At 41.3% G+C, this 69,318-nt stretch overlaps 1 protein-coding gene across 1 annotated transcript; it reads right to left on the bottom strand.

The window, feature by feature from the left end:
• Positions 1 to 29,873: 29,873 nt before the first annotated feature.
• Positions 29,874 to 42,558, bottom strand: LHX9 (LIM homeobox 9). Its single transcript, XM_054165021.1, is given in 8 exon segments — positions 29,874 to 31,067; positions 32,236 to 32,438; positions 37,715 to 38,070; positions 38,952 to 39,154; positions 40,880 to 40,998; positions 41,094 to 41,162; positions 42,247 to 42,345; positions 42,348 to 42,558. Coding segments are annotated over 8 exon segments (1,428 nt in total). The 5' UTR covers positions 42,469 to 42,558; the 3' UTR covers positions 29,874 to 30,809.
• Positions 42,559 to 69,318: the final 26,760 nt, after the last annotated feature.

Below are 69,318 nucleotides of genomic sequence, written 5' to 3' on the forward strand. Positions count from 1 at the left end.
GTTTCCCTGATCCTACAGCACTATACTGGAAGTTGGAGAACTCAGGACTGATTGTTGCTCAGTCATAGAATTTTGGAGTGCATTTGTAATAAACACCAAAGTCTGAGTGAGCTTTGCATTATTTTCAATGGGATCTGACTGTGTACAGATGTGACAGATTGTGCCCCAAAACTTTTACGGCAGGTTTTAATTTCTGATACCATTCATGTGCTCATTTGCAGGTCTAGACCTATAATGCTTTGTTAGCTTGAACAGCTGTGGTTTTACGGCTGGACTAGATTTGAATGAAAGTTTAAAGACTTGTGTGTACTTACTGTGTATGTCCAATTAATCTTCACTCTGAAAGAGAAAGGTTTTCCCCTTCTTTTTGCTACATCACAGTTCTTATGCTTGCTTTGGACTGCAAACCTGGCTCACGCTTCAGTTTAACAAGGCTGAGGTACTGCCCCAATAATCCCTAATATGTTTAAACAGATGTTTACGGCTGCTGGCCTTCCTAAACTCTTGTTTTAATTCATGAAGTTACTTGTTAAACTTGTTTAAGACATAGAGTTTCTGGTGATAAAGTGTGATTTTTGCTATATTTGATTGCTGGTATGTGACTGCCAACACCTGAAGTGTCTCAGACTGTTCAAAATAAATGACTGGTACAAATACATGGGGTTTAAATCTCATAGCAACACAGGAAAGTAATCTTATCTTATTCATATTATAACACGTCTAGAAAAGAGATTAGGAACTCATTGTGCTGGGTACCATGTGCATTGGAAAAGGCATTTTCTTCTATATCAACAGACGAAACAGAAGACAAGACTGTCATCTCTCCCATTTTATACGTGAGTAACTGAGACATGGACAGACTACATAGTTTGCCTGCAACCATGCAGCAAACCATCGCTGAGTGGACTGAATAGAGCTCTTGACAGTGATGGCAAAACCTTAACATAGACCAGTGTGGTTTCCCAATACTTTGCTTCAGCTATCTGATACCACAATTTATGCTAGTACATTTTATGTTTCATATTCATATCTTTACTGCTCAAGCATTCACATAGAGTAGTTTCCGTGGTCAGAATGAACCACTACAATGTGTTGATATGGAATCCTACCATTTATCATAACTGACATGGATCAGAAAGATTACTCTTCCTGTAAAAAAAAACCCCTCTTCCTGTAAATGTAAGTTCTCATTGGTGGTTTTAAAATCTTATTTAAAATGCTTTGTGTGTGTACATATACATATATGTGCATTAAAAAAAAAAGGGCAAAAACATAGAAAAGGAATGTATAATCTGACTGAGACTCTTACCATGTAATAAATTATTTTGTGATAAATTTTGAGGGAGGTGTATGTATAAAAATCCATTTCTGGATTGATAAAATCCATCTGAACCCACCTATTCATAAAGGGACAGCAGAAGATTTTCATAACTCCCCATTTAATTCATCAGATTGCTCTGCAGATGGGAATAAAAGTTTCTTTCTATTTAAAGAGTGTCTCGCCTCATCATAATCAAGGAAAGACACTTTCAACTTAGACAAAACTTGGCAAGGAGAAAATGCTGCACTCGCACCAAGTATCCCATACAAAAAGCCTGTCTCCCATCTTCTTCTGCTGTGCCAGAAATGGAGGTTTTTTTTAGAAGTCCACAAGGTAGACTTTTCATATTTTATGGTGAAATATTCACACTCCCTGTTAAACACACATGCTGTCAAGACTCCAACAATTGACTCAGCCTGGCCTGCACCACATGAAATAGGTGTTTCCCTTTCCCACAAACAGGTCTGTGGGAAGTTAGAGCATCGCTAAGCTGTCAGGAGAGGGGCAGAGATGCATTGCTGGCTAATTGCCTGCTTGGGCCTTGTGGTGTGAAGGGGGAAATATCCTGGGAGGAAATCAAGGTCTTCCAGAGCACATCCTCAAAACTTTTCAGCTACAGCTGTTGAATCATTTTTCCACAAAGGAGAGAAAGGGAAAGGATTTCCCAGAAAAGTAGGAAATCAGAACTCTCAGGTTAGGTGTCAGAGGATCCAAGACAAAAGACAGGAGGATAAAAGGAAAGAAAGACTGCATTTAGAGCCAGTAGGACAAAATGCCCTGTTGCCAAAAGCAAGAGACATTTGGCGGACAGCGAATCTGAGGCTTTTCCCTGAAGCCCTAGGACAGAAGTAGCTGCAGATGAGGTGAAAGCCAGCTTAAAGTGCACTATCAGAGAGGTAAGTTCTGTATCTTACTGTGCTTCTACACTAATATTTTACAGCCTTTTCCTGGAAGCTTCTCTGGGGAAGAAAATGGAAAACAAGGAATATGCATATGACACTCAGGTCATAGAATTTGCTTCTTTGCTGTTATCAGTGCTGAGTGGTTTGCAAAGGAGTACTTTAATTACACTTACATGCTGTTCCTGTGACAGTGCATTCAGGACAATTATCATTCGAGTATTCTAGCAAAGCTGCAACTCTAACTCAGGAATTGTCATCGCTTGGAGCCAAAGGGAACTACCACCACTAAATTTTTGCAGCTCGCAATTTCCATACAAACATTCTCACAGTAAAAAATAATGACAACTCCACATGACTTCTTGACATTGAAAATTTGCTAGCAAGCTAAGAAACAAAATCTTGGAAGGCTCCAAAGCATTGCTGGTGACTCTCCAGAAGAATACTTAATTGTGCTAATTCATCTGCTCAGCACTTTAGCTATGCATTTTCCTAATCATGTGGTTCTTCTATAAAATGGATTAAAACCTCTTCATCAAATGATAGAAAATATATCAGAAATAAATTGCCCAGTTATTAAAAATACAACTACAGATATGACAAAAAATTTCTGACTGCCAAAACTGTTTTGAAAGTATATTTACAACGGCAACTTTATACTTTAAATTTTCCGAGCTCCAAACCTGAGGCTAGGAGTGAAAATCTCAAGAGAGAATCAAGGCAAATTTTTGGGGAGCTAATGGCATGAGCATATACTGAACCCCTGGGAGGCATAGCATGAATATGCATAGATCAGTAAGGGCAAATGCTAAACAATGGCCTGTTGTATGCAGCTAAAATATGTGCATACATTTGGGGTGTCTTCAAGGTACAAATCAATTTAACAAATAAATATTCAAGGGCTTTTAAAGTAAGTTTCATCTTGAATTTTCTTATTTAACATTTTTAGACTTGAGGAGTCTTTGTCAGGTTTCATTATTGCGGTGTGGTAGCATCTCCTGTACTAGTGACAATAACAGCTAGAGAGGAAACGTTAAAGTGCATTTTAAAATTAGGTGTAGTGAGTTTTACCATACAAGAGGAAGAAAAGAACCTGAAGATAGCAACATAGATAATATGCTACTTTGAACTATAATTGCAAGTAATTTTTTAATGGATAAAATCTTTACTTAACCTGAATGCTGAGGAAGTATTTGCCAGTACCTAGCAGTTACTGGCAGGGCTTCTCTTAGCGAGTCGCTAAACGAAATGCTAAATGATTGCACATAGGACAAAGCCAGGATTACAGATGAAACTACTTTTTTTTCTTTTTTAAAGTCTGTATAATTGTAATTCCACTTGGCCTAAAATATCTTGAGAGATCATAGATGCTTATGCCTGAGGCAGCAAAAAAACAACAAAACTAAGCACAAGACCTTCCTGTAAGGATACTAAGGCAATACATCAGCTATGCTTCAGTGGGATTGTTTGTCATCAAATATACATGAATGATCAAGCCCCAAACTTGACTAGACATGACAATTTAACGTTGGGGTTTCCAATGCAGTGACATGATGATAAACAGATTATGAAGTCCTGCAGTGTGATCAACAACAGATGTAAAATTAAGACTTGACAAGTTTTAGCAGGTAGCTGAGCCCTACGTATCTTCTGCCAAATTTAATTTTCACTTCCAACAATCTTGCAGGCAAAACTTCTTTAAAGACTTCAGAAAGTGCTCTTATTTTTCATTTCTATTCTTGCAGTTAGTACCAGTGTTCTGAAATATTAGTATTCAGAAGCAGTTTCTTTCAGGACAATTTACCTTTCTTTTTTTGTTTGCCTTTATTTCATTGTTTTTACAGAAAAGTAGATCCAGGAAACAAGTTGCCCTTTTTTTTTATTCACAACCTGACACCACACTGCATTAAGGCAAAAAAATTAAACTAATAGATGAAGGGGGCGTACAGGAAGGCTGGAGAGAGATTGTTTGCAAAGGCCTGCAGTGACAGGACAAGGGGCAATGGCTTCAAATTAGAGAAGGGCAGATTTAGATTGGATATCAGCAGGTTCTTTACTATGAGGATGGTGGAACATCGAAACAGGTTGCCCAGGGAGGTGGCTGAGGCCCCTTCCTTGGAGATATTCAAGGTAAGGCTTGATGAGGCCCTGGGCAATCTGATCTAGTTGGGGATGTCCGTGCTGACTGCGGGGAAGTCAAACTGGATGTCCCTTCCAGCCTGGACCATTCTATGATTCTATCATTTTATATATGGAAACCCTAATTTTTAGGAAATATATCAGAAAAAAAGACACAATCTGGGGGAACATGATGATCAAAACCTAGCAACATAAGAAAGTGGAAAGGAAAGGCAAAATACAGACATACCTAGTACTAAAGACATCACACTAACTCCGTCACCAGCTAGTTACCACACAGTCTAACCCAAACTCTTACCGGAGCAATGACAATGCTGCTTGAAGCTCCTGTATCTCATTTACAGCAATTCATTTAGTTTTACAACACTGAATGATCAGAAAATAAATTAGACTATGACTGAGCATGAATTCAACCAGCTTCAAACAAGTGCCTAAGCAAGAAAATGCATATGCATACCAAATAAATGCTAACATGATCTCCCTTTGTATGCCATAATACAAAGACAGAGCCCTAACAAAATGAGGGGCATTGTACATGACTGTATCTGCCTGTCAGCTCTCAAAGGCTTGTTCTTCCAAATTATTCTTTCTTCACCTGTATCAGATAGTCATCATTTTTACCTAGGCTCTTGACATTATAATCTAAATATATAATTTTTTCTCCCAGACTTAAGAGCACCTAAGACTCCAGCATTATTTATATACAATTGCCATTCATGTAAAATAGGTAAGAACCTTATGTTTGTCACGGGTTGAGTTTAAATCTGCCACTATTCACACCATCCATGAAAGTGCTGGCTGGAGCAAAGTATTATGATGCTTGATGTTCAGATTCTAACAGGAGAGTCTTCCTGTTCCAGCTGCTGCTTTTGGGTTCTGGGTGTTGCCTCTTTTCCATGAGGATGGTGACATAAGGGGAAGGGATGCAGTGGTTTAGCTTGCTGGCTTTCTGCTTGCTGCTGCTTTCAGCTGTGCTTTTTCTGCAAATAGGCTAACATAATTGTGCATTATGTTTCCTCATTTGTATTAAACTTTTATCTCAACTTTTTATCTCAACCTGGAGTTTTTGTGTGTTACTTTTCCCTCACTGCTGTGCTGGGGGGAAACAGGCAGGTTAACTTGTTCACAGTGCTTTAACCTGCTACAAGTTTGAAAAAAAAAAAATCAAAAATTAGTCTTGAACCTAGGAAAACATAATCCAGGAGGTCCTGATGGGCAACAGGCTTAATGCGAGTGAGCAATGTGCTGCTGCTGCAAAGCAAGTCAGCAGGACACTGGGTTACATTACCAAAGGCATCACCAGCAGAGATGGAGAAATCATTATCCCATTCTACTCAGTTTTATTCCCCACTATGCAAAAAAGATGTGGACAGGCTGGAGAGGATCCAAAGAAAGGCCGCAAAGATGATCAAACAACTGGGAAACTGCCATATGAGGGAAGGCTGAGAGAGCTGGGTCTGTTCATCCTTGAGAAAAGGTTTAGTGGAGACTTTATTGCCATGTCTGAGTATTTAAAGGGTGGCTACAAAGAAGGTGGAGATCCCTTTTTACAAGGAGTTATGTGGAAAAGAAGGTGGTAATGTGTACAGACTACTCCTGGAGAGATTCCAAATGGACAAAGAGGGAAATTTTTGAATGAGAATAATCAGCCACTGGAATATTCTCCCCAGGGAAGTGGTGGAGTCCACGACATTGGAGATTTGTAACATTCAGTTGGACAGGGTGCTGGAACATCTTATCTGGGCTGTGCTTTTGCCAAGATATGTTGGGCTCAAAGATCCTTAAGGTCCTCTCTAAACAAGTATTCTATGGTAAAAATTAAGCCATAAGACATCTAATGACAGCTAATGCACTCGTTACCTGATCATAAAGTATAAGGTACCAGTGAAGGTATCTATTCCCTTTGGGTATGATTGTATATCAAAACTTTACTTCCTGGAGTTGCTGGTATAGCTCTTCCTTGGATAAATGTTTCTCCATCTTCCATGGCCTACACTGGTATTCTTCTTAAACCTTCTACTACAATTGACAAGTGTTGATGGGAGGATTTAGTTGTGCTATGTTAAGTACAAAGTTCACTGTTCAAGCTAAGATGTGGCTTAATCATGACTGTATTGTATTGAAATATAAACACCAATCTTCTAAATCAAATTTTAGTCCTAAACATCATTCATACTTAACAGTTAAAACCAGAAGTTTCTGATCATTAATTCCTCTATTGGGAGTTCACAATGTTAATATGTTAATATGGTAGGAACAATTGTTGTATAATAACCACATTCATGTGATTTATTGAATATCTTTATCCAGTACACCATAAATTCTTGGGTTTTTTTCAGTCTAAAAAGCTAGGCATCTAGCATGGGGAAAGAAAAGAAGGGCAAGGAGAAAAGAAATGTTTTACTCTAAAATGTTGGGAACTATTAGCTTAAGACATAATTAAGGCCTAAACCACAATGGAATAGCAAAATATGAACTACAGTGCCAGGACAGGCAATTGTTCATCTGTTGGCCAACTCATTTAAACTGTACTATTACCTAGAAAAGTTGGACCAGGTGATCTTTGGGGTCTCTTTCAAGCTGGTATTCTGTGATTCTGTAAAGTTAAAAAATGGATCACAGGATCATACAGGCTCACAGGATGTTAGGGGTTGGAAGGGACCTCTGAAGATCATCGAGTCCAACCCCACTGCCAGAGCAGGATCATAGAATCTAGTACAGGTCACACAAGAACATATCCAGATGGGTCTTGAAAGTTTCCAGAGAAAATGCTTACATTAACAAAGGAGATAAATATCTACTGTGGTTGCTGAGAAATGGCACCTCTAATGAAGTCACAGTCCCTCTCAATTATGATGATATATTTCTAGGGGATTGGACTCGATCTCCAGAGATCACTCCCAACCCCTAACATCCTGTGATCCTGTGATCATGGTATGGCCAATAAGCAAGTACCAGGGCCATGATGACAACATATGGTCATGTGTCAGCCACTGGAACCCACAACGGGACATGTCTTTTTAAAAGCTTTTCACAGTCCTGCTCCCAGTGCCCTAATAGCTTTTATTTATTTTTACTGCTCTAAAATGCAAAATAGTTTAGAATGTTGTTTTTTTTTTTAACTCGGATTGTTCATCTAAATGTTTCCCCTCCTTGAAATTTCTGTTCGCAACCCTGTACAAGTCAATCCTCCTATACAAACCTTTATATATCTAATTTTGAAACTTAAAAATACCTTGGGTTTAATGATAGTTAACTGAGTCTTTGTGAGGCAGGTGGTAAATGGAGTTTAGTGAATGTTTGGGCTATTTAAATTCAAAATTGCCAGGAACCTGAAAGCACAACTGAATTTCTTCATAAGGAAAAATAATTATGGTTATGTTACAAAGTACAAGTAGTAAAGTACTAAAGCAGATCAAAAGGTTATGAAATCAACCCTTACAAAAAGGTAGTGATAACTATAGGCAACTAGGAGAGAATATTGGAATGAAAAGGTGATAATCCACTTTAAGAAGCTTGGAAAAAACCCTGATAATTGCAATTAATGAATAAAACAGAATTGAGGGAAAAGGGGTAGGGATAGCCATAAAAATCACATAAAATGAGTTTGTCATTTCCTCTAGTGAATGATGGGGACCCAGACAAAAACTGTTAGGTTTGATCTGTTTTGCTATACTTTTTCTTCTGAAAAACAAAACCAGAAATCCTGCTGACAGATTCAGGGCACACTTTGCAGCAGTTAAAAGTGATGATTGCTCTACTACTATTCCTTTCCATTTTGTTCTATTCAGTTATGACTTCCATGACCTCTGTCTACACCTCCCAAAAAAAAAAAAGATTCCAGGATACCTAACACAGGAAAGCAGTCTTAACCAGCTTATTATTTCCAGTTATTGAATAGCAGATCTATTCTGCTAATAGACTAAAATTGCTGCAATATTTATTTTCTTGGTTTTCATGCATTTTTAGGCTATATCAATTTGTTCCTTCTTACCTATATTTTTTAAATTAACCATTTCTAACAGCCACTTGTTTAATTTATCATTCATTTGTTTCTAAAATCTGGTATGATACTTCAGTCAATCATTTTGATATCAGGAGATCATAGCAGAAATCTGTCAGTAATACTCTATTATGCTGAGGTATTTCACTTCAAATATTTTAAATTAAATCTTTTTATGCTTCTTCATTCATTTGAAAGATTTGATGCAAGGGAAGCCTACCAACATCACCATGATACTTTTCTTTCCCTAGCCATTCAGAGTCCTGAAAGTTACTCCCTCCACACACACCCCTGCCCCCCCCAAACAAAAAAATCTTATCTCTATCTTCATTATTATGAAACTATTTTCATTACTATGAACTTATTCTACTCTAAAAGCACCTTCAGTTTTTGCCACCTTTAATTGCCAGATGTTGACTGCATCAAAACACTCAGAGTTACTTAATAAATTTGTCTCATTTCACCCAACCATCAGATATATGTGTATTTGGTGGAAGTGTATTACCAAATGGAACGAATCATAGCTGAAAACAATGTCCAATAATTGTGTTACTATTTTATCCTTCTTATGTTTAGGTTTTTACAACTGTTAGCAGTTAGGAAAAGACTATAGTGATCCCAGATCTCATGACCTGGCAAAAGTTTTTATTTAGAATTCTCAGTCTTTGTGCAGCACAAAGAAATGGTGCATTCTATAGCTCATCTGCACACAAGTGGTTCAGTGCACTGGGTCGGTATATGTGCAGATATATTCTTTCAAGAACCTCAAATGCATTTACCTCAAAGGTTTTCTAAACTGCAGAAGGGCATTCATATAATACTTTTACACAGATGAAACTTTTGCCAAAATTTGCATGGAACAACACATCAAAGACTTTGGGGAAATGTTTTTCTCAATACACTGCAGTAGACATCTCATTTAAACAATCTATTTGTTAACACATCAAAAACTATTCTTTTTAGAACTGCTCTCTGGCATTACCCTGGTGAAACAACTCAGTTTGCTTAACCAGTGACAAACTTAGCTACCATGTGCAGATTTTGCTCTTTTCTCTGTTTGTCATGCCACAAACAGCAAGGTTTTGCCACCTTTCATTCCTTTTCCTTCCTTCTCTCCCACTCATTATTACAGGCCTTGCTATCTTCTCAGCACAAAACATATGCAGGTCATTGTTTTTTATGGAAAAATGTATCATGCCATTATCTTACAAAGGCAAAAGTTAGCCTGAGCTGCTTGGAAACTCTAAGGCCAACTTGCACAAAAATCTTGTACAGCTGGAGTCAGACACTGTTCTTTAAATCCATCTAGTACCAAACACTGAACATCAAAGTTCAGTATCAGTAAAGGGGAAGTCCGTGTGGCTGAGACTGCATTTCCTGACTTCCCTGCAGTACCCAGATGGAGCGCTTCCTGAATAGTAATAGTTAACAACCAATATAACAGGCTAGAACTTTATCTTCCCTGAGGATGATAGAAACTATATTAATAAATAAAGAATCTGACATATTTTTTAGTTACCATATCCAATAGGAATCACAAAAAAATAATGCAATCTTAATGTTTGGGTTAAGTTCCTCAAGAAAGCAAGATTTATGTCATCTGCCTGCTCCCTCCTAGTAACTTTTGCACCAGTTACCCAGTAGAGAAGTACAGTCTTTAATCTTCTTAATAACATGTAAGTGTTGTAAGAGAAGTTGATGAGTAAATGCCCCTTTGGTACGAAAGACAGCCACAGCACATCAGCTGTAATTAGAAATCAGTACAATCCACACATGAAAAAAAAAATATTCCAGAAGTGTGGAACAGTACTTCACTGCATGTCACAAGACAAATTGGTAAGAAAACAAGATTCATTAATTCTGCTCTTCGTTAAATTAATTTCAAGCTGTTAATAAGTGCCTTTAGAAAGATTGGATTATGGAAGTGATGCATTACTTTCAGATATTATTACATTTTTAAAGCCAATATAGTAAAAATCATGCAGCACAAGAAATGCTAACATTTTATAGTTCTTTAGGTTTATGCCATAATTAACATTAGAACATCTCTAGTTGAATGCATAGGCAAGAAATATGCACTGAATGTCTAAATGGGAAGATGCATCTCCCAGTTGCAAGTTTCAGCAAGCTTCTTTGGGCTGATTGCTACTTTTTGCAAGGCCCAGCACCACCCATAGGTATTAGATTTAGGGATTTAGGTTTTTCCTATTTACTAGCAAGAGACCTTCAGCTTCATTTGAAGGCATTTAGAAGTAAATAACCAGTATTAGGAGATGGCTGTAAACTCAATTTTTGTTGCACAATGAGCCTAATTTCATCTACAGATTGTGTATATATGGCAAGTTTCACAGAATCATCTCAATACATGCATAGAAATTGGTTTTCAGTTGATCAGTACTGCTTCATTTGTAGATGGGGTTCTATCTAACCTCTGTGCATCCTCAGTGTGTCTGCCATGCCTGACTATCTGGTACTTACAGCCTGCTTACCCATATTGCTAATTGTTTTATATCTTACCTTCATTCATACGCAGTGAGAGTACAAGACTTACCCAAATGCACCAGTGTTCTATCACTAGAAAACAGTAACATTTCAGCCATAATGTCCTCGTTAGGGTTAGTCTGTTTCCAGTAAAAACTCAGAAATACTCAAATAGTGCAGTTATACTTCATATAGCCCATTCAAGTCAAAATAATAAGGTATACAATATTTAATATATAATCTCAATTAGTTATATTAATACAGTGATGCTTCATGCTATTATGAACTTCAATAAGCTTGGGTGCAGATACCTTAGTGTATTCCATATATTCTCTAACAGTGGACCTGAAACATTAAACATACATCATGTGCCAAAGCCAGTATGATTTATGCTTTTAGTCTGTACTGTAGAAATATTCTTTCTACTTATGCTGCAATGTCTAATGACACGAGGGGATTAGACGTGGCACTTGGTGCCATGCTTTAGTAGTCATGAGGTCTTGAGTGACAGGTTGGACTTGATGATCTTTGAGGCCTTTTCCAACCTTATTGATTCTATGATACTATGACACTGAAGAATTTTAGTAGGTTTGGTTTGTTTTTCTCAAGGTGAGCAAAAAGTGGAAATAGATCTTGAGAGTCTACAATGGCAACGTTTTCCAAGTTTGTGTTCAGTTTGCAGAGTAGGATGATTCTCAAAGGTACTGTACAATACAAAACCAGCTCCTTACATAGAATCACAGAATTGTCAGGGTTGGAAGGGACCTCAAGGATCATCTAGTTCCAGCTCCCCTGCCATGGGCAGGAACACCTCACACTAGATCAGGTTGCTCAGAGCCACATCCAGCCTGGCATTAAAAATTTCCAGGGATGAGGCTTCGACCACCTCCCTGGGCAAGCTGTTCCAGTGTCTTACCACACTCATGGTGAAGAGTATCTTCCTGACATCCAGTGTGAATCTACCCATTTCTAATTTTTTTACCTCCATTCCCCCTAGTCCTACCACTACCTGACATCCTAAAAGTCCCTTCCCAGCTTTCTTGTAGGCTCCCTTCAGATACTGAAAGGCCACAAGGAGATCTCTTCAGATCCTTCTCCTCTTCAGACTGAATAGCCCCAACTCTTTCAGTCTGTCTCTATAGGAGAGGTGCTTCAGCCCTCATGTATATGAGTATTTTAAAACATTTACTAAGACATTTTTGTGTCTTCGTGTACAATATAAAAAGGCTTCATTTTGATCATTAAGTGTTTTGGTTTTTTAACAGAAATTTCAGTCAATAGTTTGCTGATTTTTTAAAAATTTAAAATGAATGAGTTTCCCACAAAAGTAGATAAATGTGTTGAATTCATAGTAGGAAGGTTTCCCTCTAGATGCTTTCACCTTACTAAGCCATCTTATTTAAACCTTTCTTCTGCCTGGAGCTGGAGCTGGCTAGAAAAAGAAAATAGAATGAGGGAGGGGGAAAAAAAGAAAAAAATTGTTGGGCTTTAGTGTCACACCACAAAAAAACCCAAATGAGTAAAAAGATATTTTAAACTTCCAGTTACCAGTTCATCTTGTAAAACCATAGTCAGAATTTTACCCATTGTCTTATATCTATTTCTTTCTGACGCTTGCATAACTCAAGGCCTGATTAAAATTTTCAGAGTAGGTTTATACCACAGGCATGATCTTTGTGATGCTTTAGTGTGATCCAAAAACATAAGATAAAGTCAAAATTAAGGTTTTGGAGTTTCCCTTCTGTCTTGTCATCTGTTGTTTGTGCTCTACTGTTCTGGTCATTATTTTTGCTTATCTCTCTCTCCGCTGATTCCTTAGACATTTCATAGCTGCTGGTTAGATGCTATTACCATGTGACATGTTCAACATTTAAAACAAATAATTTACTTTGAAAGTTGAAAACTGTTAGGAAATAAAAAATACTAGAACAACACTGAGTTCTTCAGGCCTAAAAATACTGTCAAAATCAAAAACATACGAGTGTAACAAAATTACCTTTATTTTCCAGAAAGTGGTATGGGGTTTTTGCTTCTTTTCCCAGACATGTGTATCCTGTCTGGAGGTACTGTTTGCAAAACAGCATTTTCAGCTTTTATCTGACAGCCACATGTGAAACAAGCAACAGATAACCACTGTGCTGCTACCTGCCATTCCCATTCATGTTTCTGTGGCAAAGAATGTCAGATCAGCTAAAGCTGGAAGCCAAGCCATATGAGAGAACCTCAGAGAGGGAGAGGAAAGTTTCACCAATCCCAGAGCAGTGAAGTGGTACCAAAGTGATGAGCACTTCCGTGGCAAGAGAGCTTGAATAACCCAGATTAGATCATGGGAAGAGAGCAAGCTGTGCCTGAATTCTCTTCTCTTGCATGGGGCCTTCAGCTAACCTGGACATTTCTAGGAATTTTACTGATGATTTTTCTATTAATCAAGTTAAAACAGCATCAGCACCCCACCCCAACACTGTTCTCAGGTGTCATATAGATGTATTTTCTCAGCCTCTAGCATTTTGATTCTAGAGGCAGATAGCCACAATGCCTTAAAGTAAAACAAGGATCAGGATTTTTACCTCAGGTTTTTCCTTAAAATCAGACTCTTATGACTCTTATCAGACTCTGTAATGACTGTTCAGAACAAATGAAAGGGCCTTGCTGCCAACTAGTTCAAGACTGAATTTGACTGATTTAATAGAAATTCATTTTTTTAATTTGGCATTGTGTATAGCTCTGAACTGTAGGAATGAGTAGGCAGCAACAGAATTGTTGATGTAACAGAAAGAAATAAAAGCTGGAGACATTTCCATTTTTTTCAACTATAACAGCTATATTCTAGTGTCAAAAAAAAATTTTTTTTTAAGTTAGGGATGTATTCTTGCAGTGTTTGGATAGCTGCAAATTACTAAGCAGAAAGATGCTAAAGATTATGTAGAATAAGGAACTGTGCTAAATATGCTGGTGTTGTAATAATAAAATAATTGCTTTTAGCACTTCATAATTTGCAGATTATATTCAGAATAACAAAACAATATTCCAACTGATTGTTCTGCGTGACTTTGTTTGTGCCTCCCAGTAAAGCTTTTGGATAGGCTTGAGGGTTAAAATTATTTGATAGAGTTCAAAATCTCTTCTTCTGAAATGAAGAAAGCAATCATTGCCTCCAACTGTAAACGCTCTATTACTTCTATGGTATTTAGGACACTAAAAGAAAAGAGCCCATAGAAAGGGGCCAGGGATTTTTAATGTCAGCACAAGGGAATGTCATCATTTGTTTCCTTTCAGATAAAATCCTTTTAAAATAAAGAATAGCAAGCATTCATTGCTATAATAATGTATTTTTTTTTAGAAGGGAAAATCATTCTATAGTTTCTCTGAAGTTAAGCAAATATTACATAAAAACCATAATTAAACCACCATAAAGAGCAGAGTGAGTTTCTATTTAACATTAGCTTAATATGTTTTTAAACCCTATTGATTTCAGTAAAGACTGATTTGATGCTTCAAATATGTAGCCAACAAAATCTGGGCATGCAGCTAAACCTAGGCGAGAAATGTTTTCAGGCTAGGAAATACAAAATCCTATATGTAGTTTCAAATGCAATAGTTAATTTCCCTAAAATTTAAATGCTGCTGATAAACACAAAAAGCTTCCAAGAAGAGTCTGATCATTCCATAGCCTGAAATTGTATTCCCCAAAACAAAGATCAATGGTGCCCTTTTCTGACTAGATTAGATTCTCAAAAATTCACTCTAATTCTTGCCACAACTGTCTTTGATTTAAGATAAATTGAATAAATTACTAAAATATAGAATAGAATAGAATAGAATAGAATAGAATAGAATAGAATAGAATAGAATAGAATAGAATAGAATAGAATAGAATAGGTTGGAAGAAGACCTTGGCGATCATCAAGTCCAACCTATCATCTAACACTATCTAATCAACTAAACCATGGCACCAAGCGCCCCATCCAGTCTCTTCCTAAACACCTCCAGTGATGGTGAATCCACCACCTCCCTGGGCAGCACATTCCAATGGCAAATCACTCTTTCTATGAAGAACTTCTTCCTAACATCCAGCCTAAACCTCCCCTGTTCTGGTGCTGGCCACCTGGGAGAAGTGACCAACCCCCACCTGGCTACAACCTCCCTTCAGGTAGTTGTAGACAGCAATAAGGTCTCCCCTGAGCCTCCTCTTCTCCAGACTAAGCAACCTCAGCTCCCTCAGCCTCTCCTCATAGGGCTTGTGCTCCAAACCCCTCACCAGCTTTGTTGCTTTAGTTTAGAGCTGTCTAGGATACATAATATTTTCTTTTATTTCACCTGATCTTTTACCACCATGTAGTGACATACAGGTGTTTTTTCTCCTGACCTCACACATGCCCTTCATAGTATTTTGTACAAAATCAATATCAAAGTCTTTCTTCAGGAAAAAAAAAAGAAAAGTTGAATTTGGACCTTCAGATTGCTAAAGCAACAACAGATAACAAGGCAGTGGACATTGTTGAAACATATGTAAAAACAGAACACTTCAGAGATTTTTGCAAGAACAAAGAAAAAATTACTTGATGTTGCAGTAGCCTTTGGGACTTCATTTTTGTTTTGAATGGGGAAATATTGTTCCTGAAGAAAGGAGCATATTGATTTGTTAAATCTTTGATATAAGAGTAGCTTTTATAAATTGAAATGTAAAAGACATTTTCTTCACAAGTTAAGGAAATCTTCAGAGAAAAGGATCTTCTAAGAGACTCTGCAAGCATCAAAACATGATTGAAATGTAAAATATTTAGTCAAGAAATATTTGACATATTAGTAGCAATTATTACTTTCTGCCAGGACAAGCTGCATAGCCATACTAAGCAGAATCACATAATCACAGAATATTTTTGGTTGGAAGAGACCTTCAATATCATCCAGTCCAATCCTCCAGGGCTGGTAACTCCACCATTGCCCTGGGCACGCTAGCCCAATGTTTGATAACCTTCTCTGTAAAGAAATGTTTCCTAATACCCAGCCAAAAACCTCCCCTGGTGCAGCTTGCATCCATTTCATCTACTCCTGTCACTTGCCACCAAGGAGAAGAGGTTTCCCCCTCCTCGCTCCAACCCCCCTTCAGGTAGCTGTAGAGAGCCAGGTCTCCCGTCAGCTTCCTTTTCTCCAGACTGAGTAACCCCAGCTCCCTCGGCCACCCCTCATAAGCCATGTGCTCTAGGCCTTTCACAAGCCTCACTGCCCTTCTCTGGACATGCTCCAGCATTTCAATCTCCTTCTTATAGTGAGGCGCCCAGAACTGAACACAGTGTTTGAGGTGTAGCCTCCCCAGTGCCAAGTGTTAGACAAAACAATTTGAAATATACAGTAGGGCAACTGCATCAGACCATCTTGCAGTAAAAGGAAAGAAATACTAGAAAACGCTAGAAAGCAGATTAAAAAATCTTCAGTATACATGGTGTAGATCCGAGGCGAGAGGGAAGATAGACATGTTTCAGACTTTTTCCTAAACAGGAGTCTTTTTAAGCCAGGAGTGATACTTTCTTGAAAGAATCTTGAAAGTTTGATTCTGTAGTCAATTCAAGTTCAGAACTTACTTTTTTATCTATGCTTTCAAAGGCCCAAAAAATCTGTTGTCTAGATAGTAAGTTTTTTTTCTGCTGTTGTTGATTATCACAGACTGTTCTCATATATGTATATATATACACACATACATATGTGTGTGTATATATATGTATATATGTATAGACACACACACATATACTCACAGACTGTTCTTTGCAGCTCTGGCTTTAACTGTATGAGTGCTTGCTGTACCCACAGTGTGCATACTTTTCTTGCTCCCTCAAATATGAATATTCAAGCTCCTGTCTGCATCTTAACTTGCATTTATACACTCTACAAGAATGACGAAGACTTAAGTATTTGGTTTGCAGTTGTCTCACCCTCTAGTGGCAGAGAAGCCTTAGTTCTCGTGAATGAAGAAGCGGGATACAATTTCTTTTTCTTCCAGTCAGATGTGCTGTTTTGCCTTATTTACAGCAATCTGATAAAGAACTTAAATAGTTTTATTTTTTTATAACCCTTCAGATCATTGTCTTCAATATGTGTCCATCAGTTTCGATGGAGCAATGCAAAATATGCTGACCTGCAGGCACTGAAATTATTAAAAAGGTGCTAATGAAGGGCAGTTTGTGCTCAGATGTACTCCCTCAGTTATGAGAAATGACTGTGACTAAAGCCTTCCTATGCCACCGCAATTAGTAGTAGTATTATGCTACTGCCTGAAGACTAACAGAGATGGAAGCTCCTTTTTCCTGTAAACTCAAATTCCCTATTAAATTTTCATTAAAAACCAGAAAACAGACACTATTATTTTGACCCCCCCTTAAAATCATAAAGCAAAGGTTTTTATGAAAATAGAATGCTGGCAAGATTTTAGATGAAAATTTAATACATTTCCTATTCAGCTTTGGGAGAAAGGAAAAAAAAACAACACATTATTAAGTAGTTATTTTACAGGATTAGATCCTTTGAAGCAGAATTAATTCAACCCTGGATCATTAAAGTTGGCAATAGTTTTATACTGTTTGGTATGTACAGTTGGACCAAAACAAACCATAAGTAGCCACAGACTAAATGGAGAACCTGAGATACAACTCCTCTGGAAATTAGCTCCAAACATAACTTACCCTATTAAGAGGAAAGGCCTTTGTCCATATTTTAGAGAAGGACGTGTGGCATACAAACCCTCAGGAAGCTTGGTAGCTTGGTTGCCAGTCTTTGCACAATTGTTAATTTCTTTCACTACTCTTAAACAGTTTTTAAAAGTCATAATTCTTACTTCTAAATATGTTGTTGCTGATAATCAGATAAAGCTCTACCATGCCCCATGAAGCTTTGATTTTTCAGTCGATTAACAATAAGCATATATTATGGTGCATCATTCTATTGCCTGTATTCCCCATTATGATACATCATTTTCTTGCTATTTGGCCAGACTTTGGACACTTGGACAGTAATTTTGCTAGGTCCAGAAATCCTACTGGCATTTTAAGTGAGAAACTCTCCTAGTAGAGCACAGAAAATTTTACATCTAACCACATTTACAGCACTGTGAAGCAACCTTAAGAGTCATGAAACATTAATGGTTGCTCCAAACACCCACATTGTTGAGCACTCACGTAGGAATTTGAGCAACATTGAGATTTACTAAATCCAGAAAGCCCATATTGTAGAATTAGAATGAAAAATAGGGTGAGCAGTCCATGCAACATATGATGCCAACATTATTCCAATCATGCAGCAGCATTTTCATAAGAATACTGTCACACATTTGCACAGTTATTTTGTGGGCATAGAGATCAACAGTTTCTTCAGAGATACTTCTGCAGGAAGCAAATCTTCAGAGAAAATAGTTGATAGTTACAGGGCCCAAGGTTTAGGCTCCAGAGTGAATCTGTCATCTTTGGCCATGAAGTCAGAGCATAACCTATTAGCACACAGCTGGATACAGTCATTGCTGAATGAATCTGAAGTCAGGCAGCCTCACCACCATGCCATATGATCTAGGGTGCAAATGCTGCCTTGGGTACAGCTAGTTCACTTAACCTGCTGCCCTACTTGTTGAATACTTTCTCAGTTTTCTTATGTAGTTTGAAAGTGCCTAATAAAAACGTTTTACTTAATGTTTCCTCATATATAGATCTCAAAGCATAGATAATTGGAAACAGATTACATCAGCACATACCAGCAAACTCATTCTATGTATACATATATATGAAATACCTTTCAGTAAAGAGATTGAATTCTTGTGAATGGGATGGGTTCAATTACACCACAGACTTTGATCCTGTTCACAATTCCAGTGTGAGTTTGGACAAACTTCACTGAAGTGATACAATTGCAGGCAAAGGTAAAAATAAGAAAAAGCATTTCAAATTCAGAGCTACGGCAGAACTCCTTTGAAGAAAGAAGATGCTATTAGATAGGTGGCTATCTACATATGCTGTAGCTGTGTACCAGCCTACCACTCTTATTCTCTGCAGAGTCTACATAGTGAGTATTCCAGTCATCTAAATAAGTCCATTAGAAAATAACAGTGCAGTGTCTGTGTGCAAGAAACAAACCATATAATAGTCTAACAACAATATTATGTGTTACATTTGTCATCATACTAGGCAATTTTAAGAATTTGTGGATTCCTGTTTCCCAGTGCTGTATACTGAATTTCACTTTCGGCAAAGCCGCATTGATGATAACAGAGCAGGATGATGTACTGCAGCAGTAGCACAGAATTACCTATGTGCAGGGAAGAGTTCCCCAGGATCACAAGGAGCACTGCCATCACTCCTTGCTCTTAAGGGCAATACTGACACCTGGTTAATGCCTGTTGCACTCCCTTTGGCAGGCTGCTGAACTTGAAGGTTGCTGTGAATACCATTGATTAATTCCAATCATTTACTCTCTGTGTGTAATGGCAAACACTTGCCTATGATCCTATTTCCCTTTCAAACAAGATGCATTGCAAAATTAGGGCACATGAATGAAGATTACAGAGACTGCGGTTTGGAATCTGAAGGTCTACTTGTCTTGCAAGTTGCTCAAGTGCAGACATTATCTAACTTGATTAAAGACAGTAGTGGCACTAACATGTGTAAGGTCACAGCTGACATTCACTGCAAAGGAGCTCACACACTGGACAACACAGTCTTCCAAGGACCTGAGCCCATGAACTCTTCAGTTCATTACATACCATTTTTTCACTTTAAATGTACAGCATATAACACCTCCCTCTGGGAAAGACATTTATCTTTTCACTCTCCTGTTACTGTTCTCCAGTAAAATAATAGAGCATCAAAGCTTATCTTGTACTAGGGGTCAGACTAAGTCTGCAGAGGATTCAGACCACATTCTGAATTTCATCCGTACATGGCACAGTGCAAACAGAACATTACAAAATGGTACTGTGTATGCCCATACCAGTATTCTGTCCTCAGACATGAATAACTGGTCAGTTATCCAAACAGTGTTACTCAGGAGAGAAAAAAAAAGCTTTCTGCACAATCCAAAAAAGAAACCTCTGTGAACAGGAATAACATTAGCACTACAGGTGAAGAACCACCCTAGGACGTACTCCCTTATTAGCCAGAGAAGAAATGGCAGCCTCCATTCTGACACATGTCAGCATCAGTGCTGAGCACAGGAGCAGTGATGCGGATACCAGCATGTGTTCCCACCACTGCGTTTGCTCTCTCTGCATTTTACAGTTGGAGTCAATTGACAGTCACCACACAAGGGGATTTATGCTCTGGGCAAACTATTATCCTACTGAGGTGACCATGTGGAACTGCACGTGGAGGGTGACACTGGGTTCTAAAAATGCTGTAGCGTGGTTGTGAAGGCATTGTTGGTCTCTGCTTACCTTTCAGGCTTTGAGTTGCCTGAATGTTTTTGTCTAACGGAAAGGAGCCTGAAGGCACTTTCACTGGGGAGCAGGAAAATTAGGAATTTTTAAAAACAGAACAACCTGGAAACACTGGCTTGAGTTCAAAATAACTTTTTTCCACAGTTTTCTAAAAACTACCTAGGTTGGTTCTTGCTAATTCTTTTTGTGATTCAGATGGACTGAAATCCCCAGTGCTTTGTATTTATACATTGGTAGTAAAACCCAAAATCTGGGCATGCTTTATTGCTATCTCTGTCTCCCATATAACTACTTTAAAGCTGTGCTGAATATTAAGTATCATAATTTAGAGGCATAGAAGAAATAACATCTGCTGTAACCTGAAATACCAAAAGTAGGCCTTTTCATTCCATGCCAGTCAGCAAATTAGTAACATACGTGCAGAATGGCAGTGACATACTTGCAAAATATTCAAGTTACAGTTTCATCCTTTGACCACTGGTACTCTTGGCCATTAATCCAACTGCTTTCATTCACTTCAATGCTAATTCCTAGGCAAATATAAGCAATTGACAGCAAACAAGGCAAAATTCAACAGCTATGAAGATATTTCACTAGTACTCTACCAATACACCTGAAAATCTTTAAAGCTTTTTAAAAAGAAAGTAGAGTTGGTATAAATTATACACTACATTCTGATTTTATTGCTTTATGCCTCCGGTTAAGTCCAGTACTGCAAATAATTCCATTTAAGTACATTTCAGTGGTATCACACAGGATAAGGAAGTTAAAGACATGCATAAATGTTTCCACAACCAGGATCATAGCATATGGATGCAAGTTGGAAATAGAAAAAGGACCTTAAATTAGTTTTCCTTATCAGGGTTCTGCTGCCCATTAACATTATAGTGTGTCACACGGAATGGTGCGAGGCAAGATACCTTCTGGAATCCCTGCAGCACACCATCACAAGTCAGGCTCAGCACACATAAATGTGAGTATTTTCCTTCTCACTTAATGGCTCTGAAGTCAGAGCACATTGGCCCCACATTTGCTGGGGTAGAGGTTTCATCCCCTCCACCAGCCAAGATTCCCAGGCCTACACTTCCCCAGCCCAGAAAGCAATGTCAAGTTGTCAGAGGATGGTGGATGCCTAAGAGAAGGAAGGTGCCTGTAGGCCCTGTGGAAGTCACTGCCTCTTGCACAGCCCACACAGGCAGGCCCCACAGGGTAAAGGCCCAGACCTGCAACACCAGACAGAGACACAAAGAGTGACCAGGACCTCAAGGACCAGGATGCTGTCTCAGGTTTTATTTTCTAGAGAACTTTAACAGGCATCCCAAACTCTGTGCTGGAAGGAAGGGGGAAAGAACCCTAGCTGTAAAGTGGAGCCATGAAGGGGAGGGAGGAAATTACCAAATTACGAAGTATTCCTTTTCTTACCTAAAGCCCTCTTTGTCCAAGAGTCCAGCAGCAGTCTGGGGACAAAGCTGGGCCTCACAACAACTCTGCTGAAGGTAGGGTCAGAGCAAACCTGAAGCACCTGCCTCAGGCCAGAGCCTAAATGGTGCTCTAAGCCTGGACAGTGAGGGACTAGGTGGGGCTGGTGAGGGACCATTAATACCCTCAGCCCAACAGGCCTCTTGAGTGGCTCCAAGTAGACAATAGAGGCCTAAGAATTAATAAAAGTTACTTGAGGAAAGAAGCCTGGCGTAAGGTCCATTCAGCTCTAGGATTTATACCTGGTAAAGGATGTCATAAACAAATGCAGGCTGTGCTGGTAAGATTGCCTGTGCAGTCCTGCAGGGATTGGTTTTACACAGGCAAAAATGGTACAAATGAAACACAAATGTTCAAAGATACTGGGAGGTGGGGGGATAGTAAAAGAAACCGAAGGATTCATCTTGCTTCAAGCAAGAGGTTTTTGTAATGAAATCATGTTTAGTTTAATAGCAAAATTCTTCAGAGGCTGAGCAAGACCTTTGGAAAGTAGCTATTGGAGAGTCTGCTTCCAAAAAAATATGGTTTCCACTCTTGCTTTTCTCATCGGAAATCAAGCAAATACACACACACACACACAGAGACAAAAAGGAAAAAAGAAAAGAAAAAAAAAAAAGAAGAAAAAAAAAGAAATAAAAACACCACACAAAAAAAGCACCAACCACCACCAGCAAACCACAGACCTCTGGGCATTTTTAGAACTGTTCTGAACTGAATCTGAGGTCTGTAATATTGTTTTTTTCACTGATGTTATGCAATACTTAATTTTACAGTTTCGCTGAAGATTCAATAGTCAAATAGCCCATTAAAAGACTAATCTTCTGTTTCAGACAGATCCAAAAGAGGAAATCAAGGAAATGTAAACAAAAACCTCCAGATTTCAGCAGAATTCAACTGTCCCTTCTGGAAATACATTGAATTTAGATAGTGTGAATACACAACTGTACTCCTGATTTCTCCAGTTTCGATCTGTTGCTGTTATAATACAATGGAACATTTAAAAAAAAATAAAAATCTAAGGATCTAGATGTCATTTATAAAATATCTGAGTACTACAAGTCATATAGTCTTTTATTGCTACTATTTAGTGGTAAAACGAGATTTGGGTCCCTCCACAGCAAGATTGTTTTAAGCTTCATATTTTGAGGTATTAATTACTGTGGATTTAATGGCATATTAGTGCTCTGTTACAGGTTAAATACAGAAGAAATTGATTTATTCAGGACAATTATAATACTGCTGAATGTAAGAAGCACTCCTGAACAGATAAACCATTCCTAACATTTTGTAGTGAACAGCAGAATCTCTAACTTTTTAATTTATTCATCAGATTCACAAAAAATGTATCTGACCAAGGGTTTCATTATTAAGAAAAGTTTTGACCAAATGGGTAAGAAAATTACTTCAGATGATGTAGTTACAGCTTTTCTCTGAAATTTGTGCACAAGAAGCAGGGCATCTTCAAATGAAAATGCATAAAGAAAGCAGTGGTTTCTTTAAGACTGACGGTCAGAGCCTCAACGCAACAGCATTTTATATTAAATGTGCTAGCAGGCACATAAAAACTGCAGTCCCCTTCATGTACTTTACAGTGTCCATTTTAGTTTCTTTTCTGTAGCCCACTTTTTCTTATAAAGTCAAAAAGTACTCTGCTGGGCAGCTAGAAAAGAAAGTGAGGGGTATTGCCTAACACAACTACAGCCCAAGCAGTAATTATGCAGGTATCTTGCAGTTGAACAATATTCATCTCTAGACTGACAAACTTACTTTACTGTCCCTACAGACACTACATGCATGGCTCCTTGCTGGGATGGAATATAAATATTTGCTTGGTGAAGTTCATTATTCTCTATGAATTAAATATAAATCAAGAGCCTGTATATGTTTATGTCCTGAGATATAATGGTAATCAGTGCTCCTAGCTTTCCTGGCATTTCATTTTACTTTACTAATTTTAGGGTATTGGGCAACATTTTGTTATCTTGCCAAATAATTCTTCCTTAAAAATTATATTACAGATTGTTCCCTATTGCATCTCTGTTGTGGAATCAAGAGGTACATGGCAACAGCAAGCTCCTTGATTGTTTATTCTCAGGTAAGTTCAAATTCCTCCGAATAATGAAATAAGGAATCAGGATGATGAACAGAAAACTGCCACACCTCTCCTAGTGGCTGGTTATATTTACAGTCTAATAAGTGTTTCTTAGCCTGTTCTTTCCCTTTTTATTTGCTATGTGCAGCAGTCTCACAGATTCAAAACACTGTGCAACCATTCATTCTCAGTAATCTGTATTGAATTATGTAACTGAAGTGCAAGAGAAGTGAACTTTTCTAACAGTAAAATAATTATTGAAAGTATTTTTATCCTTTGTTAAAGCCCAATTTGAAAAGAGTGCAAACTGTAAAATAACATTGGTTTTTTTTTCGATTTCCATGAGACCTCCATTTTAGCCCTCTGCTCCTTGCAGTAGCAAATACCAGAAATTTCAAAGAATGCTTGCTTCCAATCCCATTTCCAAAATCAGAAGCACACTGGAGCCAGAAATGAGTGCAGCTAAAAAGCTGTTATGTCTAATATTAATCAAATGGGTTCAAATTACAGCTGAATATATTTGATATAATTTGATATGATAAAATCAGTTTGTAGAGGGGAATACTCTTACACTAACATGCAAACCACAAACTCAATGATTGCAGTAGATTTGTTTTTCTGGATATTACAGGAAAAGCAATCAAAACACAGTTAAATGTTTCAAGCACTACATTTTTTTGGTCCAAAGTTATGAAAAGGAAAAAAAAAAGGAAAAACAAAACAACAAAAAAAAAGTACAAATTCTTAACAAAAACTACTCTGGAGAAAATGTTTCACTGTAGAGCATCAAAACAAAAATTATGACCACTGCCTTTGCTAGAATGCATAAGCATTGAGAGTTGCCTCCTGTAGATTTGAATGACTTAAATAAATATGAAAGTACTGGTTATCTGAAGGCAAGACAAGGATATGTGTATAGGTATATGTCAAGATAAGTCTGTGTCAAGTGAGAAGTGCAGAAAAATTGTTCAGCATTGCAGAATAACTGAATAAAGTCTCCAACACTATAGTAGCTTCTGGAAATTCCAGGAGTATAATTTGTGTCCTGTATTTGGGTGAAGCAGGAAGAAATAGTTTGAAGTCAATTTCATGCATGTGCCAGGTGCTTGAATTAGCAGCTCTGAAGAATGAAGTCCAAAGCAGAGAGCAGCATGGCTGTCCTATATATTCTGTCTCATTCTGAAGGTTATTCTTTCTTTAGAGACAAGTGAGTAATTTAATCTCTATGTTCATTCAGATCCTGGCTCAAAGCCAACAGAATAGGAAAGAGAATATTCACCAGTTTCAGTGGGCTACGGTCTGAGCCTCCTGTCATTTGACCTGGTCCTGCAAGCCATTTCTCTGCTGAGTAGTTCTGCGTGTTCTAGGACTGCACAATACGAGTTCCTTTTCAAGACCAGGAGCACAAAAACATGCTGTACCTAGACGTGGATATGTATCCACTAGAAAGAACCCCCAACACATTTTTCTCTTGTGAGAGTCCTGAAAATTTAAATTTGTCTTGTATTCTCTCAGATCTTGTCTGAAACTATTCCTTTCTTTTTGTCTTTCTCATGTAATAATGCCTTTCAACATGTTTACTGTCTTAATGAACAAGACAGTTCTTTATCTTCCAAAAAATTTGCAGTGGCTAATGAGGTCAATCAGAGCACTGTGCACAGGACTATCTCCAAATAAACAGTGTTGTTTGGGAAAACTAAATGTAATGTCTCTAGTCAGCTATGGAGAAATAAAATTGTCCTGCTTTTACTTTAATCAGTGACAATTTTGCCATTAACTTCAGTGTAGCTAATATTTCACCAGGAGTCTTTAATCAATTGATTTTTCTAATTTAATCTTGTGAAAAAAAGCAGCAAACAGACAGTAGTTTAAAGTAGAAATATGTCTGTAAGTATTAAATAAATGGGTGAAGGAATCTAACTTATTAATGAATGCCGTGACTTATGAAAGAAAAATCATGATACAGTACATAGGTTTTTTTCTTGGCCCTAAACACCATCAAGTTCTTTACCAATTTGAATAATAGGTATTTGTAATGTTTTCCTAAAGACAATAGGGGGGAACAACATTGTGGCCGTGACATGAATAATTGCTTGCCTAGATTTACTTACTTTCTGCAGTAATAAATACACATAAGGCTCAGTTTAAGCATTTCACAGCATACGTAAATTTCTGATCAAGCTGATTTGAATTAAGTCCAGCGTGCTAACCTTTTTCAATAGAACTTTACAACAAACCATAAAACTGTTGTTTAAACAATGCTCCCCATAATTGCCACCAATAAATGATACCTTTTTATTGCCGTTAGAAAACTCTCGGTTCCCAGTTTCCAGAGATTGTTGCAGTAATCTGTACAGAACTTTGCGTTACGCTGTTAATAACTGTACTCCTTTCTTTCTAGAATTCAGACTGGAAAGGTTTAAGAAAACATGCAAAATGCTGAGGATACACGTAAGTGAAATATTTAATGTCCATCATTCATAAAAGTTACATTGTTTACATAGGGTTCATTAGTATATCATAAAAATGTCATCTTAATGAAAGATTTTTCTGGCAAGTCTTTTATATGTTAATTTGTTTAACATACGCTTTGGCTATACAGCTAAAGAGGAATATATTTTTAAAAAATCTTTCTGCAAATAGTTGCTTAACAGTTACAAAACCTCTTTACTAGGAATTGGTTATCATTACATTTGCTCATTGGCTTGTAAAAATCATCTGTGATTTGGACTGGGGGTCTTAGGACCATACTTGCTCATTGCATAGTGACCATGTAAACAGCTCAGGGACCCACAACTTATATCCTTGTACTCTAAAAGTCATTGAGGATATTGCATACTGCACTGCTTATGTTTTCTTATACTGATGAAGAATTTGGGGACCATTTTATTGTTGATGCTGATGGGAATTTTAAAAAAAAAAAAAGGCATGTCAGTTTTATACAAGAAGTTAAAAAATTAAAAAGTTAACACCAAGGGAAAGAATTCTACACTGTGCAACAGTATTGCTACCTCATCCTTTTTGTGATTTTAGGTATATATAACATTGGAACTGCACTGTACTGCTTCTTTTCAAAAGAAAAACTTAAATTAGTTGGAACAATTAGCTATATGCTTACATAAAGTTAACTATGTTTGCATCAAATAAAATGTTTATTAATGAAAGCTATTATACAAGAAACATCAAAGAGAAATTCATCATACAGAAATGTACACTATATGTGACAGATGGAAAAGTGCATGCAGATTTGTCTCAAAAAAAAAAAAAAAGAATAGTTCTAAAGTTACTGGGTTTTGATTCCTATGATCTCAAATGAGTGAAAAGTTCTCTTTGAATTTACAAAAATCCATTTAACAGATATGACTAGTACACATTAGCAAGCAAGTGGAATGAATGCACTCAGATTTTATTTTACAAGTACTTGTGCTTGACAAATGTGATTTTTGTTTAAAGAAAAGTTTTCTTCAAATATGGGTTGGGTAGATTGCTGCCAGGTTGCTCTGGTTTTATACATAGTTTCTCTAAATTTTTCTTTAATACCACACAATTTGTTGAAACCTTCAGTTCTGTTAATTAGACACCATAAAATATAACATATGTTTTGTTAACATTCAGGAAATGACATCAAGTCTTTTATTTTATTTTTTTTTGGCTCAATAGATTTTTAAATGTATGATTATCATAACCTAATATTGTCTTTGTCTTCACTGCAGTGGATTTCCGATCAAACTTTTCCCCTTCTTTTAATACTTTAGGGAATTTTCAAACGTCGGGATGTTTGGCTGTAATGCCCCATGATTTGTTCTCCCTGAAAGAAATCATAGTGACAATTTATTAAACTACAGAGCAACCTGGCTTTTCGGGGTCTGCAATTCTATTTTGTGTTCAATACACCTAGCATTAAATTGTGATTAATTTCATCATATTATTTAGATTATATCTGTCATGCAATTACTTCAGCTGCTAGATTTCTGGCTCTTTTAGAAGTCTAAGACAGGGTTTCAGTAACAAATCAGTGGGCATTACTTTGCATGTTCAAAAAAGGAGGTCAAAGGGCTAAAATCTAAATTGCACTACCAGTAGCATATACATTGAATATGAAGAAATTGAAAACCTAAGAAGGAACCAGATTTTAAACTATGTTAAAGGCCGTGTTTCTGTGTTTAATATCAATTGTTCACAGGTACCATAAAAAGCAAAGAGACTCACTGGTACATGTAGACTTTAAAGTAAAAGAAAAAAACAAAAACCAAACAACAATCAAAACAAAAGTAAAACAAAACCAGCAAACAAACAAACAAATGAATGAAAGAAAAATACAAACAAAACCCCAAACAAACAAAAAAAATGATGGGAAATAAAACTCTTTAGATTCGAAATGGTTTATTCACACAAATTTAATAGGATATATCACAATTGTTTGGTCCATAAATATTTAGGGGAAATAGTTTCTATACAATGCATTTATCAATAAACAAAGAAACATGGACAATTTTGCTAGACCACTTACTGTACTATAAACACGAAGCTCAATATATAAGATTATTGGATTTATCAACTATATCTGAAAGAGTGCACAACTGCTTTCTATGACATGTTTGTCCCCTCTAACAGGATACACCATAAAAAGATTTTCAGAAATAAGAGGTAAAACAGTACAAAACTAGTGAGGTGTCAAAAGGGCTTAAAACAGTTAATTTAACAAACAACACATATATCCTGATTTTTCACAAACTTACTCCCAAGGTATATCATAAGGCACATAGTAGAACTGAGTTTTAATTAGTCTACTTAATAAAGTAGATCTCTAGTACCATATATTGTTCTGTCAAAGAACAAAATTTATAAGTATCAATATTTTTACCTGTAAAAGTGTATTAATAAAGATCTCAGCCTTACCAAGGTCGTTTGGTCTGGTTAGTGGTAAATGCCCATAAGGTAATAGAAATAGGAAAAGTCAAGATTTAATATCCGTAGAAGATGGTAACCATACTTGCTAAATATATAATGGCAAACACACCTTTCTTCTATTACAGTGTTAACATCTCTTCCATCATCTTTTTTTAAAAATAAGCTACTTTTCTGTGCTAATTTTCTAAAAACCCTGAGCAAAAATTACAATAATGCACTTTAATGTGGGCAGTGAACTGTCAATATGTAACCACACATTTATACAGCCAAAAAGGACACCTTTAAAATATATTAAATAGCCACTTCAACCACCAAAAAAGAGATTTGATGGTGTCTAAAGAGTGGGGTATGTGCAAAGTTATTCTTAACAATCCACTAAAAGCAAGACATAGATCTTGACTGGTTTTTGTTTGTTTTTGTTTCTGAGACTCTCCACAATCTAATTGGTGTTCACTACAATAAAAGGATACAAATGAACATTCACCACTGCCCAGACCATTCAGACTTTTAGCTTAAATAAAATTAAAAAAGAAAGATCACTATTGTAAACTAAGAAACTTATTGATCAGCATCCACAAGGCTTCTGAGTTTATCTGCTTTAAAATTGTTCACCGCCAATTCCTGGGTTTGTAAGAATTTTTGCTGACATTTTTCTCTTTCACACAAAGTTTGAAAAGTTAAAAGTATGTGTTAGAGATATTGACGAACTAAAGATTTCAAGTTCGTGTGTTAAACAAAGTGTCTGATACAATCGCAGGAAACATCTAAAGTAAATTCAAAATGGTAACGAAGAAATTGTACTGAAATAATTTTCCTTGAACATCTTAATAAATTATATTTTGCTTATTTCCATTTTCATTGAAAAAAATGTATCAATTATCAGAAACTTCCTTTAACAGTACACACGTGTACAACTTTTTGGAAATTATTTTTGTGCTCACTAAGGTAGCTGGGCAGCCTCCTGTTTGCTTTAATGATACAGCACCAAGGCCACGTAGTGAACCACTCTCTTGTAAAAATAAATAAATAAATAAATAAATAAAAGAAAAAGAGAAAGAAAAAAAAAAAGACAAAAATTAAAACCCCTCCCTATGCAATATTTTAGATCATTAGGACTCCTCACTTGAGTTGTTGTTGTTATTATTATTACTTTAACAATATTTTAGTTAGAGTGAGCTCATTCTGGAGGGCATTTTCTGCATCTTGCCTCCTTAAGAATATGCAGGACACAAATTTGGAGACTAATAGCCTGATCCTGCCGTCCTCACCCATGTGCACTCTCATCACTGGGTGTCTCTCTCCAAGCCCTCCATCCAGGTACAGATTTCAGTGGTGGCCAAGAAAGTCCCAGTGAAGAACTGGCAGAGGAGCTATCCCAGTGAGACTTCCCAGTTCTCAGGAAGGATCAGGCTTGTGACCAATGCATTAGGAAAAATCACTGGTACTTCCAGCCTGACTGTTGCACTTATTAGTATAATTAATTTTTTACTCATTTTTCAACATTTAAAAAATAAATCATGAAAAACTTTTTCTAAAATAAACTCAAATTTGGGGCATTTAAATGTGGCAAGTGAACATACAATCCTGCAGCAGTGTTCTACTCGCTATAATTAAACTGATTTTTATGTCGTTATCAAGGCGAGAAAAGAATTTCTTTCTTTTTTTCTTCTTATTTTTTTTTTAGTGGTAGTAATTTTTTTCAAGGTTGTGGAAATAAGTAACATACAATTTTAAGAGGCACTTATCAGAGTGAATCATAACCTTCTCTTCAGTTACTTGATTAATGTTAAAAAATTGAGTACAATTTAACAACAGTAAATGTTCATTTCTAATAGCAACATATTATTTCAAACTCATTTGCCAAGTGGCTGCAGATGCTACACATCAAGCTGTTTATTTTCCCAAATAATTTTGTGGGTTTGTTGTTGGTTGTTTTTTTCTTTTTTTCTTTTTCTTTTTATTAAAAAAAAAAAGGCTTGAAAATAATAAAAATAATAATAATAATTAATAATAATAAAGAAGAAGAGTAAGAATTTTTTTAAAATAAAATAAAATAAAAAATAAATGAAATGTTAGAAAAGGTTCGTTAAGGTAGTTTGTGAGGGGCTCCCGGATTCGTGGCTGTCCAAGTTAGAGGTCACTGATGTCACTACAGTGATAGTGGGATTGGTCAGGTCTGTTAAAGTGGTCGCAGTGCCGGGTGGAGTGAGTGCGCCGCTGTCTGCTGAGGGCGGTGCCGGAAGTGAGGTGCCATCAGCTTTATCGACACCCCCATTCTCCTGCCGCAAAAGGTTCCTTCTGAATTTGGCTCTTGCGTTTTGAAACCAAACCTGCAAACCAATCCCAATTGATTTCTTTACCGATGTTAGCTTCGTTTTGCTTATTTTTTGTCTTTGTTCTTGCTTTTAAAGTCATTTTTTGAAGTCTGGTTTTTGTGTGGTAAATCAGCTAAATCACTTTATAGCTTCCTTTGCTACTGGTGATACTCTTTCACAGGTGGGACCCTGTGTACAAAGCCCAGTGCTACGGGAGCTCACTGGAACATTGCAGCCCGGTGTCCAGACCTCATAGAGTAGCCTTAAAAAAATCTGCTCACTCACTCACTAAAAGAAGGCAACGTTCTTGATGGCCATGTAGTGTATTCTTGGGCAGGGAAGGGTTGGGGTCAAGATAAAGATTGAGGCAAAGGGTGAATGAGCAGATTTTTTTGTGTAGGCTGAAAATTTGCCTTGATGATTTTAAAAGAGGAAGGAGGGGTAATTACACTACCCCTGTCATGCAGGTTGTTGATATGGGTCACCTAGCCTTTCTGTTCTGTAAGGTTCACTGACAATTCTTTAGGTGACATAATACGGACAAGGAATTGCTGCAAATAGATTCTCCTTCTACCATGATCACTGCCCTTCTTTGACACTCTGCACATAATACACACCTCTCTTTAACTTCACTGAGCTAGCAGACGCTGTATCGGGACTGTTTTAGTATAATTTGTTAGGCTGTCCTTCACAGGGAAGTGGCTTTTTACTGTATAGCCCCTCAATTATAATAAGTATTAAGAGAGGAAGCTGGTTGGTCATATTGGTCAAAATTTTCTTCCTACATATTGGGGAAACTGCTTACTTGAGGGCCACATCAACTACTTCAGGGGAGCCCAAAGGCTTCACCCAGTGTGTACAGAACAAGTAGATTTGCTGCCTCTGTTCTTAATAAGGTAACCACAGAGAGAGTACATATCCCAGGATATCTCCTGGGTTGGCAGGCTCTGGACATGGTTTCCTCTTGTTGAGGATGCAACTAATTACAAATCACTTTTTAGTATTTGTCTGCCTTAGGGTGATAAGGCATACATTCAGTCCTCCTGCCATGTAATACCTATCTGCACACCCACTAGGGACACCTCCAGCAAAAGTACTTCTATGTATATTACACATAAGGGAAGTGCTGTTGACTGGCAGGGGTAGGGGGAAATTCTGTCAAGCCTGTAATGTGGCTTCTTACCTGCAGAACTCTTTTGGTCAGGCCTGTTTTCTGGGCAAGCTGCTTGAGGTCCTTGGCATCTGGGTTGTGGTTGATAGCAAAGTAGGACTTCATAGTACGAAGCTGGTGGTGTTTGAAGGAGGTGCGCATACGTTTTGTCTTCTGGGATGGGGGATAAGGCTGCTGGTCTCTGTCCAGGTGATCTGCCTCATTCTCATTACAACCTGTTCAATTAAAAATTGAAACAAAGAATTAATGGATATGCATCATGGGGGATAAATTAATCAAGGCAAAAATCTTGAATCATGTACTGTTAGGAAGGCAGGAAGGAGAGAAGGAAGGCAGGAAGGAAAACAGGAAGGCAGGCAAGCAGGAAGGAAGAAAGGAACAACTTAGACAGTGCAAAGATAAGTACAGATGCGGCAACTGAATGAGGCCAGAAAGATCCATAAGGTGATCTTTCCCTATTCTGGAAACATGCTATGTCCCCTGGGCCTTTACCTACTAAGAGGAGACTTAGAAAGTTCTTTCTCCTTTGGCATTTGTTTTCAAACAAGTCTTTTCCCTGTGGTGATGGTTTTGCTTTGGGTGTTCAAAGAGTCATTTGAAATCTCATTCAGATTTTGAAATCTCATTCATCGAAACACTCTTATCTTGAGAGAAGAACAAAGGTCAAAGAGCATTTTTAATGTCCCTGTGCTTTTCCCCCGAATCACTAGCACCTATACAAAGAGATGTTAAGACAGTTCACCAAGAAAACATAAAATCTGGAAGTTTTTGCTGAATAAAATGAATGCATTTGGACTTTGCCCGGGAATTTATAAGAACTGCTGAGAGACCTTTTCCTGTAAAACATGTCTAGAAAGCAGTTGCATCAAGGCTTGATTCAGTCCCTCAATCTCAATCCCAGTCAGTAGTGACTTACTTCGTGCTGATTTAGGGCATTTCTATAAGCTACTGGCTCTGAACTTTAAAAGCTTCCTGGATTCAGGATTTTCCAAGTGTTTATGACAGATTACTTTGTTTCAGATTATTCTCTCAGGAAGTGCAACTGTATGGGGACCATAGCATCTTTGACCGTAGTGTCATTATTGAGGAAAGAAATGACAGTATTAGCAAGAAAGACATCTATAGATTTATTTTTAAATTTAAAAAAAAACAAAAAAACAAAAAAAAAACAACAAACAAATGGATTATCAATCTACAGGATCTCATTTTATAAAGATAGCTCAGTCACACAGGAGAAAATTAATGGTGTTATCATAGCAGGGAATATTAATTAAATAATAGATAATTTAAAATGTTCCAGAGTGTCTGTAAACCAGACCAAATTTCATCAATTGCTCATTTGAATTTTGAACTACTTTCCAATAGTTACAGGATTATTTACTCAGCCCAGTTGATACCCAGTTAAAAAAAAAAAAAAAAAAAAAAACAGAGAGAAAGAGAAAAGAGGAAAGAGAGGGAAAACACACAATGCAGACAGACTGACGTTGACAGTGCTAAAAGCAGAGGCAAAGCAACTTGAAACCAGGAGAAAATAAAAATCCTCATGAACATGTTTTTTGTCTTTTGAATTATAAGACAAGTCAACATGAACAGATGCTGAGAAGACAACACTCTGACAGAAAATCAGGTGAATATTTAATTATAGCCAGATCTGATTCTAGTCTGGGGGAGAAGTATATCTGCACTTTCAAACAAAATTAAGTGACACTTCTGAAAACACCAGGACTTGAAAGTTGCCTTAAACACAATTTCAGACCAGATTCAGATTGTATTTACTGCATGTTTTCACAAGCAATCACACTATCTTCAGTCAAACTATGTGGGCCATACCTTATGAGTTGACATAAATCAGAGCACTAGAATTAAGTCCCCAGGTTTTACTTCAGGAAGTTTCAAGCTGTTTGTGCTGTGTTCCTTGGGTTGCTCAGGTTTACAAGTAGCAAACATGAACTTCCTTGGGCTCTTCTATCCTGCTTATTGTCTTTCCTTCTGCAATCCATTTTTTTTTGTCCACAATATACTTTATTTTGGCTTTTATTTTCAAGAGAAAATGGGAAGAGAGTTCCAAGCATCCCTAGACAATCCTAGTTTATATCATGATTAGCTCACTCTCTATTAGATGTGAGTGAAACAACATTATGTGGTTTGGCCACACCATAGAGCAGAGTTTTATGCTATCTCCTCGAGATCTAAGAGAAGCAAAAAACCCAAGCAAGACAGTCTTGCTCATTTTTTTGCAGCAGGATTGAGGGGTTTAATTTTGCTTTGGAAAAAGCTAGAACAGTTTGCTTTTCATTGCCAGGAATTCTTCAACTGAACTCTTCATAGTTTTTCACACATACATATAATGAAATAATGTAAACGACTCTTTGAGCAACAGCTGTGTAAAATATTTTCCTAGGGAAATCTTCTTCACCATCTCATTTCTATATCCTGTGGGTTGTAAGTCAACACAGTTTCACTCAAAATACATATTAATTCTATGATATAAGAGGTAATATAGAGAAAGCCTTGAATGTTTTAAGTACTTTTGAATAGTTTCTTCCATTTTTCACATTAATTCCAGACAGCTCACAAATATGAATGGCTTTTAGCTCACAACATTTTGAGTTATTTATTGTTGTGTTTCCACTTTACAACCAAGAAGCTGAGAAACAGAAATTAAACTCCTAAACAAAATACAGAATAAAAAGGCTGTTTCAGATCTGACAACAGAATACAATTTTCCTTTCTGGCCCTGTACTAGGCTCCCCTACAGCACAATGTGCACACAATCTGAGCTGGGTGCTGCTGGCTCGCTTGTGAATGCGGCTGGGTTTATGCTCAGCTGGTGAGGTTTGTAGCTTAATCGGAGTTAGTGCATTGTTTTGGGTTTAAAGGCTGGATTTGTTTTCCTTGATGGCTTGCCATATCGATGGGGACACCCTAGGGTATAACTCTTTCGGTGGGATATATCTTTGGTTTACTGGGGAAGTTAAATTCGCCGTTCTCAGCAAACACCGAGTGACAGGAGTAAACTTGCGCTGTCTGCTCAGAGGCGGAGGCGGTCCGCCGGCAGATGGGCGACGGGCAGGTCAGGGTTGTGCCTCTGACCTCAGGTCTCCTGTGCTAGCCGCGAGATGCCGGGGAGCCTGGGCAGGGGCGGGAGAATCGCGCCACCAGCCCCGTGATCCAAGCCGCGGTGCCGGGCCGCGCCGGGCTCGCTGTGGGAAGGGCAGCACGGACCTCAGCCAGTGCCCGGGAGAAGGGCCCGGGGCAGGCTGCGGGGCGGGTTACAGGGTCGTGCTTCAGGGCCAGCCTGTGTCCCGCCGCTCTCGCTGGAGGCGGCAGCCGGGTGCCCAACACTTAATCTGCTGTGGACTGAGTGCCTTTTGAAAAAGAGTACGTGCAGGAGCCATTACTGAATCATAGGGCAGGGACGAAAACATGCGTGTAGGAAAGTGGCCACTAATGATTTAGAGGTTGGCGGGGGGGGTGGCATTTCTTTCGAGAAGTTATTTCATTTATGGTAGCTCGTTCCTTAACTGTTACAAATTTGTTTTACTCCCCCCTGGATCTGGAGCCCAGTGGGTCAATGGGCTGGAGTCCTTTGCACCGAATGCCCAGTTTGGCTGCAAACTGCATCTTCTCGAGAGCCCACGTGTCAACCCTGGACATTGCTAGATAACAGTAAATAGATAGATAGGTAGATAGATAGAAGCCTTAACAGATTAAACTACTCATCCATCTAGCCTGAGCCCAAAACATCAGTGTTGTTTGGGATTTTTTTTTCTCTCCTTTGCCTGGAGGACTCTGCGATATCTCAATTCAGTGAGCTGTATTTTCACAATGCTTTTGAATCTCGTTTGAAGCCAGTGATATATTTTATATTCCCCGTTTCGGTAAAGAGGTAGATTTTTAAGACTAGCACACAAAAACTGTGATGGCGTTCTCACATAATGTCACTCTTCAGTCCTGATCTGAAGTTTAAAGGATGTTTTATCACATCCATAACTTTTCATCCTTCCCTAATTTCTGATCATAATTCTAACAATAAATTGTCCCTATACATTTTTTCATTAAGGGATGTGGGGGACTGGGGTGACGGTGCGCGGATCAGGGACAGCGAGGACCGAGGGTCGGGCATACGGGAGTCCACCGCTGGAAGCCGCGACTGAATGAATCCTGGCTGGACTACAGGTTCCCTTTTCTTTAGCAGCTTTCAGGATTGATTGGAAACTGCTCCATAGCCAGGGATTCCAATGTCATCTTCAATTAACAAGGAACAATTAGCGCAGTGATTACCCTGGCTCCAAGGTCTACGCATCAGAGGAGATGAAATAGCCTCGCACAGCTACCCAGTTCCCAGCTAAAGCCTGTTTCACAAGCAGCCCCGGAGGAGGTGCTGGGGGAGGGATAGAGAGGGCTTGCGGGCGGGGGGGGCGCGGCGGAGGGCTGCTTATGGTCTCAGAGGCTGGGGGGTTGAGCTTGGGTGGAGGGGAGTGCTCCGCGCCGAAAGCAGTGCGGTGTTGCCGACCTGCGTTTGTTGGAGGGCGAGCTACGACCCATCTCCCGGCTCCCGCAAGGCCAGCGCTCCCTGCCCCGGCCGGAACCGTCCCCCTTTTCACAGGGAAACACCTTGCACTACTCTCGCTGACCGCACTCTTCTTTCCTCATCACCGTCCAGAGGAAGCTCAAGTTTCGCTGAAGAATTTTTGGGGTCGGTAACTTGTTAATTCAAATGTTGCCTTACTGCTTTGGTCTTCCATCTAATGAAATGACACTTAAACCACTTGATCATACCTGAAACTCCTTTACCTCGACCGCTTAACGCTGTGTTTAAGCATGGTTTGACTACTTAAGTGACTGGAGTTAGGGAAGAAATTTAATTAGAAGCAACACTTGCAGAAACTCTTCCCCTTAATTACATTTGTTAAGGCTTGGTGACAGGCAAGAACGTTTACTTGTTGGCCTCCTGTACAGTTTGATAGTTTATGTGCCAGTAAACAGGGTTATTTAGCCTAAAGAATTAGCTACTATAAATTTAGTATCTATATCGAGTTCTGTGTATACTACATTGGCATTGTAGAAGATATAACTTCTACTATATCTTTTTCCTCTTTTTTTTCACAATCTGTTTCATTATTCCTAATTTGAAGTCTAACAGATTAAGTGCATTTTGCTAATAAACTACTATTAATGATATCATTATCTCTGAGGTTCCCATAGAGAAAGAACACTGTGGGTTTGGGATGCCCTTTTTTTTTTCCCCTTTACCCTGGGAAGTTGCTAAGTTTGGGTGTTTGACATTAATAGACGAAGACAGCCTTTGAGGAAGGCTGCTGTTAGCTTTCTTGCAAACACTCCAACCCTCAGAGGGCTGTTTGTTTGATTTTCCAATGCTTAAACAAGATTTGGCCTGGCTGAGTTATTCATGTACTGCCTAGCTGAGGGGAAGTCCAAAAATACTCTTTTTGGATGAACTGGGTGATGTTTGGTGTGTGTTTCCCACCTGAGTTGTAGTTGACGATGTCCACTCCCAAGGCAGGGCTTTTTCGTTTCCTGGGCCTCCCCTTCTGGACTGTGCCAGTGCCGTTGAAATAAGGCAGGGCCAGCCCTCCACTCTTGGCAGCCAGCTCAGTGTAGCTCAGCTGAGGAGTATATTCTCCTTGCAAAAGGGACTCAAAGTGGGCCCTGCAGTAAACCAGGTTGTCCTTCATGCCAAAGTGATCTCCTGTGGTCAGAGTCTTGTTGCAGGTGGTGCAGGTGAAGCAGCTCAGGTGATAAACCGACTCCCTGGCTCTCATGACCATTTCAGAGGCTGAGATCCCAAGGTGGCAGCGGGCACATCTCTGCACGGAGAACCTTCTGAAAGAAACAAAAAAGTGGGCATCAACTAGAAAGGGAAAGGCAGGCCTTGATTCAGTGCCGCCAATCTTCCCTCACGGCCACGGGAGGTCGGCAGGGAGCTGTCCCCTCAGGGTCGCGCCCTCCCCGGCCCCGGGACGCCCCTTGCTGCCGGCTGCGGCCCTTAGCCCGCCGGGAGTCGGTGCTCCGGCTGTCGGGAATGCCACCGGGGAGCCGACGTTGAGGTCCCAAGGTGAGCGCCCTACACTTTCTGCCAGGTTGACCTGTTCGCTTAGAACCTTTGCAAAAGCTTTCCCGCTGTCCGTGTGCTTGAAAGGAGGCGGGCCGGGGGAGAGAAGCCCCTGGTGCCCTGCCATCCGTGTAAAGACGAGACGGGCTGCGTGGAGCTGAGCCCCGAGACACGCAGGGAGTAGCAGTGCCAGCTCCGGGGCCCGGGAGCCTGGACCCCTCCGCGGGGCAGCCGCGCGGCTGGGCACGGAGCAGTGGGCTCCTGCGCGGCGCGGGCCCCACCACTGCTAGCCGCTCCAGCCTCAGGGCCAGCTCCCCTCCCCGCGGAAAAACTCCAAGCTACGAACAGAAGGAATCTTCTGCTGAGTCTTATGCTGCTCTTTACGAAAGGAAACCGCAGAGCAGCGAGAGAGCCGCGGTCTTCCCCTTTGCCTGTTTGCGTACTGCCACACATGCTCAGTCGGCGTGTCCCCTGACGATCCGTTCAGTTCTTAAACGTGAGAGACTTTTCGGAGGGGACACGTTTACAGGATTAAGGAATCGCTGACTGCGAAAAGCTACCTTTGAAAGCCCATGTAGAGAAAAGAGTGTTTCGGTTCATGATGCCTTGTTAGAGGATGTGCTTTCGAACCCATGGGGACTGATTGCTGTACCTGTAATAATCCTCCTTGCAGTAAATACTGCCGTCCTTGGCAAAGCAGGTGAGTTCTGACTCCAAAGCCAGTTTACATTCACAGCATTTAAGACACCTGAGGTGCCATTGTTTGTCAACAGCCAGCAGGTAATATCTGTCTGAGATCTTGCCTCCACAACCAGCACACAAAGCAGGCTTCTCGGGGCTCATTGGGGGCATGTTCTGCAAAACAACCACACCACATGGGGATGAGACGGGGAGAGAAAGACAGACAGGCAATGCAGGCTGGAGAACGGGGTCCTTGCACAGGGCCCGGGGCTTGTACAAAGAGGCTGCTCTCTGGGACCAAACTGCTTCCGCTGGGAAGTTTGAGAGGGAACCGAGACCATCACTCTTAGGAAAGTATTTACCGCGATTCAACCTTCGTGTTTATCCCATTAGGACTCTCCTAACGATCTAATGTCATTTCAATATGCTAAGGCGACTGATTAGGCCTCAGTAAGAAAAGCAGAGCCCCTGCTTTTCTGAAGTCCCAAAGTTGAAGTCTGTAGCTTCCTTGTTACTTTGGAGTTTTGATCTTAGAGCCCACCACGAGAACGACATTTTAAAGTATATCTAAAACATGGGTTTGCTGCATCAAAAGTTTATGGCAGAGGGTGCAGGTATGCAACTATTTCTCAGTTATGTTTCACACGTGCTTAAACCAGCCAAATCTACTTCTCTAAAGAAAAACAGGCCACTTGAAACAGAAGAGAAAGGAGACAGGTGAATGGTGTAAAACGCAGTGAGCACAAATGCTCACCATCCCAGCCAGGGATGTGGACAGAAAGGTGAGACAGGCTGGTTTCAGCTGAAACTAGCAGCTTTTCATCAGCAAACTTCCTCAAGTTCCCATTAATCTGCTCCCCACGAGGGGTGCCGCTCGGGACAAAGAGAGACTGAGGGACGACGGAGACAAAAGCTCTGCCGTGAAACTTGGGGCAGTGCTTGCAGATAACTAACAAGGAGGAGAAAAAATCCCGAACGTCTTGTTCTAAAGTCTCGACTGTTTTAAAGTGGCAACTCCGTATTAACTTTCCCATCTGAACTTGTGTTCCTCGCACTTTTTTTTTTTCCCCAGCAATTGAAAAGGCGAATTGAATTTACATTGCAAATCCTCGTATAACAAAGAGGGAGTTTATTTAAGAGAAGGGAGGAAGGACCCTTCGTCTCAAAGCCTTAAAACAGTTTTCCAGGCCGTTACTTTGTGTGCAGAGCCTTGTGTGCGACCGGCGGAAGCCCTACGAGTTGGAGAAAGGAGATCTCACTTTTGCATAGAACACAGCGTGACGCTCAATTTCTCCGCCATCCATTAGTACATTTATGCAGACTTTGGTCCTTTGACTAAGAAAAGAGGAGATGTTACTGCTAAGCAAAGTAGTCGGCGGGCATAAGATTCGGAGAGAGTGGTGCCTCTTTGTATCAATCCCATACTTCGGACCAAAAATGGTTACGAAAAGTGAGCGGTCGCGGTTTGCGGTTTAATTTAGGAGGTGCCAGGAGTGGGGAGGGGGGGAAAAAAAAGTAAAGTACACCTCAGAAACTTCAGCTGCAACCCTCCTCGAACGGGACAGAGCGGCTGCAGCGAGCCGAGGAGGAGCAAAAGGCGGCTTCGCTCTAAGGACTGAAAACCCGTCCCTGTTAGCCTTTAAAATACTTTTCCCAGTCACTCCAGAGAACAACCGCAACGACAGCAATTAGACAAATGCATAACGAGCCTGACTAGCACAGCACCGAACGTTACAAGTGGGTTTACAGAGAGCCTCGAGAGGATTTCTACATGCGAAGGGTGACAGGGAAGGGGCAGAGGGAAGCAGACCCTTTCTCTTCCCCAAAGCCAGGGTCCATCCCGGTGCGGGTCCATGCTTGCAGGGATTCCCTTTCAAAGAGTGCCAACTCCTTTCTTACCGTTTCTCGGCCGTTCATCTGTCCCCCTTTGGCCAGGCGGGACTCGGTCTTGGATCGCCTCTCCATCTCCTCCATGATTCCTTGGATATGGCCTCCGGAGATCCCGTGGAAAAGCATGGCTGGGGGACGGAAAGGACAAGTATTTTCTTCTGTTCTGCACCCCACTATTTCCATATACAGACCCCAGAGTCTTTAGATCATCCAAAATGTTTACACCGAGGCGCACAGCGCAGGGAGAGAGGTTGCAACAGGAGCTTCTCTTTGCACAAGCACCGAGGGCTTCCTGAAGATGTGCAGAAAACAAACAAGGGGGAGAAAATGTAATAATAATTAATTTTAAAAATAAAATAATAAAAGCGAGCTAAAGGATCTGTTACTGTTCTGTAGAGCTAGGGCTCCTGACTGGAGATACTTGGGCTCGGGGCAGTAGAATCGGTCGGGAAAGGATATAGTTTTGAATACAAAGAAAGCAAAAAGAAGTGCTATTTTCAGCAGTCCCTGGTTGCTTTAAAGTTCCCAGTGCCTGTAGGTTGGATTTGGGACTGCTGCTTTCCGGAGCTCTGTCCAATTTGTTAAGAGACTAAAGCCAGCCCATTTTTGATAATTTAGTAGGAGGAGTTCTCTCCGTTGAGCTGCCACTGATTTTTATTCAGACAACAAAGACCTGTCATACTCCTCTCAACCCCTAGTGATGGGCAAGCAGTGACAAACATTGCAGTCGGGGCTGTGGGTGGGGTGGGGTTTATTACCTCCCCCAAACACAGAATCCCGGGAGTTGGCGAGGACGGTGCCTGGCGAGGGGCAGGGTGGCCTGGGGGACCTGCTCCTGTGCGGGCCGCTTCGCACCGGGGGAAGCTCCGTTCCGCGGCCCCGCTTCGCTGCTGCTGGCTCCACCGCAGAAAGTGAAGCGGGAGGAGAAGCACTGTTTGTGGGGCAGCCGAGGCAGGACAGAGCGGCCGGACCGCTCTCCGCGCCCCCGGCCCAGGCGGCCGCGGAGGGGGCTGTTAGGCGGGACGACGGACGTAGGCTTCGGGGGCCTGAAGGCACAGCGTGGCTCTTCCAGCTCCCGGGCTGGAAGAGGGGTTGCCGGAGCTCTGTTCTCCCGGATGCGGCCGGGGACCCCGCCAGTACCCGTAGTGGGACCTCCAGCACCGTCCGCGGGCAGCCTATGGGGTCAGCCCCGGCAGCCGGGGGAGCGAGCGGGCGCAAAGCGGTCCGGGGACGTCCTAGGGGCTCTCTCCCCTTACCGGCTCTCCGGGTGAGGATCGAGAGTGATCACTGTGCAGGAAACGGGTCGATGCATTCCGTCCCGGCTAATCTCTGTCTCTGCTCCCCCGCTCCCCGCCTTTTCCCTTTTTCCCACTTACTTTTCACACCACTCTTCCTTGCCTTTCCCTGGAACAGCTGCCGGCTGTTTCCTGACACCTCGATCCCTACTGAAGGATCTTCCTGGCGGCAGTTCTGCTCTCCCTGGGGGACGCTCCACACCAAACTCGAGCGCGACTCGTGAAAGAAGTACCCCAGCCCCCACTTCCTTTGCAAAGCATCCCAGAGACATCCTCAGGGGCTACTCGAGTCACCTCTTCCATGTAACCCAAGATTCAGGCAGCCAGTTTCCTCCCTTCTCTTTCCCTCTAAGTAGCTAAAATTAATGTTATTTGCAGATTGAATGTTGCTACATTCCTCCGAGTGCCAGAATACAGCTCATAAACCAAAATTTCACACAAAGATGAAGTCAATCAAGTGAAATAAACTGGAATTTTTTTTTCACTGTTGGCACACTAGACCCTGGACAGCAGGGCTGCTATTTACTGTAAGTAATGTAATTAGCCCTTTTGGATGGAAATCAGTGTGTTGTATGTGTGTGTGTGTGTGTGTGTGTTTAATATGAGAATAATAGCTATAAAACCGATTCAGATTCAAAGGGGTAAGACAATCTCTCTGAAAATGTGTGGATCCCTCTACAAACCGTAGTTTCTCTTGCAGAGTACTCCCAGTCTGGGGAGGAGAAAAAAAAAATCTGTGTGTGGGGAAGGAGGAGGGAGAGAGACTTTCCTTGGAGAAAACAAGTCAATTAGCACAACAAGCCATCAGGAAAGAATAAACAAAGTGATTCAATCCGGGATACAGGAGCCGTTTGCTCGGATCTCCCTCCTTCCCGACGGCCCTCCGCGGTGCCCCGACTGCTGCGGGGGACGGGCAACGTTGCTTCTCGCTCGCTCCAAACCCTGTCTGGGGAGCGGTTTCCGCGGCCCACCAAGGGCTGCGCAGCTCTATGAGAGTGTGGCGTGGAACACGGCTGTGCCGAGCTCTGCGAAGCCGCCGGTGCCGGGCAGGAATGGCCGCGTCCCGGGGGTCGGGGTCACCCTCTGCGGGAGGCTCAGCTCGCTCTAGCTTCCACGGGCCTGCGCCGACCTTTCCGGGGTGATTGCGGTAGGTGCTTTCGCCAGAGGCGAAAAAAACTCGCCAAGAGACCAGTGTGTTTCTGATGTAAGATAGTCTTCCCACTCCAGTGGCACGTTCAGGGTTTCTTTGGTTGGTTGGGGTGGGTCTTTTTTTTTTCTTTTTGTGTGTGTGTGTGTGTGTGTGTTTGGTTGTTTTTTGTTTTGTTTGCGGGGGGGTGTTTAGTTTTGTGCGTTTTGTGTGTTTGGTGGGGTGGGGTTTTTTTGGGGTGTGTGTGGTTGGTTTGTTTTTGTTTTTGTTTTGTGGTGGTTTGGGTTTGGGTTTTTTGGTTGGTTTTTTTTTTTTTTTTTTTTTGGTTGTTGTTGTTTGAACGAAATGTTTCTTTATTCCCATACAGAGATTTTGCCAAGGGTAGCAGTCTTGCCTCAGTTTCGCGTGGCATCTGCTCTCTTGGCAGTGGCTTGCACTTCCCACGCCGTCCGTGTTGCCAAAGGCACCCGGCGTGTGCCAGGCAGGGACACCCTCCGAAACCCGCCCGCCCGCTCTCCAGGACGTCCCTGTGGAGCCCCTCGGAAGCGCCACCGCCTCCTCTCCGCCGCCCCCGTTTCCCTGCTTGAGCTGAGGACGTCGAATTCCTCGCATCCCCGGGAAGAAGAGGACCGGGTTGGGGGGAGCTCCCGAAGAGCTCTGGGCCCAGATCCCTCCGGAGGCCTGAAGCGGGGATACTGCCTTTCCCCGGCTAGGACTGTGCCCCCGCCTCAAGAGCTCCGGGAGTGGGCACCGCTCGCTTCTCCTCCCTCTTGTCTGGCGTTTACTGTCTCGGGTTCACCAACACACTATCTGCAGGTGCAGTGTCAAAGCGTCGGTCCAAACCAGACACCAAAAATATTGTTCATTAAGTGTACATCTCTACCTTAGCTCGACGGCGCCATTAGAATTAATTGGGCAGACTCATAACAAAACTCAGAAATGACTAAACCTCCTCCGGTTGGGCACACTTAATTAATTAGAGGGTCCTTTCTTTCTGCTCCATCAGGTACGGTTAAGAATAGCTACTAGCTCCTGATGCTGCAGTAAAGGAGGCCAGGGATTTCCAAGGCGTTTTCTGATTAGCATCCTAATGTTGGCAGACCACTTCTTACCTAAAGGGACACTGAAAGTTTGTTGCTAGCATCAAACGTGACTACTGCGTTTGCAAAAGGCCTGTAGGACATCAAGGTAAATCTATTTCAATGTTCCTGAGATCTCATTCCTCGCTGCGAATGGGAGCTCTGCTGCTCTGATGCAGGCTGGTAGTGAGAGGTTGCCACTACAACGCAAAGGTCTTTATAGATTTTTGCTGGTTTGCTTGGGGAGGGTAAACTCACAAAGAGCACGACAGGGAATCTAGAATCCAGATCTCCCAGTTTATCCCTTATGAATCCATCTGCATTAACACTTCACCTCTGAACGCAGTTTCTCATCTCTGCATGCTTTTATCTCCTTTCGCCGCAGCATTTTGGGAAGGGTACCCATGTGCGATATCCAGTATCACGACAGACGCTCTCAGGCTTTTACTCTCTGCAAGGCCATGCCCAGACTCCTCAGGCTAACGAGGCTGAGGGGAAATACATCGCCGTTGAGTTGCCCACAGGTAAAACGCTGCTCAGCGTCGCCACTGCTCCAACCAGGCTGCTTGCCCGCGCCTTGGCTGCAGCCCCGGCCCGGAGCTGTCCCGGCGCTCGCTGGGGCTGTTTCCACCTCCCTAATTAGCATGTGCCCTGGACAGATTTCAGCGTGTGGTCACTAGGATCCGCTATGCTATAGACCCCTTATTCTTCCTGGCCACGGGCTACAGTCTAAAGCCTATTATAGCGTGAACGATCTTGTGTTTAGTTCTGAGGATTTAGGACAAGATCTACATGCAAATTAATAATTGACCAACAATAATTAGAAGAAAGGGGAGGGTATTCAGGCGGGAGGTGGGGTGGCGTTGGGGAGGAGAGGGAGCTCTTTAAGCAGAAATGGTTTGGATTTGGTCTGTCCTAGATGAGGACATTGCGTGCCCCGGCTGCAGGCGCAGAGCACTGTCCGGAGCACGGCGCTGGGTCAGCCGCCTCCCGCCGCCCAGGGGCACTGAAACTTCACACCGTCTCTGGCAGGTACCCGAACTTTTCAAGACATTTCCAGTTAATCATTTCCAGAAATTCAAAGCTCTTAGTAATAACAGCAACGGGGTTACAATCCTTGCTTGAGAGTCTGCTGCTAAAGCCAGGTCTGTTTTTAAATCCTAACACTATTTTCGCTTTGCTAGTTTGTGATGCATCATAGTGCTATTAATGATCAATCTCATGTCTTTGTCAAGTCCGCGGCTAGTACAAGCAATCTAGACTCAAAGAAGAAAAATCTGAATATCGTTACAACTCTCTGCAATGGCATCCATACAGCTCATTTTTCCCCCAGCATTTTTAATGGTCCGCGTTTTAAAAAAAAGCCCGAAATTGTTTAAAATTCCTCTTCTGTGTCAGAAACAGCATATTTTACCATCAATATCTTTCTCCTGCCTCGATTCCTCTCGAGTGCACTGTAGACGAACTTTCGGATTATGGTGTTAAAGAAATGAATAAAGCCGATGCACGGCAGCTCTCTCCTCCAGAGCCGGGCTGTGCGGGGGCTGGTGGGGCCAACAGCACAAGCGACGGGTATCTTTAAGCGTAAGCACCATCGAATTAAAACCCCCAAACCTCCAACGTGCTTGTACCTCGCAGTAATCTGAAAGTATGTAAATTAAGACACGCATTCATTTGCTCAAGGAGATGGTTTTTCTTTCTTAAGAAATGAACAAATAGGTGTTTTTCATAGTAATCCCAGACATATCTCCACAGCCAAGCTCTGTGTCTGACCACAAACGAGCGATCACACAGCCAAAAGAAAGCAGGAGACAGATTATTGCCTCACACTAAACTGTTCACCACCAAGGACCTCAATATTGTTAGCTTCTTACTTCTCTGCTATCGATCGTAAACGTATTTGCACTTCGGTTGAAATTAAGCCATTGGAAATGATCCTATTTTGCTGCTCTTCAAAAGCAGGCTAGATTCCCTTACAGGCTAGATTGAAAGACAGGTGAAAGCAGCCATTCCATCTAAAAAAAAAAAAAAAAAAAAAAAAAAAAAGGCAGCAACACCCCACAGGCTCTTGTTGTTGTTGTTGTTTTGTTTGGGGTTTTGTTATTAATAAGCTGAATAGATCAGTCTTCCCAGGCAGCTATTTTTCTAGATTAAAACACAGATGCACCAAATGTTGTCTGCAAATACACCTGGGGAAACGACCATTTCGTCTTGTTTAAAAAAAAATAAAACACCACACCAAAGAAACAACCCGCAAATGACATCCGTGAGGTCTAAATAGCTGCATCGCTAGCAAAGACTCATGCAGAAGCTTACCTTGAGACCTTAGACGCTTCTTCCAAAACTGTACCCTCCTTAATGAGTGATGAGGGACGGGTTTTGGATGGAGAAGAGACGCAGTAATCTAGCCAGTAGATGGAGGTTGTTCCTTGTTCCTAGCAGAGGATCCCTATGTTAATTAAAATAAACAAGCTGCTTGGTGGAAAGATTCACACCCCCCTTCTCTCTCCCCCCCCCCCCCCCCCCCGACACCCCTCTACATAGCCTTTAATACAGAACTGACGTGATTTTCTCACCTCTGACCTCTCACCAACATACATTCATACCTGCTTTTTATCTTCTGTTTGTTTCGAAATATTTTCCAAACCCAAACAAATAAATAAACAAGAAGAACAAATAAAAGCAAAAATAAATCCCACCTCTCAATTTTGGCTGGTTTGCTGGATTTTCTTGATTAGCTGTCTCAGCTCCTCAGTAATCAGGTGAGGTGTTAATGGGGAGGTGGTTGTAAATAAAACTAATAAAGCGAAGAACATATTAGGAAATTAAAAAAAGGCGATGACTGAGAGGTTGCTAAAAATATTGTAGCGAGCTTAGCGTTTCCCCATCATGTTGGGTTTTTTTTTGTTCTGTGCTTACAGCTGAGCAGCAAGACCCGTGTTGTTGCTATCTTTCCACATTTTTTCCCCCAAAATCTCACTGAACCAGCTACGGACTGCATCAACCCTTCCCACTTTCATAAAAAGCCTCTCAAATGGAGTCACTAAACAGCAAACTTCAGCCTGATCTGATGTGATATGATATACGGATTCATGGAGCAAGCTCGCTTTGCCAAACCCGATGAAACTGTGAGTTGTCATGCAATACTACGCAGTCAAACCTGGGATAATTGTAAAAGTGAACCCAATTTAACCCATTAGAATAAAATCAGATGCCAAGATGAATCGGAATCATTGCTTCTTAGGTGACAGTACTGATGACAATTGATCCACCGGCTCAAAACAATAGGAAAATAGAGGGTCGGGAGACATTTCTCATACTGGGAGTCTCCCTCCCGGGGGAGATACACCGAGCTGGCTGAGAGGCACGAGCCGGCCCCCGGCCAGGCTCTGGAGGCGACTGCTGCCGCGCCTCTCACCGGCTGCTGAGGAGCGGCTCTGCCGGGAAGGGATTTACTGCAAGGACCCTGTGGCCAGGAAGCTGTTTCTGGAGCAGGAACACGAGAGAACTTCTTGCTTTGTCTTTGTTTGCCTGTTTCCCTTAACTCTTGTGACAATTTACAGTCTCAGTTCTTCTCCCCTGAGCCGTATGACCTGTAGGTCTTTGTGGCCATCTTGGTAATCTATCTTAAAAAAAAAAAGAAAGAAAGAAAGAAAAGAAAAAGAGCACTGGATGCTAATGGTCTTCCTTGGAGTCTGTCAGGGAGTGCAGACTCGGAGCCTTGAGGAAGAGGCAGGGCTCTCCTCCCCGCCGAGGAGCGCAGAGGCGGGCAGGGGTCCGGCCGTGAGCCCTGGGGCAGGGCGGGCGGGCCCAGCTCTGCCTCGGCTGTGACGGCAAACAGCTGGCGACGGGAGGGAGCCCGGCAGCAGCCGAGCAACAACACGGTGGCACAGGGAGCAGCCCTCCCCTCCCCGAGCTTCGTCCTGGCCGGCGGGGGAGGCCCCGCGGCAGCTCCGCGCCGCCCTCCCGCGGGCAGGGCGAGGCTAGTCTAGGTCGCCGCGGCGGGACAGCGGCTTCGGTCCGCGGTCACAGTGGACATGGTGGTGCAGTACAGAGTACAGCCACATAACAGCAGCTTACCGGGAGAAATCAGGCAGGGAGGTGTCGGGAGAGGGCAGGGGGGCGTACTTCTGGCAGAGAACTTAAAAGCCAAGCTATCTCTTTTCAGAAGGAGTGGGTTTGGGGCAGGTAACTGTGAGTTCTGAACACGCAGTCTTTGCTCTGCCGGCTCCAAGACTTGGCAAGTCCGTTTTGTTCCTATGGTCTGCATAGAGAAGACTTTCAAAGTAAGGTTTTGATTAAAGTCACTGGTGACCAGGAAGTTCGGTTGTATCCTGGACCAAAGAGGGAACAGCCATCGGGCAGGATGAGCTTGAGCCCGTCAGTCTGTGTCTGTGTTGGGAAGTGAATGACCATGTAGGGAGAGAGGTGCTCTCTTCTTAATCTCTCTGAGATAGCAACCGCTATCTGCTCCAAGGTACCATAGCAAGAGTTATTATTTGTCATAACCACCACGCCTGTTATTGCTCCGACTTTGAGGGAGCGTGCTGGGACCTCGCCGGGGCCCTCGGTGCTGGGAGAAGCCCAGCCCAGGACGCCTGGGCCCTGGCCTGGCTGGAGGGCACAGCGGGCGCGGGAGCAGTCCAGTCTCTTCCTCGTTCCTCTGCTTCCTCTCTACAGCGCCTAAAATATTTTTTTCCAGACGCTTTGATGGGAGCAGGAGTCAGAGGAATATGTATGGCTTATAGTAAGCCACCTGCTGCGTCGCGCCTTACTAATGTTTTACTTCATTATTACTGCCGCAGCGGCCACAGAACCGGACCCTGCATTGCAAATCCTCCACCTAGTAAGGCAGCTGGGAGAGAACCTGGCCATGTCGGCGAGGGAAGCGATGGCTGGTGGCCCTCCAGTGAGAGGTACCGATGTTAGGTTCCTGCACATGGAACTGGGACTCACTGGCGATACCTGGCCGTAGGGTTGGGTTCAGCCCGCAGCATTTATATTTGTCTCTCGCCGCGATGACCTCCCTCTTTATCTATTTGCAAGCACACGCGAAGCTATCTGAACAGCGATAATAGCGTCCTACGCTAAGCCGCTGTTTGTTATCACAGCAATTCCAAGTCACTTCAGATAGTTGGATTCAGTTTGTTCAATATAGCTTCAACCTCTTGACTTGCCAGAGATGTTCATGTGGACTCAGTTGCTAAAACGATGAAAACAGACTTCAGCTCTAAACTGTGCTCTTCTCCCATCTGATGGATATTAATACACAAACGAAATGCATTTGGATGTTTTTTTGTTACCAGAAGGCTGCGCTGACGTTCAAACGATCTAAATCTTGGCATCTGGAAGCCTGTATAAGCATCTTTTTGGAATAGGTTTCAAGACATGTCGTTCAACCAAAAGCTAAGGAAGGATCAAAATGGGACACCAAGCAAATGACAATCGTTTCCCGTCTAAGTGAAAATGGGTGCTTCATTTGAAAGTACATTAAAAAAAGATAAAAAACAAAAACCAAAAAAACAGCCTTTCCATTTACTACAACCCCTCCGAATAACCCCACATTCTCTCACCTAAGGTCTCTCTCCGAGCTGCTGAGTAGTATCGGGGTGGACCCAAGGCCACGGCCTGCAAGTCCCTCCGGCCGACAGAGTGCCCTGCAGGGAGCCGGGAGAGGAGACCAGCTGCATCTCAGAGATACTCCCTCGGCCTAGGCATTTTCTGGGCACAGCAACACCATGGGAGGACATATTATCTGAATGACATTCAATCTTAATGTATTATCTGTATGAGAAGTCGTGCGAGACGATAAATACAAGAGTCCGGATATCAATAACTCCAGCACGAAATAAAGAAGAACTTTAGTGTTAATGAAATAAAGATGAAGGGAGCTCTTGGCAAGGTTGCCCCTAACGTACAGGAGTGCTCAGTACCTCCCGGATGCTCAGGAATACCTGTTGTGTGTTTTACAGTTCATATTATATTTGCAAACAGTCTGCTTTTACAAACTTGGACACCAAACAGCCCGATGTTCAATCAAATAATTTAAATTATTCAGGAACTCAGGCGATTTTGCTGATCCTTTCTTTCTCCCATCCCTCACCTCGGTGCCGGGGATTTAATCCGGTAATGATTGTGTCAGGGAGCCTCCTCGGGCCCTGCCCCAGGGCGGCAGGATCATCTTCCTGGCCAGGGGGACAGTCAGGAGAAGACCCGTGGCGGAACCACCTGGCCCGGCGGCGTTTTTTTTCGCTTCCTTGGGGAAGGGAAGGGCTCTCGGGCCGGGTGCCGCGGTCGTGCTTAGGCATCCCTGAGCTCGGTGCACAAAGACGTCGGAGCATCAGCCGGAGCATCAGAAGGGCATGAGCTCATGCCAGAGGGCGGATTTTCCCGGGAACGCGACGGGAGCGTTGCGGCCGCCCTGGGCACCGGCCTTTGCCGGTGGGGAACATCGCTCGCCTTCAGCAGTGCTCACAGAACCACCACAATACAACAGCACAACACGACACAACAGCACACGACACAGCAGAACGTCGTTCCTCCTTCTCCCTCCCAGCAGACGAAACTCCTGGGCGTACCACAGCCAACAAAAATTCCTGGACATCACGGGGCATCCGAAAGTAACGTTAAAGAAAACCGTGGGATTCTGACGATTGCATATGCTCACTTAGTTTCTTTTAAAGTGAGATTAATTGTGTCATACGATTGTAACCCGTTACTTGTAGTGCAGATGAAAGGGAGAAGGGGATCAATAATGTGGCGTCTAAAACGCACGTGCGTATTTGGGTTTTATTACAATTAAAATTCATTGAGTGGGAGCCAGGATCAGGTGCAGCAAATGCCAGTGTTCCAGCAATGGAAGCCACAAAGAACTGTAAGTCTCCGGTACTGATGCGGCTCTTGCAGAATGAGAGACATTAACACATAGTACATAAAAACAAATTTAAAAAAAAGAGAGAGAGAGAGAGTTGAAGGACGTCTTTTTGTACTGGTCTTCCACGTTAACTCGCTTATATGGACACTGAAGAAAAAAATAAAACAAGCCGTTACCGCGTTACTCAGTAATCAGCATGGAAAAGCCCAACACTGCTTATGGTTAACAAGATTTGTTAATGAATATAAATCATTTGATCTATTGTGCCCTCCAGACTAAAAGAAAAATAACGGCAACCCTAAGCAAATGGTCCTAATTAGTGTCCAAGGAACCACTTCCTAAATGTATCCTTCCAACTCATTCCAGTTTGACTGTCCAGAACAATCTTTTGTTCTTAAACTTCGTTATTTTGTGTGTAACCGAAAAAAACCCACCCAACAACAACAACAAAAAAAACCACGTACCGGAGCTCCGAAAATAGCTCAGCTAAGGGTATAGCACAGCACCAGGAGCAGAGGGAGGACGAAATGGTCCCCGTCTCTCAGTGGCGCCTGTAAATAAGTTCTGATCATTTGAAACTTTATTTCTTCAAAGCCTGGCCTCCTGACAAGTCTCCTTAGAGATGTACCAAAGGGGGAGGTTCATCAAAAAAGCCAGTCTCGGGCAGCAACACAAACTTTAAAAAGGAAAAGCTAAAAACAGACCCAGGACCTAGCAGTGCGTACTGTCATATGCTTTCACCCACTCTTTCCACCGCTTTAAAATGTGATCTGTAAGTTAAATATTATGGGTATACTCCTAGATACCACCCAAGTGAAGATTCAGGCGCCAGCCGGAGGAGTAACAAGAGCTTGGCCAGTACGTTATTGTGGCCTTGATCTTGTCTCCACTGAGAGCAACGAAACCTGTGCTGTTTGCTCCCACGGGAGGCCTGTTTCCTGGACATACAAAATACAAACCATTACGTCTCATTAGCTGGAGTACCAGATCCTGATGCTTCATGAAAATCACTCACTCTTCTACCGAATCCCACATCCTTTGTCACTTTTCTAGCCTATCATGAAACATAATTCTTAAAGTTTTAAGTGCAGTGCAGAAAACCTGAGCTGCCTTGGACACAAAACCCATCTTGGTCCTAGCATCTTGTCCTTTCCTTTTTTTTTTTTTTTTAAGCACGCTTTCTGACGTGCTGGTTCTATTTTCAAGACGTGGTGGACTTGCCAAAGCGAACAGAACTTCTGCAAAACGACAGTTAAGTAACTTGCGTGAAGTGCTCTTCATGCTGTTTCTGAGAGATGAGGCTAATGGGAAGTGCTTCAGTATTTTATTTTAACTTTCAGAAAATCCATCAACGACATTTCCTGGACTTCAAATGTCCCTGACTCTTTTAAAGTCATGGTAAAACACGTAAGATAAGTTCCCAGCTATCCAACTCTTAAGACCCCAGCATAAATGATTTTATCAAGTTATGGAGACAAACTGATGCTGAAAACAAGGCTTTGTACTTACGTGCCTGCATGCAGAGCCACATCATGTAGGCAAGTGGGCAACTTTCGGAGAGCACTGAATAACCAGTAACTGGATCCAAAGAGGTCCGCTGGCCAGCCTTAAAGCAGAAACAGTCTTTGAGGTTTCGTATTGCAAAAGAGTTTGGTACTATCAGCTCATACGTGCTTAAATGGAACTGGCTTGCTTGGTGCTTCCTGGTTAAGTGTGTTCATACCGAAATTAGAGTCTGTTATTCACGCAGACTTAGCATGTGAATAGATAGGGACAAGTTATAGAAGTGAAGGCGGCGTGTCTACAGCTACCGTTTAAACTCAGTCGTAGCCCCCCTGCTTCCCACTCGTTCCCCCAGAGACACAGGACGCAGTGTCGGAACAGGTCTTCGGTGCGGCGGGACGGTAACAAGCTGCCACCCGGTGAGCCTTGCTCGCAGCCGAGCAGGGCACAGGGCACCGGGCTGGGATAGGGACGGCTAGGGAGGAGCGGGCTGGGGCTGCAGCGGCGGCTTTGCGGGAGAGCACGGAACGTTTAAACCCCTCTCACTTCGGGCCTTCTCCCTTCCCCTCCCTTCCCCCACTATTTCATCCTCCCTTTCCAAATTTGATGTCCTCCAATTTCAGTTACAGAACATTTTACCCAAAGCCCCACACCGGCGGTCAGTGCGTGACATCCGGGAAGGTGGATGCCGAGAGCCGGGGCTTGGGGCAGCGGCACCGGGAGCGCCGCGGGTGCGGAGTCACTTATCACATCTGCACGCCGCTGCCGGGCGATTATCGGGTCATTTCTTCCGTAATGCAAACCATGCGCTCACGGCGCTGCGCTGGGCTCCTGCGGCGGCGCGGCTGGCAAAGGGCCGGTGGCAATGCTGTCCGGCCCCGCGTCTTCCGCGGGCGCTGTACCGCCCCTGGCCCTGCCCGGCCGCGCCGTTGCCGCTAGCCCGCTTGCTCTCCCGAAGGGAAGCAGCCTCGGCCCATCTATGACTTCTCTGTGGCGGGGCAGAGTCCGTGTTTAGGTACCTGGGCGTTTTGGGGGGATGCGGCTGTCTAAAGTAGTGGTGCTCCCCTCTGATTCCAAACGTCGCACGTCTGCTGGAGCCACAGCTATCAAGGAGGATCGCAGAAATAAATGCCAGCACAACCACCGTTTGTGTCTTTATCCCTATGTGTCTCAAAAACAGTTTAAATTGTACATTCCCTACACGCACCTCCTTACCCTATTTCTTCCCTGAGTCCAATGTTGCTTTTCATCATAATGTCACGTTGCTCGTGGCATTTCTCAGAAAATATACTCTTATCTTTCAGATGTCCTTCTCAAACCGTCACACTCAGTCTCACTCCCAGACATAGGGCCCGTGATGAAGCATTTCTGGTTTCCCTCACCTGGGCTTCTTGGTCTTGACCCCACTGGATGGATTTCACACAGACAGGTATGCCTAAAAGCCCAGGGCATGAACTGAGAGCCCCAGGCTCAGGAGCCTTGGTGGAACTGAAACCTTACTGCTGGACTCTTTCATTCAGGCCTTTGTTCCCCCAAATTTTGTTCAGTTTTTCTTTAGCTGCTCACATGGATTTTCTCAAGGTGACCTAGCTCCCTTTCTGGTTCCTTTCCCATTGCCTGTTCCAGGGTAGTGATCACCTCTTTATGCTTTTTTTTTTTTTTTCTTTCCCAATCATGATGGTTCTCAGTAAGCACAGCTGCTCATCAGATGTCCCTTTATTCCTCCTTCATGCTGAGTGTCAGTTCAATGCCTCAGTTGAAGTCTTCCCTCTGTTCCTTCCCACTGAAGTCCATCTCTTGCTAGTTCTGTGTGTACATCAGACACTTTCCTCACCCACAGGCTCTAAGGCCAGCAGGAACTGGAGACAGCACCAGAAAAAAATCTTCTTGTTGCTTGTTCCAGTTTCAAACAGTCTGGGAAGACCCCAGAACAATCCAGAAGACAAATCATGCCTTGCTCTTAATATGAATATCCTGCTGAAATGCAATAGTCAGATAATTTAGCTGTACATATTCAGCAGGTATGACAGAATATGCAAATATGGTTTGCTAGAGTTTATGACTTGGCCATATTAAGACACATTTTCACTAATTTGGCAAAAGTTGCATTCCTAACACACAGAGCTCCTAGCACATTATCTCCCTATCAAATATGTTGCTGCTCCAAAGCAGGGGACACAAGGGTTGCTTAAAGTCACAGGAAGTACCAATGTGAACACAGCAAAATATTTTTGTCATAGCCTTATCTGCTTGCATATAAAAAGGCTATATCTTTCCTGGCTAAAACATTGCAAAATAATCACTTACTTTAGAGCAAAGAGGAATCTGGAAAATAGGAGCTTAATTTACTGAAAATGGTACAGTTCCAAGGAGCCGACAAGGGAGATGCAGGGCAGCTTAGGCATATGAAGATACTTGCTTCACCTATGGATTGATGAAATGCATGTTGTTCATCATCAGTGAATAGCTCAAAATCATTCTCTTTAGGATTGAGTAACTGCATCAAAGAGGTTTGAAGCATTTAATTTTATATATAAATTCATGTAATGTTCTGTGTGTTCCTTGGCAGGATTCAAAAATGTGTGCATATATTGTGCCTAATCTGGAAGCTTATTTTCTTTCCTAGGACTGTCTTTATTTGTTTGATGTGTGCATCATGAGTCTAGTTCATAATTGATATAAATACTCCTTCCACCGGAGGTCACATTCCATAAAATTATTTCCTTATCACTGACCTCCAGAAAAACAATCAGGGAAATCAGCAGCTAAGCCGATGATATAATATTAGTTCACTTGACATTTACATCTTCATTTATAAATGACTGTACAAGTTCCCTTGTGCTGCCACCGATTTTGTCTTTAAGTGACCTCACTGATGTAAATCCTGATGCATCACAATGGTGGAAGTGACCTGGCTCACTGATGCCACAGCTCCACAGGAGCCCTCTGAACCACCTAAGTTCAGCACACACATCTAGTTCTTAACAGCCACAGAAACACAGGCCCCCAGGTAACTTGAAATCTGTAGCTTATATACCATATTATGGAAATGTATTTGAAAACCAAACCAAACCAAAGTGACATTCAGGATAGGCATTGCAGCTGGGTTTGGATGCTGAAGAGAAGACTGAGAAGGCATCTGGTACAGGGAGTGTAGATGGAATGTCGAATGGCAATCACTTATTTCGTCCTTACAGACTGAGTTGGTGGATTATGTGGTTACTCAGTTCTGATAATAACAACAAATAATAAAGAATGATTTAAGAAAACTTCTATATACTGAAATGTCAAAACTTGAAGGTATGCCGGTTTCCAAACTGAGTGGCCTATTTTATAGATGGGTGGGTTATAAATTTCAGTTAACTGAATGCAACAAAACTAGACTTCCCCCCCCACCAAATCACAGGATCACAGGATCACAGGATGTTAGGGGTTGGAAGGGACCTCTGGAGATATCCAAACCCCCTACTAGAGCAGGACCATAGAATCTGGCACAGGTTGCACAAGAACATATCCAGATGGGTCTTGAAAGTCTCCAGACAAGGAGACTCCACAGCCTCTCTGGGGAGCCTGTTCCAGTGCTCTGGGACCCTCACAGTGAAGAAGTTCCTCCTCATGTTGAGGTGGAACCTCCTGTGCTGTAGTTTACATCCATTGCCCCTTGTCCCATCACAGGGTGCAAGTGAGCAAAGCATGTCCCCTCTCTCTTGACACCCAGCCCTCAGATATTTATAAGCATTTATTAAATCCCTTCTCAGTCTTCTCCAGACTAAACAGTTGGTTCCAGTTCTATAATCCTTGTAGGACTCAACTTCAGTAGCATTTTCACAAATTCTTATTTTTTGATGCAAAAAAGATGTACTTTTTATAAAAAATGATCAGCCAATTTTATTCATTTATTCCAACACACCACATCTCTACTTTTTGAAAGAGTAAAAAAAAAAAAAAATTTAAGAAAATTTGACAGGTAAGGCCAGAACTGATCCTTTTGGCTAGAAATGTCTACAGGTGTGAGCAAATTGCTTATTTTCAGAGAATAAGTGCTGCCTACGTTTTTAAGACACAGAGCAGGCTTAGACTGAGCAGTGCTGACACTGCTTGTTACAAACAGGAGGCCCTGAATGTGTGAAGGCAGAATGCTATATTACAGACTTTACCTGGTTCTTCATAAAAATCACACAGAGGCCAGCACTTCAATAACAAGAATTTTAAATCAGGTTCAGTCAGTGAAGTCAGGGTGGAGCATCACAGCAAGAATCTGCACACTTCATTTCAGTGAAAAGGTGTTGTCAAATTTTATTGTCACATGGCTGTGTCTTCACTAGGTTTGCACATGATGAGATGTTGTTCAGGGCACTGAATGCTGCACATGATGAGATTTTATTCAGGGTACTGAAAAGGGGCCCACTCAAAAGGTCATATTAGCTGTTATATGTCTGGAGACTATCACTTAGTAAACTTTCTTTTGCAGTCTGCTGAGTCCTCCAGGATGATGGGACTTTTTCAGGACACCATGTGGAATTAAATCTTTAAAAATGTTGAGCTTCTCTAGATATTTAGGGAGCAGTGGGAATGTCAGCTGTTAGGAAGAGTGCCCTCTGCATAGCCTCTCTAAGAAATGTTCATGGAAATATACCTTCATGCTTTACCACTTGGTACCTCTGCATGCAACAAAGAAAACTGGCATTTGTAAGAGCAGTAAGTGGTTCTGGGAAAGTTTAGTAAATGTTTTCATCTGGCAGCCCAGGATGCTGTTATTTCTCTGTGCTGATGGTACAGGTCATGCAGCCATGAGGTGTGCACTGTTACACTGTGATTAGGGCTTGTTTATGGGCTTTCTGGATGTGTGACTTCTGGGCCATAGCAGTAAACATTTTCACCTACTTTTCTCATCGTCCAATTACTTTCCTCTTGTTTGGCAGCCCTTCCAACCCAGCAGTCCCTAAATAAGGACATGCTGACATGTTGCACATCATTCAGCCCTCTTCTCTGGATGTTAGGAGAATTTCAACCCTATGTAATAGGAGCTCTTCCTACAGCTTTCCAATTTACTTAGGAGAGCCTGTTCCTTTTTAGTGGCTGGCACTAATTTCCCTCTGTATTTTTTCCTGTGTTCTGTGGAACAGAAATCAGTATTTTTCCAAGTCCTAGTCACAGACAGAAAGCCATCTGTGACAGACATTTGGAGAATATGCAATGTATCTTATTGTGAATCTTTTAATAGACTGCTTTTTGATATGGACTAACCTTTCTTTGAAGAGAATAAGAATTTTTGATTAAATGAGTTTTAGTGAACCTTCTCACATTCTCAGCTGTCTATGCTAGATAATAGTCAGCCATAAGCTTAGCAATTACATGTATTTTTAAATCCAAAGAGGAAAACAGCCTTTCACTTTCTATGTGCTGATATATTAAAAAGTACATTCTAATGCTAAGCAGAGTTTATTTTTGGTAAATAAATTATATTGATGTGGTACTGTTGGGATATTTGAGCACAGTAACAACAACATAATCAATAAGCATACAGCTGATGTACACCTTAGCTTTGTTTAAGATTGATTCTGTCTGCTATTGTCTGGCTCTGGATTCTCTTTTGCTGTTCCTCACATCACAGCTGCACTCTTAGCCAGAGAAAACCCAGGCAGTTTGGCAATTACATGATGCTTAATAATGCTACTTTACATTATCATGATGTAAGGCAATATTAGCAAAAGGAGTGTCAAGTTTTGAATATCATCTCAGATGTAAAAGCCCTGCCCATCTGTTCATGAAAGATAATGTCCAGTGCCTATAACATGGTTTGAGAACAAGGAAACTGGTAAAGGGGAGCAGTCTGAAATGCTCATTGGTATTTGAAGATCTCAGGGGTCTGAGGAATTGTTGTAGTGTCAAATTCTCCTTAGCAGTAACAACCACTGTGAGTTTTACAGGCAGCCTGCAAAAAAAAGGAAAGAGCATAATGAAGAGACTGCCAATAAATATATACTCATTAAATTCATACTCACTACTGCGCCTTTTCCCTTTCCTTAATTTTTCTTGTGTTATGTAAGCTTATCTCCCTTGTCATTTAAGCTAATGTGCATTTATGATACTTAACTGGTATAGGAAAATACAATTTTTAGATTGAAATGTAGCTAATGGATCAGAAGCCCTCATTCAACAGTTGGTGATTGCAGTAATTTGCTGGTATGTATTGCTATGTGCAATCACCAACATGCAAAATTATAGTATCAATATCAACTAATTGAAATGCTGTGTCTGACAGCATTTAATGTGAAAGGGCTGATTTGCTGTAGCCTGTGTTTTTCCTAATGAGTCATTGCTTTTCCCCTCACAGATATGGAGGGAGTCCTTTGCAAGGACTAGCTTTGGTGTTGCAAGGACTTGGCAATTTTGCTTGTTTAAGGAATACAGGGCTATGCTTGGGAGGAGTGTCTCTTTCCTCTGCAAGATGGATTAAGATTATATGTTCCACAGGGAAAAAAAAACTACAAGGATGATAATATTTTAAGACTTTTTATTTGTTACGATTGTGAATGAAAAGACAAATTAAATATTTGGGGGCACTTGTTGAAGACCTACAGCTATTACTGTTTTAGTTTATGTAAGGAAAAGCTACAGCACTTCACAGGTTTCATAGTCTTTCCTAGAACAAAATATCAGGCCAGACTGGATGTGGCTCTGGGCAACCTGATCTAGTGTGAGGTGTCCCTGCCCATGGCAGGGGGGTTGGAATTAGGTGATCTTGAGGTGCCTTCAAACCCAGACAATTCTATGATTCTATCAGGAATGTTTTGTGGTGCATATATATTAGAGATATCCATGTAGTCTAGAATCTGTTGGCTGAAGCCACTTTGCTGGTGATTACAGAGACCATATATGTATTTGTCCACAGACCCCTTTCATCCCTGTGAGGTAGGAAAAGGGAGTATCCTATCATGCCTCTGGATTGAATGTTTTATTACCTTTCTTCTCTTGTGCTTTATGGGTACTCAGAAATATATTTTTATCAGCAGCGTACTTTAAGGGGTTACGGCACTGGTAGAAGCTCCAGTAAAAAAGGGGCTCTCTGACATGCTGATTTTATCCAAAATGGTCAGTACAAGCCAGCTCTCATTACTACATGGGAGAAATTCACAATTATTTGGTTGAAGGCACTAAATGAGCAAGATGGTGAAGAAAATGCAGATAGATTAGCAAATTTCAACAGCAGGAATGTGCTAGAGAAGGTGCCAAGACATACATGCATCTTTCTCCTGAACCGGAATCAGACTGGTTCTTATGTATAAACTGCTGCTGCCTATGGTTGGCACAAATCTGTACTGAGGTCTGACTTGGTTGTACCTCAGACTGAGGAGGTATGGTATGCTGTGCATTTCAGATTGTCAGAATACAGCTGTCAGCCCCCATTTAGTGCTTCTCCTAGCATTTCTGTTCTTTATTAGGATGAACAATTAAGAATGGCTGCCATAAGATCATTTTCAGGTATTTGATGATGAAATTGATGTTCTTGTTTGGTTTGTTTGGTTTTTTTTATTATGTATCCTATTTTAGAGGGGAATGTCACTCTTGAAGCCCTAGAAACTAGGAGAATAAGTACAGGGCCTTTCTTGTAGTTCTCAATGCCTTTTGACTGCCTAACACCAGTCAAACACCTGTATGTGTACTGCAGGATATTGAATGCCATTTCCTTTCAGTTCTTGTTTGTTATGACTTAGCAGAGCACTGTATACAATTCTCTTTGTATGATCTAAAATTATGAGTACAAACATTCACTCATTAAGATTTTTATTGCTTGCTCTTGGGAATAGCCTGCCAAAGGAAAGTACAGTCCTTTTTTAATTTCCTCAAACCAAATTAAGAAATTTGGAGGTCTGTTTTCCTCTAGTCTTCAGGGACCTAGAGCCACTGTTGGTGTGAAGAGCTCTGTGATCTACAGATTCTTTTTACTATTTCTATGGTAATGCTGTTAATACTTTCCTGTTTGCTCTTGTATGTAACTTGTGAAGGTCTAGGATCTGAAATTTCCCTCTTCCTTGAATTCTACCCATGACTGGCAAGACCTTTACCGAACAGTTAAATAACTCCACCCCTCTTAGCCTGGATAGTCAAATGTTCTTTCTGTCTAACCTCTTCAGTCCATGTTCTGGATCCTTGTCTCCAGAGAGTTTTTCTGCCTTTCCTCCTTGCCTACAGGATGATAAGTCACCTGCCTGGCTGGATCAGTGAAATTCATTTAGTTCTTGCTCAGAGGGATCAATATTTGACAGTAGAGTATGGATTTCATGTGAATGCTGCCAGTTTGATACAGATTTTTTTTTTTTCCTTGAGGTAGTGCTCCAGGGTAGTATGCATCACGAGATCTCTTGCTGTGTATATGGAAAACCCCAAACTCAATAGTTTTGTATAGCAATAGTACTGCATAACAACAACATAGGAAAGAAATCTCTAACTGCAAAATTAATATTGTTTATTTCCCAAGAAGGACAAAGTCCATCTCTGACTTTTTTCCTGTCTTCCCAATTACCTGTGCGTGTTGGTAGCTATTTAACAGACCTTAGGCTCCAAGGAAAGGTTTGATTGGTAACTAAGAAGCAATATTCCATTTATAACTAATATGTAGCTTCCCCCCCCCCCCCCCTTTTCTTTTATCATTACAGAAAAAGAGCAAAATCAATTAAATATGAATAAGTCACTTTATATCTTATATGGCAGCAAAAAGGGGGAAAAAAAGTATTATAAGGGTCAGGAAGATAATAGCTGTTTGTTTTCATAGTCAAAAATAAAGCATCTACTACCAAGTGTGACTTCTGTAAAATTCCTCTGTCATGCCCATTCCCAGCTCTCCAAAGACATCACCCTCATTGCCTTTAATGGCTCTGAGCGTGCCTTGTGTGAGATAGGAGAGCACTAGGCATGGCACTGCAGTGTCAAGGCACTCAGGTCTTGGGCTGAGGCTTCAAAGATTTCATATGCAAAGCTTGGATGTATCTTTCCCTGTCTTCTGCACTCTACCCCTTCAGCTATATGATAGTGCTACTTGTACATAAAACAAGTTACTGAAGAATCAAGTTTTGAATATCCGCTTGATTCATTTTCATATACAATTTAGTAGCTAAGCACTGTCTTATGGTTAATGTTTTGCTAATGCAAGATTGCTCATAAACACTGAGCTATGTCTCTGATTTCTCCTTTTCTATAGTGAATGTGTTTTTAAAAATATCTCTGAAACATTTAAAAAACAATACCCAAGATTTCTTCATGTTTGGTGATAGTACAATAAGGCAGCATAACAAAGAGTTTGTAGTAATCCTGACTCTGCACATGGCTTAAATGTGTGAGAGTTTGAACATGGGAATTTTGGATTATGAAAGTGTTTGTGTCCTTTATGTAAAGGGTAAATATATTTTGCCCTTAAGTGAGAAGTTTGACCTGTAGAATATAATACTAGTCATAAGTATCAGCTGTCACTAACATGGAGAAATCAATGAACTGTTTCAGTGTCTTCCTTGACATTATGACTAGTCTGCGTTTGTAGAGTGATGACTTATTTGATGCTGTCTGGTTAGTATGTGGCTAAGTAAAGAGATTTGATTAAAAAAGAAAAAAATTATGCTGTGGAATGTGCTACTCTATTATACTGCTTATAATGTCAGGGGGAAACAATTTCCAGTTAAAAAAAATGATGTGCATGCAGCTCAGAAGACTAAGAACCAGAGCTTTCTGATCTACCCTGTCTTATGAGGGCTCTAGCCCTCCTCACAGGCAGGTATGACAGTTAAGATGGACGTCACATTTTAGGAGATTTTTGCTCCTGCTATGCAGTAGGTGGGGCAAAGGCTTAACAGAACATTTCTAAAATCAATCTGAAGTCTTGAAATGTTGGAAGTCTTGAGCTGGAAGTTCTTAACTAGTTGACTTGCTCCTGTCTAAACTGCAGGTCACCTCCAGTGTAGAGTCTGCGCTTGTCATCTGGTGGGATGGGATCTGTGTGGGTGAGCAAGGAGCATTAGACCTTCCACAGAGATGGAAAGGAGGGGCTACATCAGCATTGTCCTGGGAGTTGGGAGCCCAGGCTTTGGTGCAATAAGATGAGAAAATAATTTAAAAATATCATCAATATGATATTTGTCACAAAAGCAGGACTTTGATCTCAGATGTATGTTTTATGATCATTTGGTTGAAGACTTGGTGCAATTGCTTCTATTGTGAGTGCCACAGTGATGTGTTCACTAAGGGATTGACTGAGGCCTACACATCCTGACCTTGGGGCAGGGCTTCCAATGCTTCATTTAATAATCTTAAATTATTATTACTTTAACACATGACAGACTGATATGTACCTTACAAAGGTCTTTACAAGTGCCTTTGAACTGTAGCACAACAGAATAATTAAAATAGTAGTCTAAGTTTCAGCTGAACTTGGATTGCATGATCAGTTGTGAGGAACAAAAAAAGCAGCCTGACTGATTTTCAGAGGTGAAATGTCTACTGTGAGGAAAAATGCACTGCTGGGCTTATGCTTTGTGGAAGAGGGAAAAATTAATTGTCTTACAACATATGTAAGTGCTAGAGGTGAATGAAGATGGGAGAAATGGAATACTCTTGGAATTTGCTTTCTTCAGGCATATGCCAGTTATTTGACTGGAAGGTACTAATCATTCTAAGGAATTCCTTCTCTTTCCAGGCAAAGGGAAATGTTGAGTACATGGAGGCACCTGGAACAACACAGTTCAAGTCCTCCTGAACTGAGGTTTGGAATGAAGTCAGTCATCAAGCTTTTCAACTGGATTTTAAATTCATGCCAGAACAATACTTGAAAAATATGACACACTTCAAAAATCAAACCAATACAAACCACAAATTTATCTTATAAAAGGTTAAAATAAATTAGGACCTCTCCATATGAAAGATAGTTTTGGAAGGAATTCTGGGAAGTTTTTATTCAATGGTTCTTCAGTTCTATTTGTCTTCAGGAAAGCTTGGAGGACTATATTAGCATTTATTTAGGCCTGAGATTTAGAATACTTCTATCAGATTAACACTGGCAATTACACATCATAACTGAAGCATAAAGAAATATCCAGTCTTTGTTTTAATGTTTCTGATGCTGATAGCAAAACTGCTTCATGGGATAGAAACAGGCAGGGAGGTTGGAACAAGATGATCCTTGAGATTCCTTCCAACACTAACAATTCTATGATTCTAAGTTATTTATGCTTTTGAAGTCTTTACTTTTCCTCCATGGTCTATAGACTGTTTCTGTCCTCCTTTGGGTGTGGATTTTCAAGATCTGCCAGTCAAAGGGATGTAATTCCACCCATCTTATCCCTCCTACTACATGCAGAGTATACTGACAGCTTTGCTAATCTAAGTGTGCCGGATGTTTCAAAATACGCTCCTTTGTTACTGTAATTATAGCTTAACATAAACCCAATGCACTTGCTCCCCTGTGTTACTAGGAAACAGTTTGACAGCAGTGTTTCAGATGGACACTGAGCCTTAGAATGAAAATGTAAAATCATAGAATCATAGAATGTTGGTGGTTGGAAGGGACAACTACAGATTACCCAGTCCAATCCCTCTGCCAAAGCAGTATCTCTTAGGGCTGGCCATACAGGAGTGCTTCCAGGTGTTTTTTGAGTCTTCATAGAAGGAGGCTCCATAACCTCTTTAGGTAGCCTGTTCTAGTGCTCTGCTACCCTCAGAGTAAAGAAATTTCTCCTCCTGTTGAGGAAAAATATTTTGAAAGAAGCAACAACTCCTTAGCAGGTGACATTTACTGCAAATAAAGTTGTTTTGCTATCAGGTGTTCATTGGTCTAACTTGTTAATTGTTTTATTCATGTATCAGTAGCTTGGCAGTGGAAGTGTGTCTGGAACATAGGTGCAAAGCAGGAGTGCCTGGGCCTGATGGATGAGCTCAGGAATGGCATGCCATCCATGAAGCATAGCACTAGGAACACTTTGTGGGAGGAGCACAATAAGGCATGTTCAAGGCTTGCATTATGAGGAAAGGAGGGGGAAAAAGAGTAGAAAGGGAGGAATCCTAATGAAAAAAAAGTTAGGGGTGTTGGGCATTTCCTCTGGGTGGGCTGGGGGCAGGGGTTGGGATAGATCACTGGCTTCTGCTGCTACTTCTGCATTTTGCTGTGCTATTTCTGCAAATAGGCTAAGGTAATTGTTCATTGCATCATTTCATTAAACCCTCTGTATCTCAACCCAGGAGTTTTTTTGTGTTACTTTCCCTCCTGTCTGTGTGTAGAGTGGGGGGCTTGTAAGAGCAGGCTGTGTTAACCCAGGACACTGCGATTCAGCTCTAATTTATGCTAATTTTATATTAATAAGCCAGCTGACAGCAGTAGGATTAGTCCTGAATTTTTGTGATGTAAGATCAGAACTAAGAACAATTTGTGTGCTTGAAATTTAGGCTTCCATACTCCCTTAATTTGTATCACAAAACTGACATTATTCAGGCATGAGTTGTTTCATATTTAATATCATATTACATATGTCCCTTGATGAACAAAGGACTGTAATGTAATTGGGTTCAACCATCAGGTTAAACCCTCAAGAGACAGAGTTCAAGCTGTTAATAAATTGCTGCAGAATCCTGACATAAAATTGAAGGTTGGGAATTCCATCTGTTGTTTTAATAGAGACAGACTACAATTACTTAAATATTTTAGAAGGGCTTGATTGAATAATAACCAAAGAGATGTGGTAGGACAGTATTTACAAGCTCTGAGCTACTGACTCACTGTGATGGCATAAGACAAACATGAAGGATATTTTTAATAGTTCCTTAAATTTTCTTTTTCTCAGTCTACTTTCAAGCTTCCCCCAAAATTTGTCATCCTGGAATGAGACATAGCATTAAAAAGTTATGAAGCTGTCATGGCCCAAACTTGATTTATGGAGTCTATTTCTTTAATATTGTGAGATCCAAAATTAAGTTAAGTGCCCCTATTCTCAACCATCTTGCTCTGAAGAGTTATTTAGCAGTTTTACAGGATGGCGTTGGAGCTGGTGATGAAATGAAGAAAATTAGTGTCGGCCACTTTTGAAGCTGAGTAGTAGGAGCTGGATAGAGATGGGAGTGGAGTGAAAATGTCAGTTTTGTAGAGTAGAGTTATTGGCTGGACTTGGTGATCCTGAGGATGTTTTCCAACCTGAATGTTCCTGTGATTTCTGTGATTTCTGGGAGGAATAACTGGGTGAACATGCAGAAGAACTTGTGGAGTAAGAAAAGAAAATACTATTCATTAGAGGGCATGTGATTCGGGCAGTTTTGTTGTTCTCAGAACAAACTAAAGATCAAATTTGTGCCCAATTCAGTTCATAAAGAGAGTGTAAAACTCCTTAGAGGTGCAATACAGAAACTAGAAACTCTGTGTATAGAGTTGTAGACTGGATAAGGGCTTGGAGACAGATGATGTTCTTTTCCCCAAGACTTCTTTGTAAGATGCTGCCACTGAAGTGATCAGAGTGCTCTGCCTTGGTAGTGGTGAATGCTGACTCCCTTCACTCCTGTTAAGCTCCTCCTTTTGGTGACAGCACCAGCTACTCAACAGTGTGGCCCCGAGACTGAGCAGATACTGGCTGTGATGGCTAAAAGCAGTTTACCTTTTTGGACACAACCAGAGGGCCTTTGCTTACTGCTGGATTAAAACTAAAGTGGGCAGCAGAGCATATTGCCCACCAAGAATTTGTATGCTAGCTTCATTATGAAATATAAGCCTGCTTTCTAGGTGAGAGGGTGTCAAGATTTCTTTCAATTAAAACCAAATTTGTGTTCCTGTGCCAGGGTGTACAACAATTTTGCATAACAGAAGGATTCTTTGTTGAAGTATATTCAAAGACTTAACAGCATGAGGTTTAAAAATACATCATATTGAATTTTTTAAACTCCTCACATTTTTGTAACTGGGTCATCTATCCAATAATTCATACCCCTTATTGCTGAGAGATATTAATATAGATATTTTTTGTAGCATTAATCTCCTTTAATATGAATAACTTTGCCTCTAAAATAAACCCCATTAAGCATTTGTTGGTTTATACAAAAAGACAATAATCTGATAGCCTGATGACATGTTATTTAATCTGATAATGGTGCACCAGTGGCTGGGGGAAGACTGTTAAATAAACATGTAAGAATTGCGCTATTAAATAACAATTAATTTATTCTCTTGAATCTATCCCTAAACAAACCTCCCACTTCCTTGGCAGCATTTGTAGGAACAGGATTAATGAAATCTGGGAAATAATTTGCATATGCAAATCATATACATATGCAAATTATACATGCAATTACTTTTGTGGAGCCACAGTGGATATAGGTGACAATACCACTCCCTTCAAGTATTTGTCAAAATGTAAATGTATCCTGTTGCATTTGGTAAGTTAATGCACAGCTCTTCAGTTCAGGGGGAATGAGCAAGGATGGCAAAGAAATTCAGGACAGAGGCAGTACTGTTAGGGATTATGGTCCGCAGACAAACTGTCATGACCTTGGCTGATCAGGCTGCTGGACTGTGAGCACAGGACCTTTCCCACTCATGCTTGTGGAGATGCTGCTACATCCAGACTCCGCCTCTGCATCCCAGGAAGCTGCAACCTGGAGCAAAAAGAAACAGTATATTTGCCATCAGTCTTGGCTATGCTCCTGGCTTAGGAAGGAGAAGGCTGGGGAAGAGGTGAGAAATGGAGAAGTGAGGCCTGTTGTGATCAGGGCTGACATGGGGTGCCAGGTACTGCAGGAGGAGGCCCATCTGCAGCAGCAGAATGGAGGAGCTGGAGAGGCATTGTAGCTTTTTTGCCACGCTGGAGAAGTGATTCTAAAATGGGAGCTCTGAGAGGTGTCAGGGCAATTTTTGGTTACAGCTGTAACTTGCAGTTCTTGCAGAGAGAAGTTGCTGCTGTGGATGAGTGAGTTGTGATTGGTATTTGTCACAATGGGTAGTACCATCCCTGTGATAAAGGGGTTGGTGAATTTTTCTCATATGGCGCCAGGTTTTCTACAGAAAACAGAGCCTGTGTGTCTATATGTAGTGCCATACCTCCACAGAGTCCTTTGCTGGGACCAGCAACACCCAGAGCTGCAGTATGTGCATCCTGTGCTACCTCCGCGGTAAATTGGATTTGCTTCAGTGGAGTTGCTCCAATTTATGCCTGAGCAGAATTAGGCCTTCTACATGGTTTGGATTCAAATTACTGCTTGTCATAGCCACTGTGTAAAGTCATCTGATGTTAATTCATTGGAGTACTGTGGATTGTCTGTGCTCTCATCTTGTCTTTTACTGTCAAAGAAATATCCCAAACTGAAATGTATCCAGAGCTCGTGTACGGCAGCTTCAGCCTCCTTTTTCCTGCAACTCAGAGGAAAGGAAAAATCTTTTGTAGTATGTACAGTGAGCAGAAACTAGGCTGTAAATGGGGTATAAACTGTAAGAATGTTAAAATAATTCTGTGCCAAATAAACAGTGTATAAATGCTCCTGGTGAAGATTCGGCATGCAATCGGTTAGCAGCAGTTACTGGGGTTTAAGTATTCCTATATATTAGATGTTTGCAACTCATCCTGGTCATCCTGTCTGTAAATATTTTCTTACCTTGCTTGCTGCTCTACTACTTTTCACACTGTGTTAGGGACTCTTCTTCCTCTATTCTATTCTCCAGTCAGCTGTGGGTGACTGAACATCTTGGGAAATGATAACAGACTGTGATTTGTTTTGCAAATTTGGAAGAGCTCTCTCTAGAAGGCAAGTTTGGATCTGGCACGGGATTTGAGTTTGAGGATTGCTGATCAGGTATATGGCCCCAGAACACATGTGCAGATCTCATTCAGTATGAGAAAAATGTGGCTTTTATGTTTTCTTATTATACACTTTATTTTTTATTTTCTAAAAGGAATAACTCAGTTGGAAAGATTATTTTGATGCCTTTTCCCCCTAATTTCAGATGGTTTAATATAAAATACATGTTTGCAGTTATAAGCTCATGCTTTTAAAAGTTTAAAAATTCAAGAGAGTTTGGGTATTTGTGAGTCTTTTCAGACCTGGCTTCTGCTGGCATTATCACTCACATGCCCCTGGCATTCTTTAAGGCCCACTAGCTTGAATCCCATAAGAATAAAATAATTTAAAATGGTAAAAGATATATGTGTGTGTGTATATATATATATATATGTATATAAAAAAAATATATATATATATAAAATTTCCTAATGGAATGATTAGTCAATCTATTTCCTAGAATACATTGCTAGCTAATGAAAAAAGATCTAAAGGACCTTTTTAAAAAATTATTATTATCTCAGTAAAAATCTGTTTTCTCAGACATAAACACAAAATTGAGACTTCAAATGTTTTTTGTGGTGCACTTTTTACCCTTTCTTTCAGCAAGGCGGTCCTGTGGCTTGAGCAGGCAACTAAAGGTACCCTAGGCTAGTCATATATTGCATGGCCTTTGGCAAATAATTGAAAAAAAGAAAACAAACCACAAAAATTGACTCTGAAAATTATCTGGATGCCAGGAGCTTTGTGATGGT

The sequence above is a fragment of the Dryobates pubescens genome, chromosome 11 (assembly GCF_014839835.1).
Source record: "Dryobates pubescens isolate bDryPub1 chromosome 11, bDryPub1.pri, whole genome shotgun sequence".
In the NCBI taxonomy this organism is placed as follows: Eukaryota; Metazoa; Chordata; class Aves; order Piciformes; family Picidae; genus Dryobates; species Dryobates pubescens.